This window comes from Peromyscus leucopus, chromosome 17, assembly GCF_004664715.2.
Source record: "Peromyscus leucopus breed LL Stock chromosome 17, UCI_PerLeu_2.1, whole genome shotgun sequence".
Taxonomy (NCBI): domain Eukaryota; kingdom Metazoa; phylum Chordata; class Mammalia; order Rodentia; family Cricetidae; genus Peromyscus; species Peromyscus leucopus.
The window spans coordinates 10,913,943-10,985,149 of NC_051077.1; the positions used below are offsets into that span (position 1 = coordinate 10,913,943).

Consider the following 71,207-nt stretch of genomic DNA (forward strand, 5'->3'; position numbering starts at 1 on the left):
TTCTTCTTATTTGGAGAGGTCACTAATGGTTCAATGACTACGTGCCCAGGAGAAGTATAGGAGATCCAAGAGAGCTGACTGGGGTAGTGAAAGGCAGGAGAGAAGAGCGAGGCATGAGTGGGAAAGCCAGCCAGAGAGTGTGAGAGAACACGCAACTTGTACGGACCTTGCACACAGTAGGAACTCATTAGCTATTTGTTGATGGATTGTTGGCCGGAGAAGATTTCTCCCTTATTGGCTTCTGTGTGGTCTGGAAGGGAGATGGAGAATACGATTCCACACGCACCATGGAGCGGACAATGGGGGCACTTATCCAGAAAATGTGAACCCGAGATCTTTTGCAATAACCGCCCAATGTTTAAAATGAAGTAGGATTTTTAAGAAGCTGGGTAATTGGTCCTGAGCCTCACATTATTCCCTATACCCTGGGCTGATGCTGTTCTATCAACCTCTTTGTCAAAAACTAATATTTATTCTTTTTTTAAATTTTATTTATTTATTTATTTTTACATTATATAAATATAAAAATATATTTATTTACATTTTACATTATTTACAAAAGTAGTCTACTGTCATTGCCGAAAAGTTCCCAGAGGCAGTGAACATTTTAGGGGACCCTCGCCCAGCATCTTAGGGGACAGTTTTTCTTCTCTTCTACTTTTTTTCCTTTCATCTTTATTTCTGAAAAATTCAAATCACATTATATTGACATATATTTATAGCCCGCTTTCTCCCAACAACATTCCTGAAATCATTCACTCATTCCTTCATTCATTACACAGTGTTATTTATTGAGTTTTTTTATGCCCAAGAACACTGTGCTATGGGATATAGAAATGGCTCCTCGTAATAGCCAGCCCTGGGAAGCATTCATTTTGTGTTGCTGGTGTTGGAAGGTAGACTGTGAGAGAGAAGCAAACCTGTGGAACCTAAGGAAATCAGAAGACCAAGCTGGGAGAGAGTCTTTTCAAAGATACCCTGCTTTCAATGTCAAATCTTTAAGCACTTGGGATGACTTTCTCAGGGCCACTAAAGAAACAGGGAGGAAACTCTCAAAAGCAGCCCTACTGATAATGGAGTGTCTAGGGAAAAGTGTGGGTCTGGGAGTGTTGGGATGCTTGCTTAGCATGTGTGGATGTCTGAGACCCTGGATTCCCTGGCTCTGGGAGGCAGGAGAGAACCGAAGAGGAGGAGGGGGAGGAGGAAAGACTATAAAGAAGGGAAGAAAGAGGGAAAGGAGGGAGGGATGGAGGGGGGAGAGGGAGAGGAGGTAGGTGCTAAAAGCCTAGGCCTGTGAGTCCTGGTTTTGTTTATAAGGTGCCAATTGTATCCGCAGCAGAAGAGAAAGACAAGAGACAGAGAGCTGTGTGTGGGAAGGAGACAAGACAGCCATGTCTACCCAGTAACCTTCCTGCCTTCAGTTTTGACCTGTGAGCTATAGGAATTCGCTTTCCAAATTCCACCGGCATAGCTCTGCCTCCCCCAATTCGGGCTTTCAGTTTTCAAGCTGCCCTCAGTTAGGATGGTCAAGGGAACCCCGAATAAACACGCTTTTAACATCAGATGTCAAGGTTTGAAGGGTCTGAGCCTACCCAGTTCCCTCCCAGACTAAGAACCTGAGACTCAAGAGGGTTTGTGAAGACCTTGCCACTGGGCATGTGGCTCCCTACAGCTGAACTCTACCCAGCCCAGTGCCCTTCCATGAGGCAGGTGCCTTTCAGGCTGGCATGTGACAGCATGTTCCCTCCCAGGGGAACATTAGGGTTTTTCTCAGTAAGCCCGGGATAACAAAGTTCACCGGAGCCCACCACTGGGCTTGTGTTAAATACATGTTCCCTTTTGCCCATTTTTTGAGGGGCAGCCCCTCCCCGCCTCTAGACCCCATGTCTCTGCCAATGGGACGCCTAATGGCTGGTGTCCACCTCAAGGGCAGCGTCCAGGAAAGAGCTGGTGCCCTAGTGCCCAGCAGCCAAGACCCAGGGAGGCGCTGCGGATGGACTTTGTCTGGCCAGCTCCCCTCAGCTCAGAGTGGAAGCAAGCCAGTCATTTGGCAAAAATCAGTTCAGCTGTCACCATTGTTCTTAAAGAGGCAGCTCTGAATAGTGGGGCTAATGTATTCTATTATGCATACAGCTCTCACTGGGTGCTGGGGTGAGGACTGCATTCCTCCAGCTCCCTCCCCCCAACTCCTGTTCCAGCGCTGCACATACCCCCTCCGGCACTAGAGGGGAGCTGCTCAGCGCCCAAGAGGAGCCCTGAAAACTGTCTGTCGGGGGGGGTGGGGGTGGGGTGGGGGCGGGGTACCCATAAAACCTTGGCGTAAGGACAGAAAGAGGTGCTGGAGTGACTGAAGGCCTAATAAGAGAGCCAGGGATGCGCATGGTGTGTTCCAGCGTGGGATGGGATGAAGGCAGGTGGATGGATGCTGGAGGTAGCTGGCGGCTTCCATGCAATAGGACATATGGCCCCTGCCTGTGCCCTGGCCTCCTTTACGACTCATTTCTGCAGGGTGAAGTCCCCAGTCGTACAGCTGAGCCCACAAATGCCTTCTCTGCAGTCCCTACTCATCAGACACATTGCTCTTTTTTTTCTAGGGTCAGTCATGCCCAGACCAGGAGAAACATGAAGGGTAGAAGGCAAGAGCGAGGGGCTTCGGGGTGGGGGTCTGGTTTGTCACATAGGCCCTGAAGTATAACAAATGAGGATCTGGGTGTCCCCACCTCCGTTGTTCAGCTTTGCAAACCCAGGCCTCCATCCAGAACCTTCCTCGGTGGAAAACTAAAGCCCAAGAAGGAAAGAAGGAAGGAGGGTGTGGCTGGCCCGTGGGCTCCCCCGTCTTTCCTGAGAGGACTCCAGGTTGGAAGCGTGGCTTCCCTGGCCCCAGGGCTGGATGACCTCATTCCTCAGAGCTTGTTCTTATTTTTTTTTGCACATCAACAACTACCTGGTTCTTGCCTATTCCCACCCATCCCATTCGTTACCAGTAAACTTGCCCTTAGAGGCACCTGATTCTATCTTACGAAGAGCCAGAGTGAAAACCTGCTTTTCAGGACAGTTTGGCAAACACAGTCATGAAAGGGTGTGCATGTGGATGAGACAGAGGGAGACAGAGAGACGGAACTCAATATCCCCATCACAGCCCCCCCCCCCATCCTGTGATCTCATTTCCTTCTAGTAGGCCCATTTCCTAAAGGTTAGATTATTTCCCAGTAGAGGTTGATGACCAAGCATTTAACACATAGCCTTTGGGGCATCTAAGATCCAAACCATAACAGTGACTGAGTGACCCCCTTGGGCTCAGCTTCCCATCTCTACCTGCCCCTTGCTGTGGCTCTGTGAGTTCTGTTTCCTCTGTTGTCTTTGCTGGCATCCCTTCTCCTCACTTGGAGGCATTCTGGGGTTAGGAAGTCTCCAGGTTCTATTTTCCCCACAGGACCCGGCTTAAGACCAGGGGCAAATGTGCACAGATGGTCCACACGTGCTTGCTGACCACTGACTTCTGGAATCAGGGGAGCAGAGCTTAGAAAGCTCCAGCCACAGCTGAGATGCATCCAGGGAGACAGAAATTAGACTCCCATGTGAAATCTTCATTAATCGTGGGGAGACAATTTCCATCGGATGGGGATGGAAATTAAACCCAAAGCTGGGAACTCAGATGAGTTAAATCCATGCAGGATGTAGAACATTTCATTCTTCAGCGAGAACACTTATTCCCCTTCAAGAGGACAAGATAATAGCAATAAAAGCAGCCCTGCAGGATGCCCGTGAGGATTTGCAGGGACTTAAGGAAGAGCCGGTTATCTATTTTCTGGACCCAAATTGTTGTAAACCCCTTCACACCAGAGGAGTTAATGCAGAACTTGGAAAGCACGCGCCAAGGCTGAGTGACTCTGGGAAATTGTTATTTACATAGCTTTAGACTGTGTATTAAGCAATTCGGCGGGCTGGGCACCGTTAAAATTAAAGAACAAAAGAGCTCCATGGACAAATTATAGTTTTCTGGTGGGACACTGTGGCTTTTCCTGTACCACTGTAATTGTTAGAAGGATTGAATGAAAGGCCATTCTTGGACAGAGACAGGCACTGAGTGTGATAGGTGTGAACAGGCTAGATGATCGCAGAAGCCTCCTCCCCTTCCCCCGCTCCTCTTCCTACCCCGGAGTGTGATTTCATGCCATCCTCTGACTTCTCTGGACTCAAGGAGGCTGGTGGACGCCCTCAGTGCTCAGTCTTCCCTCCGGGAAAGTGGGCCTTCACAGGATTCCCTGCCGGGCTGCCACATGGAGGGATGCATGACAGTGTGAGCTCACAGGCTGACACACCCGGTGACAGGAATAGACTATCACAGCATGTGGTAGATGCGGCAGGGGTGGGAGGTGGGGGGTGGGGTGGGGTGGTGGTCGTTGTGGGGGCACTCCGGCAGAAACCCGGGTGCAGGGGAGTGGTTCCTAAGGTGGTGTATCTCTGCCTTAAATACACATGGGATTTATATAGCTCATAGCATTGGACATTCTGATCAAGCAGCCCTGGATGAAGCTGCTGCTGGCGTTGGTCTGGGGACCGTGTTTTACTGAGTGCCAAGAAATAGTAAAAATTCGTCTTTCACCCTTTACGTTTCCTAACTGCCTTGAAAAGTCCCGAATTAATGATCTGTGACTTGCAGCTTGCTTTCAGTTGCCTGAAGTAGAAAAGCCATCGAGTTTGGATTAAGTATGCCTGGGATAATGTAGGTCTCGACTAAAAGAGTTCGGGGTGGGTGGCTCTAGATTCCTTAAGTCTCTCGGTTCAGCATACCTTGTATGCTGGGGTTCCCATTTCCGCTACCTCCTGTTGCTGCCTCTGAATTTCAGACAGGAGAAAGAGGGAGGAGCCAAGGCTCGAGCCCTCGAAGACTGTCTGTTTTACAATACTTTCCCACTTATCAACTTCTGTTTTCTGGTCACTGGTCAGAACTGAGACCCATAATAAGAGCCATTTCAAGAAGGTGGCTTAGGCTGGAGAGATGGCTCAGAGGTTAAAAGCACTGGCTGCTCTCCCAAGGGACCTGGCTTCAATTCACAGCACCCACATGGCAGCTCACAACTGTCTGTAACTCCAATTCCAGGGGATCTGGCACCCTCACACAGACATACATGCAGGCAAAACCTCAGTGTACATAACAAATAAATACATCTTTTTAAAAAAGCAAGTGGCTTATTCAGGAGCCCAGTGAGATAGTCCACTGGGTACAGGCACTGGCCATCAAGTCCAATGGACCTGAGCTTAATCCCCAGGATCCACACAGTAGAAGGTGAGAATCCATTCCCGCAAAGTGTCTTCTAACCTCCAAAGGAGCACTGTGGCACATGCACACACACACACACACACACACACACACACACACACACACGCAACATGTAATAAAAATATGAGGTTTCTGTTCTTAGGAACCTTTCTGTAAGACCTCCAGACAGGTGAGAGAGTTTATCTAATGCTATGACAGTTGTCCCTCTGGGGAGGTGCCGGAGTCTTAGTCCTGGCTGGGAGCCTAGTCCTGCCTGTGGGGCAGCCCCGAGCTCAGCCAGGAACCTGAGATCTGAATGTCTGCCTCTGACTTCCATGGAGCTGCCCGGTGCTACCTGACTTCAGCTGTGTGCAGTCCTCTCGACTAGTGCTGCATTGGGCTTAGATTCCATTCACTATTGCCCTCCGAAGACTCAGACAACTCTCGAAACCCCATAGACGCTTGCCTTACACCCTTTCTCTTTCTGCTGGGCATATCCTGAGCTTCCCTCAGCCTTTTTATCCAGGAGAGGTCTTCTGGGCCACCTCCACGTCAGCAGGATGTCTACATCGGCTTCTTGGCGCCCACCTGCACTCTCAGACAATGCTGGCTTAGTTTAGCTGTGGCTGCCCACGATGTACCCCAGGTCCTGCAGTGTTCACTGGTCATCCTGCTTCCCTCCCATCCCAGACCCAACAGCGAGGCACCTCAATGCTTGCCTGACCTAGGACTTCCCCTCTTTCAGAGCCACCTTTCCCCTCCTAGACTCTTGAAAATTCGGGTTACTGTGTGAATTCACAGTAACATGTCACTAACTACCAAACACGCTCCGGGTCTCTCTCTCTCTCTCCAGGAACTTAGCAAAGCAGTCAGATTTAGTGCAAAGTCCAAAGGCCTTTGTTGCTGATTCTAGACCGTTCTGCTCTCGAGTGATTTGGGGCCTGGGCGACTGGCCAGGATCCCACCACTCCAAATCCGTGTGTCGTCTTCTGTTAGAAATACTGGATTCTCAGCGACTCGGAGGCTTTTGTGGAGGCCCAGATGTGATAACACACATCCAAGAAAACTGGGGAAAAGTTAAAAAAAAAAAAAAAAAAAGGTAGCCTGCTAGGAAATAGGCCTTGCTTTCACCCCGGTGAGTGCTGCTGCTCAAATAGCGGAGGACTGAGGCATTGATCAGTCAGGTGGAGCTGGAACGTACATAGGGTAGAGAAGAGCGCGGTCCTAGTGGACAGTGGAGGATTTTCCAGAGGGGAGAGGATGCTCTCCTCACCTAGCACCTCATCTATATCCCCGTGAGCTTCTGTTCAAACCCTCCATGAGGGTGGCAGACCCCTGCCCACCTACCAGTCAGGGTGAGGTAATTAGCACATGGCCCTGAGGCCTGTGGTCTGGAGCTGATCTGTCCCTTGGTGCAGCTCAGGCAGATTTATGGGGCCCCTGCCTCTTCACCTTCACTCTGCCACGACCAGAAGGATGACCAGTCCAGTCTCCTTAAGACCCGTGGTGTCCTTGTAATGCCTTGAGCCATGAAGCCACGACCTGGAGCCAGGTGTCACACTGGGGAGCCCCCTTCTGTTGCATCCTGTTCCCCACTCCTATATACTGCTGCATGAAGCTCCCAGGACCCCCCCCCCCGCCCCCCGGCCCTGCACACCTTCTGTGTGCCAGCTCCTGTTGTCTATGATGCTGCCTTGGGGTCTGTGCGCCAAGAGCTCAGGCATGATTCCTTTCCAGGAAGTTCTTTTTTTTTTTTTTTGGTTTTTCGAGACAGGATTTCTGTGTGTAGCTTTGCGCCTTTCCTGGGACTCACTTGGTAGCCCAGGCTGGCCTCGAACTCACAGAGATCTGCCTGGCTCTGCCTCCCAAGTGCTGGGATTAAAGGCGTGCGCCACCACCGCCCGGCTTCCAGGAAGTTCTTATCTTTGCCCAGAACCAGCTGCTATACTCATGACCCGCCTCTTCCCTGGGGTAGACATTGGCAATGGGGGTAAAATTGCTGCACACAGGGCAGACTCTGGGGAGGGAAGAGGGCCTGTACAGATGGCTTCTACCCCACGGTCTTCCTATCAGGCACCAACAACCGGTCGCTGTAGGATTCAGACCTGGGAGACATTTCTTTCCTGGAAATGGAGGGAACCACGCCATCTGCTTATACTTACTTACTGCCTTGGTTCTCCGAAATCTTAGGGCAAAATCAGTCCTCAAAGGCAGGGTTCCACCAAGTCCATGCCTTCTACCACCTTTGTGTGGTTACCAGGATGAAGGGCCGGAACATTCATGTATACCCCTGGTGCAGTGCCAGGGGCTGGGTAGTGTGCATGCTGGCAAGACTTACCAAGGTCCATACACTCACAGACACCCAGCAAATCCTCGGAAAGCAGCAGTTATACATTGTAGACAATTTTTTTACTTCTATTTTTACAAATTCATGTCAAATTGTGCTATTTAACTCCAGCTCTTTCTTGAAGATAGTACTTTAGTCCACAATTCATATATTTATAAACAAATTACAATATTCAGCAATGAATAAATGTTTTAGCTCAACTTGACAAAGGCTCCTCTGGAGAGCGGGGAAGTGTGTCTCCAAGCAGAGAGTCAGGGACAGTGCCCACAGCCTCTCCCTCCAGGGAATGGCTGATGTTGTCTTCCCAAGACCACTGTGGGGGCGAGGTAGAAACCAGTGCTACTCAGCCTCCTGAGATGTAATTACGGGGAGTCAAGTTCCCCTACAGGGAAGGGAGAGCATTCTAGTGGACTCCACCCACAGGGTAGCTGTGTCCCAAAGAAAGAAGGAGGCCTCATGGTGGCATCGGAGATGCCCAGCTACCCCAGCTAAGAACCTTGCCAAGGGATGTATACATGGGGGTTGTGTTTGTCCCTGACACCCTCTTCCCCCCTCTCGTCCCCCTCTTAGGCCCACGGAAACCCTTCTTTGCAGTAAATCCCCTTTCGGCTTTATTGTCTTCGTTTGTGTGTGACTCACTCCACTGCATCCCATGAGAGCTGCTCGCATGCACAGCTGTGGGAAGTTATTTACCGGAGCCCTTACCAGTGGCTACAACACTGAAGGACACTATACCTCTACTTTAGCAACCATTAGCTGCCAATAGACCCTCTGGGGGGAGTAGGACCTCAAGGGCCCCTCCACCACCTGTGATGAAAAGTTGACGGGCCCCGTCTTGTGTGGTTCACCACAGCCACGGTGAGTTCGTGAGAGCTGTACATCTTCTCTATCCTTCCTCTCTTCCTCTTCCGAGATGCCCTCTGAGCCTTAGAGGAAGCCGTACATCTGTCCCATTCAGGGCCAGGCTGAATAGTCATGTACTCTCCACATTTTGACCAGTTGTGTGTCTCTGCACTGTCACCTGCTGCCTAGGTAGGGCGTGTCTCTGATGAAAGGTGAGAACAGCATGAAGCTATGGTCATAAACACGAGTATTTGGGAGACAATTTGGCATTGTGACCATTTAGCAAAATAACAGTAGTAGGTTCCCTTTTAGGGCCTTGGACCCCTCTGTTAAGGGACTATTCATTCTATTGCCACTAATTTCATAATTCTTTGGTTTTATTTTGACTCTTTAAAACTTTTCTTAAGGTATAAATATTACCTCAAATTTTATAATATATATATATATATATATATATATATATATATATATTAAACTTTTTGTCATGATTTTAATGGTCATATAGAGTACTAACTAACTGCAGAAAAAGGCTTCATCTAGCTTCTTGTACTTGATTTCAGGTTTGAGTCTCTATCAGGTAACTAGGAATTAAGTTTTTGTGCTCTGGATGTACTTAACAAATTGTGGTCCTTTAACCTCTTTGAGATCTGCTGCATATGATATTTAAAATGTTGATGTTTTCTGCAGTAAATGGTGACTATTTCTAACAGCAACATTTGAAGTCTCCAAAAGGGGGATGAGGCCCCACAATGATGAATCCACCTGGATTGTGGTAATGCCATTAAACTGACAAACACCACCCAAAGATTGGCTTTGGACTACCAACTGCTCAGGACAATTTCGAGATGGCTAGCTGAGATGGTCCAGCCTCACAGACTACTCTAGCCAGGACTTGAGATAAGCCCTGTACTCTCCTATTATACAGAGACTGGACAACAAAAGATATAGCTATCTCTCCCAGGATTTGACAATTATCCCAATTTTTTCAGTGTCCCCTAAAGACGCCATCACCCCCAGACAACAGGAAGTAATCTTAAGAACACAACACTCACATTCCCAAGAGGTGTAGTAGGAGATTTTGGTCATTCAGTGGATTATGGATATTTGTCATTGTTTAGGGGGTTTGGTTACAAGTTGTAATTGGTTAATGGTCAAGGAAAAAAAAGCTGAACAAAGGGGATTAGATTCAGGGATCTTGTTATGAAAAGAAAAAGGGGGATATAGAAATGATAGGATAAAAGGGTAGATTTTTGAATCTACTTTTAAACCAAAAAAGCAACTACTGTTCTTAAATATTTTACATTGGTATGGATTTTTGTATAATGACACAAATTTAAAGTTAATTTTGTTATACTGTATGTATGTTTCTACTCTTGTTTGGGTTATTGTGCTTATGCAACTCATTTTTAAAATGTAATTTATAATGAAAAGTACAGATTAATAGTCATCTACAATAATGAAACTTTTGGTCATGTTAGATATGTTTTCAAGATCATAAACAGATATATTTAGATAGATAGATGGTCTTCAAACACTTCAAAGACCTACAGAGTATGGAATTTAATATGTTTAGTAACCTAAGGCTTTTCATGACAATGAGACACATTTGCTCCTGGTAGCACCAAACTACTTCAGAGAGGATGATGAGCACTGAAGAAACTCCATATGGAGTTTGTTTACTTTATGGCAAAACTAGCCATGTGGGCAAAGAAACTGCCCTTGCCACAATTGCCGACAGTTACTGTCCAAACTGGACTAGCAGGATGCAAGAAAGATGATTGCCAAACTTTGCCAAGACAAGGTAGGACAGTCCTTCACATTTCCCTGCTTCACAGGAAAGTCTGTCAGATATGTTAGGCCTGTAGGACAGAATTGGATGCCCCAACATTGCAGAGGAACTTTGAGTGACCATCCAGGCAGCCTGATGACCCTGTCATTAGGTAACATTTCACCCTTCTGGGGTCTTTGATGGAGTTGAAGACTAGATGGTTATAGTTTTCCTTAGTTATGATAAAAGGTAAATTAGATATGAAACTTTAGACTCACCAAGATAAGATAGACAATAGAGTATTTTCTCTAATTTAACCAAATACGAACAGACTGGACACTGTAACTATAATTCTTACTTAATATCTGTTTTATTGTATATAATTGTACTATGTTAAAATTAAAACCCTTTTTAATTAGACAAAAGGGGGAATGCTATTGAATAATCCTCTTGTACACTGTAAAGATTTGTCACTCGAATTAACTTAATAAAATGCTAATTGGCCAGTAGCCAAACAGGAAATATAGGCAGGACAGCCAAACTAGGAGAATGATGGGAAGAAGAAGAAGGGTGGAGTCAGAGGAGACACCAGCCAGCCAGCTGAGGAAGCAGGTCTTGCAGAAAATGAGGTAACAAGCCATGAGCCACATGGCAAAGCATAGATAAGAAACATGGGTTAATTTAAATGTAAGAGTTAGGTAGTAACAAGCTATCAGCCTGAGCATTTATAATTTATATTAAGTTTCTGAGTCAGTTATTTGGGAAGTGGCTGCCAGTTACTTGGGAACAGGTGGTCAGGATAGAAAAGCGCTGCCTACACATAGGTTTAAAGAACCAGGCCCAACTCTAATGTTTGAAGATTCATTCCAGACTTTCCTAAACCCATCAAGGGACAGGTCAGTTGGTAAAGACTCAGGAGATTCAAAAATAACTCACTCTAAGGTGTACTGGAGAACCAGCCTGTCTAAGTAAGAACATCACCACACTTTATGATGCCATGAATACTATGGCATGAATACCATGTTAAGGCATTCGTACTTGACTGGAAGTCTGTGTCTCTCTTATGGTCCTAGATACTGATAATTCAATTTAAAAAAAAATTTTTTTTTGACAGGGTTTCACTGTGCAGTCCTGGCTGGCCTCAAACTCACAGAGATCTGCCTGTCATTGCCTTCCAAGTGCTGGTGTTAAAAGCACGTGCCAGTAGGACAGGCCAAGAGTTCACATTCTGTGCTTTATAAGTAGCAGAATAGGCCATAAGTACCTGAGTAAGCATGTCTAGCTCTGCCTTACAGGCAAGCAGGCTCTACCCAGAGAGATGGAAGCAGGCTCTACCCAGAGAGATGGAAGCATTCTCTACCCAGAGAGATGGAAGTGTGTTAGGAAGCATAACTGAAGCCATATACGGTGTTTCCCAACTCTGAGCCTCAATGATCTCTTCTGTCTATGTTACAGCCACCACTGCCTGCCATAGGCAGGAAGGAGCCCCTCTGTCCTTGGCAGTTCTGCAGATCTTATTCCTGGAGTGGCCTAAAAATCACTGGTGAAATGATAAGGGAACAGAAGAGGAGCCATGGCCTAGGCAGGTTCTTCCTCTCCTGATTTTAAGTTCTCTGTGTGCAAAGAGGCCACTAGCTAGGTACTGGGAGGCCCCTCAGTGACCCTGATTTCCTGTCAGCTTTGAGACTAGTAAATGGCCCCTTAAGCTAATGGGAAGTGATAGGGAAGGTGTTTTTCCAGTTTTCATGAACAGGGACCTGGCTGTGTGGAAAAGGGCAAGGGTAAAGCTTCCTCTTGTCCGTGCTCACTTAAATATTAGGGCAGGAGGAAGCCAGGGGCTTCTTCTGGTTTATAGTTCTCAAACTCAGAAACCAAGGCCTCTGGGAGCTGTGTTAGGACCATAGCATTTTAAACATCCTTTCTTCTAGAACTTTCTCTTGTATATACACTATCAGAGAAAGGGAGATTAGATTTCAAAGCGTACAGTTTAGTGTTGCGAGATATTTGATTACATTGTGTAAAGATACGTTACTCTGATTGGTTTAATTTAAAATCTGAATGGCCAATAGCTAGGCTGGATTTCCAGGCACAGAGGATTCTGGGAAGAAGAAGAAGAGGGAGACATGAGGATGCAGAGCAAGCAGCATGGGCATTACAAAGTAAAGTGACTGAGCATGTAAAAGAAGTAGATGAAAAGAAACAGGTTAATTTAAGTTATAAGAGCTAGTTAGTGTTGGAGGAGGAGAAAAGGGGTGGGGGGAGGTGGGGAGAGTGGGAGGAGGGATATGAGGGGGATCTGTGGTTGGTATGTAAAATGAATAAAAAATTTAAAGAAAAAGAAAAAATAGAGCTAGTTAGAAACAAGCCTAAGCTACTAGCCAAGCTTTCATAATTCATAATAAGTCTCCATGTCATTATTGGGGAGCCACTGGCCCTGACCAAAAAAAATCTGCCTACAGTCTGGTGATATGAAAGTAGGTACAGTCTGCCTTGGCTGACACTGTCCTGCGGTGTGGCCTCCAGGGACATTTTTCATCTCAAGTGGGATGGACATCTATCAGTGGGGTCAAGACTCAAGAGTCTTCCCCTTCCCAGCTGGCCCTTAGAAGGATCCAGAAATCTACAACTACCGGCCTTCCTTCTCCGACCTGACAGTTGTGTCCTGGGCATCGTGCCAGAAGGCAAAGCAGAGAGATGAACACCGTGGCATCTAAGTCAACAAGGCCGACGGGGTGTAGACCAGTTCCTCCTGTGAACGGGTTTGTGAAGCTGACTCCTGCCTGGAGACTTCCACAGCCATCAGAGGTGACTCCCCTGCACTCAGCACCAGCATTGTCACAGAGGGTAGACCCAAGTCCTCCTGCTGTTCGAGAGAATGGTACACAGTTGAGTGAGGGGTGGGCTGAATCTTGATTCAGAGGGCAAAGGCTCTTTATCTGCTAAAGCTAATCTTTCCACTGAGCAAGCAAACAGACACTTTATCCCAGAAAGAGGGTCTAGACTGGGGAGGGAAAGATGACACTCTAGCAAATAGATTTAGCCCCGACCGTTGTTGAACTGAGACCCACAGTTCCTGGTCTCCTGCCTCTGTTCTCTGTGAAGAATGTAGTTCCCCAGCTCCTCAGGCAGGCGGGCATTGCAGGCTGTTTCTTGATTAATCCCTGGTCATCCACAGCCTTGCTCTGCATGACCTTTCCCTCTACCCAAATCTGCCTATTTGGCTTTGGGCTCCTTTCATTGGCCTGGGAGGGACAGACATGTCGACCACAGTGTCGACATGCAGCACAGTGTCAGCGTGTGTATGACTGCTTTAAGAAAATATCCCTGCATCTTTGCGAGCTCCCGGGCGGGCTTTAACTTGGAACCAAGAAATTAGGTCTGTAGAGTTGAAAGTAAGAGTTCCCAGAGCTTTACAAACCTCCAACTGTGTTCTGCCTTGCAACTAAGAGTAGCAGCACATGTGCCACCCAGTGTGGCACTACACTGCCTCCTTGGCTATCTCCTCCAGACGCCCTGAAGGACACAGCATGTGGAGACCCGGAGAACTTCCAGAACCGCTTGTCCCTTCTCCTGCCCATTCCTGATCACACCCCTAGCTCTCTGATTTTAAGGCAAGTATTCAGAACACTCAAGTAATTCCCAGGAAGTGACTAGTGGGGGCAGGGGAGGCTAGAGGACACCCAGCTATTCCTGCCTGCTTGGCTTCTGCCTTGTTGTGGGGTGGCAGGGGACACACCTTTGGTTTTGACCTAGACTGCCTCTGAATTAGCATGTATATCTGACTGATAGAGTTGGTATCCACCCAGCCATGCTGATAAAGGCTTGTGTGTGTGTGTGTGTGTGTGTGTGTGTGTGTGTGTGTGTGTGTAAAATGCTTTTGCTTTCTAATCCACAAACGTCAGTATGCATAGATAGGCTTGTGCACAGATATGTTGTCAGCTGATCTGGGACTTGTGCAGGGTCTTAAAAATATCATTTAAAAATGTAAACTTTCCTCCAAAACTAACACCAATGTGAGCAGTATTGTCCTCCACAGTGAGCCCCTTTTACCTGGAAAGGTGTTCTGTTTTGAACACAGCCACAAACACCACCTTCTCTTAGTTTTTGCAAAAGCTCGGGTTCATTGGGGGAATTAAAAGACCTCCCTAAGTTCAGCCTGCTTATCTGAGTAGCTGAGAAGCAGCCTGCCTCTGTGCATAAGAGTCAAAGAGTAAACCGTGGAGCGGAGAGCTGCTGGTCTGTCGCGCGGTTGCTTGGAATTAGGAAAACGTGTAAAAAAAAAAAAAGTCTTCACAGTCGCATCAATTTGCAAGTATTATGAAGATTCCTTTTATTTATTTATTTTTTAAACAAACCGCCTCACGTTCCTTACAGCGTCCGACATCGTCTTTATCCATCCCACACTTCTAACTACCCTCTTCTCTCTGCCTTTGCCTTCTTCGAAGTATTTGCTTAGTTTTTGGTTTTGCTTTTCAAGGGGTGTTGACCTGTGTCTAGTTCTAGTAAACCGATCCCTCGGGCGGGCGCGGCGATTGGTTAACTGCGCGGCTGACTGACGCGGTAAGGAGAGCGGCTCCCGGCAGCGCCGAGCTGATTGGCTGCGCGCGGGAGATCCAGGGCTCGGCCACCCGCACACCGCGCACTCGGGCTGCAGCGTCGCAAGTAGGTGCAGCCGCCCGCAGCCCGCCGCGCCTCCGCCAGCCGGGACGGCACTCGGTCCCGCGCGCTCCCTGCCCCGCGCCAGCCCCGCCGCGGCCTGCGGCATCCGAGAGCCCCATCGGCCCGAGACCGGGGAGCAGCGCGCGGCCGCGAGCCGGACGGGGGGCCGGGCACTGCGCCTTTGTCCCCGGAGGCTCCGGGAAGTTTGCAGCGGGACGCGCGAGTGAAGGCAGCGCGGGCAGCCCCGACGTCGCCGAGCAGCATGGGCAGCGGGCGCAGCGCGCGGGGCCGCGGCGGAGCCGCCTCGGGCGTGCTGCTGGCTCTGGTGGCCGCGCTGCTGGCCGCGGGTTCGGCCAGCGAGTACGACTACGTGAGCTTCCAGTCGGACATCGGCTCGTACCAGAGCGGCCGCTTCTACACCAAGCCTCCGCAGTGCGTGGACATCCCGGTGGACCTCAGGCTGTGCCACAACGTGGGCTACAAGAAGATGGTGCTGCCCAACCTGCTGGAGCACGAGACCATGGCAGAGGTGAAGCAGCAGGCCAGCAGCTGGGTGCCGCTGCTCAACAAGAACTGCCACATGGGCACCCAGGTCTTCCTCTGCTCGCTCTTCGCGCCCGTCTGTCTGGACCGGCCCATCTACCCGTGCCGCTGGCTCTGCGAGGCCGTGCGCGACTCGTGCGAGCCGGTCATGCAGTTCTTCGGCTTCTACTGGCCCGAGATGCTCAAGTGTGACAAGTTCCCTGAGGGCGACGTCTGCATCGCCATGACCCCGCCCAATGCCACCGAAGCCTCGAAGCCCCAAGGTAAGGGTGCTCCTTCCCACGCCCGCGAGCTCCGGTGTCCAGCCGCACTGGCCCCGGGGCTGCAAGCGGGGCAAGCCGGGGAGCCGCGCACCGGAGCCTGCAAGGTGTGCAGACCTGGTCCCGAAAGCTTCTAGGAGGCCCAGGCGTCACTTGGTGCTTCTCCTGCCCCAGGTGCCCGGAGATTGCTGGGGGAGCCTCGGCCCGGGCGGTGGGGAGAGGGGGCCCTGGAGCTGTTCTTCCTGGGCTCCAGTCTGGCGTCTTTCATACCTGAAACAAAGCTAAGCCTAGGTTTTCAAGAGGAGGGTGCCCATCCAAAGCTCTTAACATCCGAAACAGACTGCTCCCTAAGAAAACAACTCGCTCAAACTGCAAAAAACTCAGACTGAGGAAAAGCTTTGTTTATTTTCATAAGTTTGAAAGTATTTTTTTTTTCTAAAAGCAAAACAAACAGCAACAAAACATGCCCTCTCCTTAGTTTATCTTTCAGTCGTGGTGCGGAATTGGCCGAGGAAAAGAAATTTAGAAAGAGCCACTTCGGTTTCTATGCCTCTAAATTCCGGCAACAACGTCGAATTTAGCAAATCTAGGGGATGCAAAAATCTCTTGTCCACCATCCTTGCATACCCCCTGCGTCTCCCATTCACACAAATCCTTAGGTAATTAGAAAGATAAAAATGTAATTAGCTCATTGTTTATCTCCTCCTGGGGGTGAGGACCTGCAAATTGGGCGCTGCAGATTCTGAACCCTGGGGGAGCAGAATTTCTTCTGGGAAACCCGTATTTAAAGGGTTTTGTTTTTTTTTTGACTCAAAAACAACACACACACACACACACACACACACACACACACACACACACACACACACACACCCCTAAGCAGCAAACACTCCAGCAGCCTGGTGGCCGAGTTTCTTGGGACTGGGTTCCTTCCTGTGGGATGAGGTTCAGGAATACTAGATATTCTTGCCCAGAAGCCCTTTATCAAAGAAGAGGGCAGGCACCCCAAGGCCATTTCTGAAGAGGAAACTTTTAGTTTATCTCGAAGTGCTGAGTGTCTTGGCTTTCTGAGGCAGGGTCTCAGTCTCTTGGTGTGCGGCCGGGGCTGGTCTTGAACGCAAATTCCTCCTGTTTCAACCTCCTCAGCTCTGGGATCACACAGGCATGCGCTGCCAAGTGCCTCTTGTTAGTGCCTCCTTTGGCCGCCTCAGAGTGAGGAACGGGGTAGATGCATGAGCGAAGTCTGAACGCTCCTATTCATTCTAGGGAGGAAGGTAGGTCCAAAGTGATTGCCCTTGTCTGGCGAGGGCCCCAGCCTGTAAGGTAAATGGTAGCCCTGGTCACCCCTGTCCTCGGGGCTGGTATGTGCAGCCCTTTGAGACAGCTCACTGGGGGTTGAGCATTTCCCTTGACCACAGCACTGTGTCTTCTACCCCCATCGCGTCCCCCACCCCACCCCACCCCACCCCCCTGCAGACCACAGTTTCCTTCCTAGGTCCTGCCTGCCAGGAGAGCCTGTGGCCAGCTTTGCTTGTATTCTGTCCGTGCCCCACGGCCACTGATTGATTGCCGTTTTTCTGGGGCTATTGGTGGGCGTGAAGTGGAAACCTGTGGGAAACAGCTTTGTGCAAAGTGGTTGGTGTTTGGGGGCAAGAAAAGAGGACCAGATGGGGGGTGGGGGTGCTGTTTCTGAGGGTCCCCCAAACCAGTACCTCCAAAAGACTGACAGGGCAAAGGTCACACTCACCCTTACCCATTTCTGGATGCTTTTGTGTGGTTCCATGTTTCTGGTCCTTCCTTGCTCAGTGCTCAGGTAGAGCAATTCTTTGCTAAATAAAGACACCCCCCCCCTCTCTCTCTGTGTGTGTGTGTGTGTGTGTGTTGTCTGGCAGGAGTGTGGCTGTGGCTGGTTTTGTCTGAAGTGACTGTGATTTTTGTGAGAGGCACCAGTGTCTCTCCAGAACAGAGGACCATCGTTATGAGGGTGTCCCATCCTTATGAGGGTGTCCCACACGATGTGCACCCCCTTTGCCCTGCAGGGCTGTCCGACTCTCAGCCGAGAGTTAAGCTGTGTGTATAGGGGAAGGTTAAGAAAGGTTAGATTATTGGTCCTCAGAGCCTCAGACTGGTGACCCTGGAACACGACCCGGGACACTGGGACGACAGTTAAGTTCCATACAGGTGCCTCATTCCATTCCTCATCCACCCTTAAAACGGAAAAAGCAAATTTTCAACACAGCATTACATCTTAATATACAGCTTTAGGAATATTGGGAAATTCTTTGTTATTAAAGGCAAGCCTGATCATGAGAAATGAACCAAAGACTTTTATTTCCTCTCTTTCAAGCAGTAGCTACTCACACTACCTTGGCTTCCGTGACAGGAAAGGTAATTGTGCCGTCCGTCCCCGGAGACTGATGTCTAGAACTTGGACATCCATTAGGCTAATTTGGTAAATTGTCATTCTCCTTCCCTGCCAGGTTTCACCGAGTTGTGGGAACGAGTCCGTCTCCTTGTGTTGTTTAGGCTTGTTGTGCATGAAGTCAACCAGGCGGTGTAGTCACAGGCTGCAGAGGCCAGGGAGTCCCCACTTCTCCCAGATGCTCTCTTAGGGTACTTCCTCCTCTCCCCTCGGTGGGTGAGCTAGCCGCCTAAGGAAAATCAATCTCCCTGCCTCTCCCTCCCCCCATCTCTTCCCCCCTACCTCTCCTCTCCCTGTGCACATTGCTTTTACAAGTCATCTTAACTGATTCCAGTGTTGGCTTTCCCCTCCGCTTTCTCGTATATACATTAACAAAGCACAGAATCTCTTAGTCTTTTATTCATTTGCTTCACACTTTAGAGCTAGGATTTGGTTTACCTGTCCGGTGGAAGTCTCGGTATATTCCTCCTGTGAGGTAGCCTTGCAGGGCCCCAGAGACACACGAGGGGCAGAGATTAATATTACATTACACATTCTTCTCTCTCCGCCGAAAGCTGCTCAGCTCCCGGCTGCAACTATTGAGAAGAGGGAGAGGCATGCTGCAAATGAACGGTGCAACCCCACCCTGCACCTTTCCCAGAGGCCCCCGAGAGTGCTGGAAGGCCAAGATGAATCCCCAGGCCGAAACATCTGTCCTGTGGGGGTGCAGAGGCTCAGAGTGCCGGGAGAATTGGGGGTGTACGGAGGGAGGGGACCAATGAGACTCGGTCTTTATGTTTGACTGTCTTGGTACTCCTTTGCTCGGTGTTTTATACCTTGAACTTTGCAGTGTGATAACTTCTACTTAAAAAAAAAAAGCAATCATCAAAAACAGCTAGGAAACCCCAAACACACAGTTCATTTTCCTACTATAGGTCACATGGTCCTGTCTATAACATCCTTTCCTTTTTCTTTCTGTCTTTACATGGAAGCGAACACCATGATGGAGACTTCTGGGTAAGAGGTTTTTTTATCTTGTTGCTGTCGTTCAGAAACATTGCTTCCAGAACCCAATCTCAAGCTCTGGGAGCGAGACAAGCATATTTCCAACATCTGGCCCAAAGAGTTTTGCTAAGCTTCTGCCCCCCCCAAATTTGAAAGGCAGCTGTCAGGGTGTGGTATAGGTGGGAGAGAAACTGGTGGGCACAGACGGGTGATGTGGTCCCTGCCCTGCAGGGAGAGGGCTGGGGAACAGCTACTCTGTAGGGCACCCATTTCACAGCCCAAGGTGCGGGGGAAGGGGGAGGGAGAAGAAGATGGTGTTGGTGAGTCACAGGTAACAGGAAGTGAAGGCCAGTGAGCAGAGGTGCTCGGCACACCTGAACCCCACCTCGACTGCTGTCTCAGGGCGACTTCCTTTCAGCTCCAGCCAGGCTCCGGCCTCCAGTGTCCAGGGTGCCAGGAATAGACTATGTTTAGTGTACTTGCAGTTTTCTGGGTCGTCAATAAACTGTAAGTTGTTTGATAGATAATGATGATGATGAGGAGGAATTATAGGGAGATGGTAAGTTACTTCAACCCTTGGAGGTTTCTCCTGTAAACACTTTCTCTCTGCCCTTCCAAGGAGGCCTCTGAAGCCACCTCCCACAGGGACCTAGCTACCTCTCAGTGGCTTGCCATACACACACACACACACACACACACACACACACACACACACACACACACTCGCTCCTCTTCAAAGCCCTTCATGAAAGATCACCTAAAGGGTTTCCTCCTCAGTCAGCTCTGTCCTCCATTTGGTGGCTCTTGCTAGCCCCTCCCCTCCCCCACCCCACAGCCCACAGCCTGCTTTCTGGAGTCCCTGTGGCAGGCACATCAGGGCCCTGGGCTTGAGTAATTGAGTATGACTGTTCTCTTGGTCCTCAAGACCTGGTCAAATTGATGAGGTCTCTTGTTCAGAGTTTGCCAACAGGAAGGGAGCCCGACATGGGGCGCGGGGAAGAACTAGACACAAACCATGAGAAGATCTGTTTTAGTTCATAAGCCAAGTTTTCTTTCTTTCAGGTACTCATAGCAGCCTGGACCTGCCCCTACCTACCTCAGATAGCAGTAGATTAAATAATCATCACATCTGACATATCTAGGCCAAAATGTTTGAAGAACACATTCATCTGTTTACGCCTTTGATCCTGAGCTCAAGATCCCTCCATGGCCATTGGCTGGATGCCTTTCAGGAATTCCAGACCTTTAGCCCTTATTAGCCTGGCCCCCCTCTGCTCTCTTGTTCAGGGGTCCCCAACACCATGACTTACAACTTCTGTTTCTGCTTGCTTCCCCTTGCTAGGTACAACAGTGTGTCCTCCATGTGACAACGAGTTGAAATCTGAGGCCATCATTGAACATCTCTGTGCAAGCGAGTTTGGTAAGAGAAGAGAACCAGCCTCATGTGGGGCTTTTTGGAATCCCTGCCTTTCCCTGTCCTGTGTCTCTCCCTGAGCGTGGAGCTCATTGTTTACATCCTCTGCCTCCATTTTCTTGTTTTCACTCTCAGGCAAAAGGAAGTCTAGGTAGCGTGGAGCATGGGCCATCTTTCTTAAAGTTAGACTGTGTATGTCTCTCTGTCTCAGATTTGGGGGAACCTTCTTTGAAGGCAGAGGGAGGCAGACTTGGGGACAGGGGTAAAACTCTCGACTTGCTGCAGGAGAAGGCCCTGGCTTGACTTTCTCTGGTGTTTGATTTTTTTTTTTTACAACCACCCCTAGGTGTCAGCACTACTCTACCCTGGACTGGAATGGCCCAGGGTGGGTGGGGTGCCTTCCCAGGAGGGGGAGATTTCTGTGCTTAGGGCATTCAGAGGTCCTAGTCAAGGCCCTTCAGGCAAAGAACATGGATGTTGACACAGGAGTGTGACTTCTCTCCCTACTTCCTAAGTCACTGTGGGTTGGAAAAGAATTCTGAATCAGCACCTGCAGGTGCCAGAGCAGGCTAGACTGTGCTAGGCGGCAAATTCAGGACCCTTCCAGGATGGCCCCTCTGGCCAACAGGAAAACGCAGTGTCTCCTGAACCTCTGAGAACAGTACTTACGAACTGTGCCCTTTTGGAGTCTGCTCCCTCCCTCTCTTGGGTCTCCACCGCTGGACGCAGAGCAGCAGCCAAGGCCAGACCCATTTTGCTGAAGGACAGATGTAGGCTGATGCTCACAATTCCAGGTTGTGTCCCCGAGGGTGGGATTTCTCACCGCTTAGCTGGAGAAAGCATGAAGGTAGGTAATGCGAGTTTTCACGTCCCTTCAGAGCGACCTCCTCTGTGTTTTCATTAACTTGATGTGATGAAGTACAGGAAGAGTTTGACATGGTGAAGTGCTGTGCTCAGGTGAGCCACGCAGGTGTGGGAGGGAGCACTCACACGCCCAAGGAGTTTGTGTGCCATGGCACACATTGTTCTCAGAGTGCTTGCAGATGCATGTGCGGAAGCTGAATTGCTCAAATCGTTTGCCAAAGAGACCTTAATGAGAATAGATGTTTCTTTCTTTCTTTCTTTCTTTCTTTCTTTCTTTCTTTCTTTCTTTCTTTCTTTCTTTCTTTCTTTCTTTCTTTCTTTCTTTCTTTCTTTAAAACTATGTATGTATGCTCATGCATGTGGAGGCCAGAGGAAACTTTGATCACGTGGGTCCTGGGGATTGCGCTCAGGTTGTGGGGCTTGGGGACGAGCATCGTTACTCACTGAGCTTACGGCACACCCATTTTTTAAAAAAAGTTAGATTTATTTCTGATGGTTTTAATTTTGATATCAAGGGTCTGTATTTGCCTTATTTGGTTTCTGCTACATTTTGCTGCTTGTGTGAGTTCCACCCTTTTTTTCTTGTCTTTTAAAATTTTTGTAAAGACTTTATTTATTTATTTATTTAATCTTAGCTGTGTCCCGGTCTGGCTTCTCCCTGGCTGCGTAGCACAGGCTAGCTTCGTGCTCTCCATCTTTTTGCATCTGCTTCCCGAGCTGTTGAGACGATAGGTGTGGGCCCCCATACCACACGCATCTTCTGCAGTTTTACATTGGGTTCATCCAGAATGCTAACCAGAAGTCGGGTATGGTGGTGCATGCCTATAATCCCAGCACTTGGGGGTGGAGGCAGGAGGCTCTTGAGTTTGAGACCAGTCTGGGCTATGTAGGCAGCCCCTGTATCAACAAACGAACACGTTACAGGTGGCGTATGTCGTGATCCACGCAAAGGCTGATTACTCTTCCGCTCTTGTCTTGGTGTTAGCTCTGTTTTGCTCCCTCAGGAGCTGCCCCAAACTGGGCTCAGCCCGTTGGGTCTCCCGCATACAGCACATGGATACACAACTCCATATTGCTGTAGCGGCAAACTCTTCAGTTACAAAGATACACCAGGTCCTTCCCAAGGATAAACCTGGAAGGAAAGGAAACAGGAATAAATAGAATCGCAGAGGATCCCTGGCAGGAAGCCTTTGGTTAACATGGTAAGGGCCGGAAGAATGGGCTTCCATGTGGGTGAGATCCCAGAGGCTCCTCAGGAGGACTAAAGAAGAGGCTGCTCTTTCCCATGTCATCGATCTTGCATATGGCAGGTCAGAGTGCTCACTTTTACCAGGTGCCCTGACATTGTGTGAGTTTGGGGAACCGTCTCAGATGGAACCCGGAAAGTAACAGCTTGCTGGCCGCTTCCCTCGTGTTTATGGAATTTTATCAGGTTTAGGGTAGAGGGGTGGACATCCTTAGAACTGAATGTGTGGAGGTGATTGGCAAGGGTGACCTCCTGCTAAGGATGCTCCCCATTCAGAGTGTCTGTGCCTCAGTCTTGGTCTGCGTGTATCTTTTCACCCAGTGTTTATTAAGCATAATAAATGAGGCTGGACACTGATCCAAGAATATTCACCTGGAATAAATTAAAACTTCACATCCCTAACCAGACACTCCTCAGTGATTTTTCTGGAGAGTGGTGGATTTCATTTAGAGTGGAGGTGATAGGAATTTAAAGGCCAGGGTCGGCGCAACCTTGGTGAGAAAGTGGATGCCGGTCCAGAATCTTTGTCCGAAACATACCAACCCCGAATCGTCGTTAAATTTCCTCCCTTTCTCTCACTTCCTTCCCAAAATTCTGTTCCCTGGGGATTTCATGGCAGCCAAGGTAGATACATTTGGAAGAGGCATGCCTTGGAAAGAACCTGCTAGGGTAAAGTTGGCTTTCTAACAGAGGCAGAAGACCAGAGGATGTACTACAGCTCACCAGTGTTGGGTGTTCCCCTGTGCCAGTTGGTACCTGCCAAGCCAGCAAGCCCCCAGGTAGCTACTACTTAGAGAGGTGCCTCATAAATAACCAGTAGGGCTTGGTGGACTGGAGTTGGGCTGTTTAAGATTGTCTCCTTGTAACCCTCGGAGTATTTTCTTCTTGAGTTCTTGAGGTCCTCCAAGACCTTAGGGTTCATTTTTTTTCAAATCTTCACATTTGATGAGCTAGGAGCTGGCATTCCCCTTTGGAATACTTTGACTCACTGAGGGCCTCCCCCCCCTCAGTATTAGGACTATGGCATGCAGGTGCCCATCTCTGCATGGTGAGGCTTGGGTGGGCCATACTTTTCTGGCTTTTGGTTTGTAGGGTTTTTAGAAAATGATAAATAGGATTCTTCCTCTCCCCCCACCCCCCTCTCTCTGTGGGGACTGAGCTTAGCCCTGCCCTTCTTAGTACCCTGCAGAATGGAGCCTTGTTGAGAAACTTGTTGCCTAGCTCGGTTCATTTCAAGGAAGAGAGGCAGTCAGCCACACTGATAGGATTGAGTTAGAAGACAAAGACATTTGACAATGCAAGCTAACACACAGCAGAGAATGTTTGACTCCCTCCTCCAGGGATCAAGCTTTATATTAAGTGGCCCGGGTGTCCCCAGTGGGGAGACATCGGTTGCTGGAAAGCATTGTGCGAGGGGTGTGCTCTTCAGGGGTGAGCACGCATGCTCCATCACTTGCTTCTCCTTCTGCTTTTTTCTCTCAGTGCATCCTCACACTCCCATTGCGTGTGGAGCTGGACATGCTGAGCCTGCTACCCCCCCCCCCAAGGATGCATTTTTCAACCCCATGGCACTTCCGCCTCACTATATTCACTCTCTCCTCTTGCACGCTCCCTTCTCAGTGCAGAGCACAATTTTTCTTCCCCCTCAACAGGCAAAAACAACAGTAAGGAAGTCTGTGCTGATGCTCAGGAACGCGGCCAGAGCAGCCTGCATTGAGCAGCAGATGTGGAGAGGCCACGGACAGCTGATGCAAAGTCTTCAGACCCAACATGGTGGTCACCTTGCCTGCTGCACCACCGTCAGGACTCACAGCTCTGCCATGAGTTTCCCCCTGTGTTTCCTACTCCTCTGTGACTGGGTGCTGTGCTCAGATCTTAGAGAGGCCACTGCCGCTCCCCCATGATAACTTCGTTGTTAATGGCTTGTGCCCACAGCCATCTCTCTCTTAGGTTAGTTTATCTCAGGCAGATGTTAATCGGATTCCTAGCTGCTGTGGGGGTTCTTAGCCCTCTTCCAGCCACTTTGTCCAGGTCTTTCCGCTGCATCCCTGTGATGATTCACAGTCTTTTTCTGAGGAAGCGCGCTTCCCCTGCACCAGCGTCTTTACCTTTGGGATCTGCCAGTGCTCTTGGCAGCTTCTCCAGACAGTGTTTTCTACTCGCGAAGAAAGGTTTCTTTGCCCGCCCGCCCCCTCCGCCCCCCTGAGAGACCATCGTCCCCTTGTTTGTGTATAAGTTTCCTCAAAGAGGGAAACTGTACTTGGCAATAAGTAAAATCAGTCAAATAGGAAAGGAAGAGAAAATCAACTCTGAGTCAGCACTGGGAAGGTTTCCTAGAAATATTTCCTGTGGTCCCTGCTCCTCCATGAATCTGTTCTCACTCCGCCTCACGCACGACTCTCTCAAGGTTTCTTGGCCGAGCGGCTGTTGGAGGACCACGCTTCACTCCGCGGGACGGTTTGCTGAGCTGCTGCTGTTGGGGGCTCTGAGGTTCACTGCAAGGCAGTTTGCTCTCAAAGTCAGCTCAGGCTTTCCAAACCAAACTTCAGGTTTCCTCTTGGAAGTGGGGGGAACCGGCTGCCAGCATGGCGGTTCTAGCCACTGTAGCCGCTTGAGAGCAGGCTCTGTGTCTGGGGCCATATTTACTTTCTTTGTGACTAATAGATGCTCTATCGGCCTTGTACCACTGACAAAGAAAACACAGCTTCGTGGCTAGAATGTGAAAAAACAAAAATCGGAGTCTTAGAACAAAATAAGGCCTGTTTGTACTCAGACTGGTCCCTGGACAATGTCTCATACACAGCAGGTACAGAGTAAAGGCGAGCCTCCCTTCCAAGTGGCTATGTGCAATTGGTTATTAAATTGAGGGGAACAACACGCTAGGGTTGGCACGACCTGGTCCAGTTCACTCAAAGTAAAATCAAACAGAAGTGGTCTCAGGGAGCCCCCAAGGAACTGAGAGCCCCGAGAATACACAAATACGCATCTCATCCGTACCCTCTGAGCTTGAAACAGTTGCCAAGTGCCGGGAACTGTGAGTTTGACCCTCTGATCCAAGCACTGGTACTGTAAGATGGCTCATCATAGTCTGCATCTCGTTTTAGCCAGGCTACCTGATGGACAGGGTTGGAAAATCTATTGTGGACCATGCTGACCTCATTTCTAGAAAACTTCTCAGGTGGGGGGGCATCATGTAGCCAATGTAATCACCTACTCATCCATGATCTCAGATTGGAGAGTTCCTGTGAAGATTTGAGACCTGGGGGACTGGTCCGAGGTCTAGCCAGGGCCGAAGCAAGAGACCCACTAGGCTAGGTTGAGGCCACACATTGAGGAAACAGGAGGAAAAGCTGTAAAGAACCAGTGTTCCCTTTCAGTGAGCATGGTGTACCCTTCCTCCGTCACTGATTCCTGATTGGCAGGAAGATGTTAAGTAAGGCAAATGTCGTGGAACATCATATCAGCATCTTCAAATCAGTGAACCTCAGGATGGGGGGACACTGGACCCTCGGGGGCAGACTTGCATTCTTTGTCTCTTTGCCCTGCATGCCAAGCAAGCCTCTCGAACTCTCCATGCCTCAGTTTCCCCTAGAGAGATGGTAGCTGAGACTCAGGTGTAGATTTGGTGAGAGGCAGAGGAGATGAAATGGAATCCCACCAGCTGCACTCAAGAATGCTCATTTCGTTGCTTTTTTTTTTTTCCTTCCCCCAAGATCTGCCTTCATGGCTTTTACCCAACTGAGTTTTAAACCAAACTCAATTCTCTCTTCAGTCTTTCGCTCTCTTTATGCTTGGGATGTATGGCTGCATATCTTAGCCTTATAGATTTAGGTTATGTGCACACATGGTTTAGGACTGGGGATGCTCATTCTCTGGCTAAATGTAGCTCTGGCTGGGTTATTCAGAACTTGCCATGAAGCATCATCTAGAAGTCTTTGGGAAGTGCCTTCCAATCTGAATGCCAAGATGCCCTGGTCTGAGGAGCCCAATCCCTGCCTTGCCTAGCTTCCTAGGTGGGAGCCTCACAGAAACCTTATTGTCTCAGCCATTTCCGAGTGTTCGTCGGTGGTGTTAGGTGCGTTCACTTGGTGGAGGGGACATCCCCAGGTCTGTCTGTGGAGTTTTCATTATCTACACTGAAACTTTGTGCCCGCTAACCAATCATCTCCCCGCTTCCCCCTCAGCCCCTGGCAAACACCACTCTCCATTCTCTTCATGAATGCGATCACTCAAGGGACCTCAGGGGGATGGATCAGACGGTATATGTCTGCGCATGTGGCCTCCCTTACGAAGCCCGATCTCCTCCCCTTTCGGTATGTGACTGTTATGTATGACAGTCGTGGATGAGGTGAACGAGGAGGATTTGCCCTCAGTTGTCACCCTTTTGAAGCCTTCCTGGTGGTAGAGGAAGAGAGATAGGGGACAAGCGAGGCCATGGGGCTGCTTACTTCCCGGGGTGCTGGGTGGCTCACCTGTTCCCAGTGGACACTGTGAAGAAACACTGAGTTGGGCGGAGCTTCCGAGGTCAGCCAGTCCGTGCCCTCCCTTTATAGACTGAAAAGCAAGGGGAAGGAGTTAGCTGGAGGCTGCCTGACCCGGACTGCGGCAGCTTCCACTGCCAGTGCTTGATGGGCAGCAAGCCAGCTCATGCCTGCTCCTCTCACCTTCTTGCCTCGCATGCCCAACACCCTCCCATCCCGTCGAGATGGTGGAGGAGCTCCTTGGCAGGGGGACAGCGCGCTCTTTTGCGCTCAGAATGTGGAATTTAAAGGCCTCGCACCTCACACAGAGAAGGTGCCCTACCACTGTTGAATTTCTTCCTGGTGGAGAGGCCAACTGAGCCGGACCGACTCGGATGAAATCCAAACCCTCTGAGCTGGGCCGCCCCAAGAAAGTGGCTCAACCTCCCTGAGCCTGCTTTCTCCAGTGGCAATTCCAACATTAGGTCGTTCAGAGAGCTGAGTGAATCAAGTAGATGAATTAAGTGCATTTCCTGGACCGTAGAAGCTGCTCAACCCATAGTAATGTTCGCTTCATTCTAAGAACCATTTTAGGATGTGGAACTCAGTCTGGGAAGGAGAATTCTGTCACTCAGGAAATCGTCTTGTTGGACAAAAAGAGAAAACTTTTAAAAAAAAAAAAAAAGGAAAAGATTAAGACGTGGGATGGAATACCTACCTCGGTCATTCTCTGGTTAGCTGATTTTTTTATGAGGCAGTTTGAAAACTTGAAGGATTGTGCTGCTTCCAAGTACTGTAGTTAACAAAACCAAACACAGGCAAGCAGCTGCCCCTCCCCCACGCCTCCCCCCCCCCATGTTCTAGAAGTGAAGGAGATCATCGGGACTTACATTCGATGACACTCGTCAATCATGCAGCTGGAAGTCCCCCCCCCCAGACAATTATAACCCAATCTACACCAGTTCTAGGACACGCCCACTGGAGTTTTCTTTTGTGCTAGTGTGGGTTGTTTTTTTTTTTTTTTTTGAGAAATCTTATCCGTAATATATTCCGCTCATAATTTATTGGGGTCTGCTTCAGAGAGAGATTTGAGAGCCCCCTTTGTGTCGGGGTACCTCCCTCTCCCTCCCCCTTTTCTCAAGCAGTATCCCAGGCCTGAGTTCCTTTTCAAACCGCTTCCTTCTGATACCCAGCCCCACAAATAGGCTACATTCAGAAGAAAGGAGCCCTGAAATATTGGTAGGTTTTATCCAGTTTTGCAGAAATGAGCCAAAAGCTTCAATCTGTATTTTTTTTTTTTTAAAGGAGAACAAATGGCCAAAGAAATGTCAGACCCTTGCCCTGCCCCAACCTGCTTAGAGCAGCCAATTAAACACGCATTAGCTTTGCAAGGCTTCTCAAAGGCCGTAGATTATGCTTGAGATCTTTGTTTAGTCTTTCAGGGACACTGTCACACGGATGATTTATCAAAGAAAGTTGTTTCTCTGGCAGTAAAATAAACTCCGGGCCTGTTCAGACTAAGATTTCCCGTGAATTTCGACCAAGGTAAACAGTGGGAACTGGCAGGTTGCACATTCTGTGTGAAAGCCAGACACATACGATAAATATTTGAACTATGGCTTTGCCGTGTAAGAGGCCCTGCCTGTCCTCGGCCCTGTCACTCCGGCTTGCCTGAGAAGACCTGGCACGGCAGTTGTCTCGAGGTCTGTGGGAGTTGCCCCAGCCACACGGGCTCTCCCGGTTCGAATGCCACTGAGGGCTGGCACTTGGGACTTCCTGATTCGGGGAGGGGCGGGCCTCAGGATGGCCTCCTTTGAGGGAGGTGAAGCAGAAGCAGCTTCGGTTTCTTTGAAAACAGGCATTTGTGGAGCCAAACTAATAGGGGGCCTGGCTGCACTGAGGGCTTGGGAAGCTGGGGCCTCGGGACGGGGACGGGGGTCGAAACCACTTTCTGCCTTCTACTGAGTTTGAACTCCGGTCGGGGAGGAAAACAGACGCAGAGGCTGGGCTTTCCACCTCCGCTCGCTGGTGGGTTGAAGAGGTCCGTTCGGGGATATAGAGGTGCAGAAGCAGGTGCCCAAGACCTGTTGAAGGGACAGAGGGAGCGAACGAGAACGAGGGGTTGTCGTGAAGAAAAAAAAAAAAAGGATGCGAAGCCTAGAAGTCCTTTCCAGGGAAGATGGCGGCCTAACTGTTCACAGCAGTCGGATTAGCTACTTTCTGTTTGCTGGGACTAAACGCCTGACAGAAACAATGTATGCGGAGGAAGGGTTAGTTTGGCCTCGGGGCTTCAGGGGTCTAGTCCATGATTACTTGGCTCCGTGCACTTGGGCCCAGCATCACGGCGGTGGGAATGTGGGCTGGAGAAGAGCTTCATGGCAGACGGGGACCAGAGATCAAGAAAGGAAGGCACTAGACTGAAGTACCTAGGCCGGTCACTCCGTAACCCATTTCTCCTGCTAGGCCCTACCTCCTGAAGTTCCTAGGACCTCCCGAATAACAGCCCCAGCAGGGACCTCCTAGCTTCCATCCAGGAGGAATCTGCTGGGAAGAGGTAGTGCCCAAATGGTAACAGTAGCTTCCCGAGGGGGCCTGAAGTGGAAGCTGCTCCTTCTGTGGCAGGCTAAGCTGCTGGAGCCTTCGGATTCCACCGGCTTCGAAAGGGCTCCTCGGGAGGACCAGTTTGAGAAGTGGGGGTGTCCACCTCCTAGAACTTAGGCTCCCACTGACTCCCTCAAGAGGCTTGAAGAAGAGCTGCCACTCTGTGCCGGTCTGATGAGGACCTGGGGGGCGAGGTGCGCAGCATGCCCGCTCACAGTTGAGACAGTTTCTCAGGGGGCCTGTAGCCCGGCTACAGACCTCAAGGAGGCAAGGCTGTCCCAACAGCCCTGGGTTCTGACGCTCAGGTCGGAGATGCTTACATGTAGGTGCGTAAAGGATTGTTTTCTTCAGGGCAGGAATGAAGGGAAGTTATTTGCAAATTCTGAAAGGATGTTGTGAGCTGGGAAGAGGTACCAAAATAGTCATTTGGTCCTGGTGAAAAAATGAGGAGTCAGTTGGTTTTCCTGGGCCACATTCTTTCAGGATTAGGGGGTTTCTCTTGCTCTCTCCAGTCTTTCCAGCAGCCTTCTGCACAGAGCGTTTCCTCTTGGGACTGTTGCAGGGATGTCATTTTGTGTGCACTTCTGGAATTAGTTCCTATGGTGTTTTCCACTGTATATCCAGTCTGTTTTGGGAAGTGGCTTGTAGATGAAAGAAATATGAGCGTGTGAGTGGGCCTGGATAAAATGTGATAAAATCCACACACACACAGACACACAGACACACACAGACGCACGCGCGCGCGCGCGCGCGCACACACACACACACACACACACACACACACACACACACATCCCTTGCACTGTCACCAGCCTATCCCGTGTGGCGGCCGCTGGTCTCGCCGACCACAAGCGCCCATCCCCTGCTTCCCTTGGTGCCAGTTCTGCACTGAAGATTCATTTCCCAGCCTTGACGGGTGGGAGAAAGTCTGGCCCGCCACCGCGGTCTCTGTGCCCTCCTCCCTTCTGATACACAGTTTCATCTTTCAGGCCTGAGGGTTTTCTCCATGGTTTAGAGAAATTCAGAGGATTTCTATAGCTACCCGTGAGGGTTAAGAACAGGAAAGGAGTCAAGCAGGGTATGCCTGGGTTCAGGGGTCAAGGTCAAGGTCAAGTTTAGGACCTCAACAACGAATAGTGCTGAAATGGCAAAACTGAAATCAGATAAAGTATGTGAAGAATGTCGGCCATTTTTTTTTTTTTTTAAGTCCAGCAATAAGCTTTTAGCTTCTTCATTTGGAGCTAAGTCGAATGGATGCTTGGAGACCCCAGGACTCATTGAGAGAATGAGAGGACTTGGTCCTCATGTGATCTTCCACTGGCCTAAGGGGTCCCCAAAAACACTGGGCTTTTTTTTTTCTTTTTCTGAAATAGCAGCTGAAATGCAAACCACACCACACATAGTCACCAATTTGGTTGTAGCCGTGGCCCAAGTGGAGATACCACCCAGGTGAGGCTTGGCAGTAGGAGGGGAGGAGGTAGGTACATCAAGCAGGTACTTGTCAGCTCTGGGCAAGGTCCTGAGGTGTAGGAGGACAAGACTGAAACTCTGCAGGCAGCCTCTAATCCCCAAGTGACAAACTGAGCTGGAAGCCAGCTCTGGCTGGAGAGGGTCACAACCTTCTCCCTCAGCTGCAGGGGTGCAAGGAGGCTCTTCCAGGTGCCACGTGTTGGCTAGCAGGCTGCCTCTCAGACCGCAATTCTTCACTTAATGGTTGTCCACTTAAATATAGGCACATGCTATGTGGGTTTTCTTCTGCAAATCTAACCATCCAAAGAGGGCGATCACCCCTGTGCAGACTGGATTCCTCTGCCGGTTGCTGGATGTGCACTGAGTACGTGAGTCTCCTTCATGTGGAGATCTTCCCATATCTGCCAAGTTTGGAATTATCTTCGAAAGATATTTGGTTGTGCACATGCGTGTTTGTGTTGTGAGGATGTGAGGATGTGAGAAGAGGGCGTCCTTCAGTCAGCCGGGCAGGGTAGCTAGAGAGCCAGCCCTGCTGATTGAAGAGGTCCAAGCCTTTTCCTTTCTCCAGGGGCTCTGAAAGCTGCCCTAGTCAACTTTTTGGTAAAGGAGGTGAAATCTCTGTTGACTGAAAGCTAACTCCTTATGTTTAGGTAAATGAATATGGGTAGGAGAGATTTTAGTGAGACAGTTCTTTTAGGTTGCATGCTGTCCTTTAATCTTTGCAGGAATTGAGAAGCCCTGGGGAGAAGGGTCTTGACGAGGGGAAGGGCATTGGGCAGATAGGCATTGGTGAGACTAGGAAGTGAGGTAGAGTCTTGCTAGGGGTAGGCTCATGTCAGGAGGACAATGCCTCTGTCTGCTCCTGGGGTCAGCTCGAGGCAGAGCTTTGACTCCTCAGGTTTCCCCAGCATGCCTAAATTCTCCCCGCAGGCCATAGTAACCCACACTGCTGTTACTCCTTATGGGAAGAAAGTGCCTTCATGGAGACTAAATGGGGTCTGTGGGGTTGAATTGGGTGCATTGTAAGACGGGCTTGCCCTGGTTAGTCACATGAAATAGTTGTTCAGTGTGACTGAGATGCAATTCCTGCCCCCCCTCTGCAACCTCATTATCCGGAGATCAGAGGGCACATAGGATAATGCCTTCTTAAATGCTGGCGTTCTAATAGTAGCCAAGAGTTGGGGCCCTGCCGTAGAGGAGGGAGAGAGCGTTCTTCTAAGGGAGGGGAGGAACCACAGGGAGACTGGCCTACAGGGCAGTGGTAGAGCGTGTCGGGCAGAAACGTGGGCTCAGCGAAGAACCACCTGCTAGTCAGGTCAGGGAAACCTCTGTGCCGGGTGTGCTGGGCAGGCCAGAGCCTGTCACCAGCTCGTTCATGAGTCATCCCAGAGCTGGGCCTTCCCACGAGCAGCTGCCGTTAGAAACCGTCCATGCTGCGTCCTTTCTCTCCTGAGCCTGTTAGCTGCTCTGGTAGGCAGCAAACAGAGTTTCTGGAGCTCTACCATGGGATGGCTGGATGGGTACTGGCATTGGTCAGGGCTGAGGGACTGGGCCAGCTCAGGTGTCTTGGTTTCTCTGGGGGAGGGTGAGAGAGGCCATAGCTATGATGAGGGGTGAGGTGTGTGTGTGTGTGTGTGTGTGTGTGTGTGTACGCACATTCTGGGCACTAAAGTGTGTCTGCTTGGGTCGTTGTCAATGCATCTGCATAGTGTCTGGTGGGCTAGGCTCTGTACCTGTGGTTCTTGTGTGTTTGTAAGTGTGGGTACAGCACAGCTGCCTTGTAGTGTAGCTGGGCTGCTCAGCTGTGTGAAAGCTAACAGCCGCCTGCCTCTTGTGGCCTGCCTGGCTCTGCCCTGTGCCTGGTGTCCACTGGTGTGGCCCAGGGCTGTCCTGTTCCCTCACTGCTTCCTTCACAGAGAGGTTGTGGAGAGCATGCTGCTGGTTTTTTCTACTGAGGAGGGCTCAGTGGAGCTTCCAAGGGTCTTCTTTGCAGAGGTGCCTTTTAGTAAGCCAGAGGCCACCTCCCTAAGTTTGGGGCACACTCCTGTTGACTTACGATTTGTTTTTGACTCCAAGTGCCAGTACTTCGTGAGCAGGATTTTGTGTTTGCTGACTCTGTGGGCAAGATCCCTCCCAGCAGATTCTAGCAGTTGACAGGGCTTGTCATAAAGGGCATGTTGTCCTCCACGATGTAAAGAGCCTGTTGGAAAAAAGTTGTGTAGGGTTAGAAGTCGATAAGCCTGAATTCAGTGTGTAGCTATTCCCATTACCAGGTTGGTACAGGCTTTGCTTGCTCTGTCTATGGCTCGGTTGACTCATCAGGTCCAAAACAAAAAAATCAACATTTCAGTGTTAGGAGATGAAATAAGATGTAACATTAAAGGACATAGATTTGGGGGTCATTCTAGATTGGAGCTGATTCTAGATTGGTATTGAGTAACTGAGTAACCGTGACTTGAGCTAGTCAGTTAAAACCTCTGCATTTATTTCCTTAAGCAAAGTGAAGCATCTTATAGGTGAGCTTTCCATCTTGGAATTTATGTTGGATTTTGTTCTGCCAAAACTCTGGCTTAAAATAAAATTATATCTATCCAAATACTTGTTTGGAGACCAGTATTCTCTACCGTCCCCTGGGTGACTGCGGGTGTCCTGACCTTGGACTGTTCTTTGGGCCATCCCCAGGTATGGGTCCCCTCCTGTTCTTTACGGTTTGTCATTAGACACGACGTGATCTCTGGCACCTGTGTGGAGTTGGCACAACATTGTATGAAAGCACAAACTATTTCCTCCTCCTCCTCTCTGTCTGAGACCAGATCTCATATATCCCAGACTGGCCTCCAACTTGCCGTGTAGCAGGGGATGTCCGTAAGCTTCCGCTCTTCTTGTGTTCCCCTCTCATGTGCTAGGGTTACAGGCATGCACCGCCGCGTCCAGTTTCTACAGCGCTGGGGACTGATCTTCCTGCATCCTAGCCAAGTACTCTACCGATGTAACTGAGCTACGCCCCCCCAGCCGTTCCTGTGCTTTCTGAGACAGGATCGTGCCGCGTAGTCCTGGCTTGTCTGTCGGGGGTAATTTCTGTAAACCAAGCTGGCTGCGAATCTGTAGGAATCCTTCTGTGTCTGCCTCCCAAAGCTGGGACAACAGGTCTGCGCCACCATGCGTGGCTCGGAACAAGTACTCTGTAAGCAGCTTCTGTCTAGAACTCAGAACCGAGTATTTCTGCTTCACAGTTTACCGTCCATGGAGCTCTACTCACGGGCAAACTTCCCCCGAGCCACAGTTTTCTCGATTGCCATGCAGGACTAGTCACACATCCCTTGTTGAGAGAGTGTTTGTAGCCCGTGGCATGGCCTCAGTGTCCTGGAAATTACACAACACGTGCCATATTTTAGCTCTGGGTAGTCGCCCCCCACAGACGGCTTCCTCCTCAGCTCGGGGGGTTGGTGGCATGCCCTGCAGGGCCATCTTCCCCTAAAACATTCATACTATAAGCTGCATCTTCTTTAGAAAAGAAAACAAACAAACAAAAGGACTGTATTGTACATATGGGTGAAATCTAACCCAGGGGACTCGTGCTAATGTTTTTCCCAGAGAAAACCTGAAAAGAATGTTCAAGGTTATTAGAACACAGGCTAGGCTGATACTCAACATCTCTGGGCTCACAAAGGGAGTTAATGTTAATCTGTGGTCCTGAGAGCCGAAGTAGTGGGTAGGAAACTATGCTCAGAAACTCAGGTTTGAGACTTGGTGCTAACCATTGGCTCCAAAGAAGGCACAGTATCTTCAGGCACTTGGACAGACAGGGCATGTCTGGGGACCATCAGCTTTTAGTAACAAGTGGCTTTGCTTATTTTTTACACTCTGATCTAATGCAGACCCAGTGTTCAGACTACTTGTGGTCCACAGTGGCCAATGCAGATATTTCATCACGGAGCTTCTAAGAGGCGTGAGCTGCTGTGTTGGGGTAACTAGGCCCTTTCCTAAGGGCCTAGAAGTTACCTTCCCTGAATCATTCCTTAAAATGGACGGGTCTTTTTGTTCAAGAAGGTTATAAGCTTGATGAGGGCCTGTGGTTGCCTTACCCTGCATGGGAAGACCTGTTCTGTGTATCTCTGGCAAAATATGGCTCATGGCTGAAAACAGACTTGGGATGGACTGCTGTGTCTGGGAGCGTGCACCCCACTACTGGAAGCATGCAGAGGCAGAGAACTTCTAGTATGTGACCTGTAGGATCTGACTTGGCAGAAATCCAGAAGGTATTAACATGGTCCTTTCCAGCCTTTCAAACCTCAGGATAGTAAGTAAGTCTTGGAGCGCCTGCTGTATGTCTTCTTCCAGCAGGTGGAGGATGCTGGGTGGCAGATGAACCTGCTTCATCTTTCATGGGGACCAAAGATGGTTTCTGTAGCACGAATCTTAAAAGTTCTTATTAATAAAAATCAAACCTGGGAGCCAGGAATTGGGGTGAATGCTGGAAGATCAGAGAAGCAGGACAAGCCACAGCCACCTCATCTTGCCAATTCTTCAGCTGATCCTGTTTCCTCAGACTGGATGGCTCTCCACTGAACTGTGCTGCTCAAAAGCCTAAAAGCTTAACCAGCTCTAGTTCCTGGTCCTCATGCTTTATATACCTTTCTGCTTTCTGCCATCACTTCCTGGGATTAAAGGTGTGAGTCACCATGCCTGGTCGTTTCCAGTGTGGCTTTGAACTCACAGAGATCCAGATGGATCTCTTCCTTTCAAGTGATAGGATTAAAGGCGTGTGTGTATGTGTGTGTGTGTGTGCCACCATTTTTTGGCCTCTATATCTAGTGGCTGTTCTGTTCTCTGACCCCAGATAAGTTTATTAGGGTGCACAATATTTTGGGGAACACAATATCACCACAGGTTTCCTTTTTTATCACTGTGATAAAGCACCATGACCAAGGCAACTTACAGAAGGAGGAGTTTATTTGGGGCTTACTGTTCCAGAGGGTGAGAGTCCATGATGGCAAAGCAGAGGGAATAGGCAGCAGGTGCCGGAGCAGTATGAGAATGTGTATTTCAAACTAGAAACAGTCAACAGAGAAAGCACATTCAAAATGGCGTTTCAAGTTTCCAAGCCCTGCTCCTAGTGACATGCTTCCCCCTCACCTCACCTCTCCAAACAGGCGCCAACTGGGGACCCAGTACTTCTTAGGAGGAGCATCTCTTTCAAACCGCCACAACGGTTTTACGAAGGAGCTGATTAGAGCCTACTAATGTCTGAGAATCCCACCCCTGAGCCCCATTTCTTTCTCGTCCCTGACCTCACAAATAGACCGAACGTGATGCTAGCTGAGCAAAAGGAACATCTGGAAGCATCCCGAGTCCTGAGTCTGCAGATGAGGGCCAGACAGCTCAGGCCGTCCATAGCCAGATCGTGAAAGAGCTGTCTGGTTGCCAGCAGAGAGGTCCAGCAGACATGCAGGGAAGCTTAGGCCCTGGGGAGCCTCTTCCTCCTCCAGCCTACCTCCTTGAAAGCCTGAGTATCTGGTCCTGCCTCCCTCTCCCAAGGCCCCTCTTGGTATCAGTTTTCCTGGTAATTTTTTAAAAGCCTTTCTTTTTTTTTTTTTTGTCTTTACAGTTGCACCACTGTGTATTGGTAGGGAAGAGGAAAGTGGGGAGGAGGCTGTGCAGGAGGCTGCCCTTCACTGAGCGCGGAGTAGAATCAATATATTGTTTTGCTTTTTGCCTTGACTGACAGCTCTTTGCTGGGAGCCTTCTTTTCTTACAGACTTAATGTATCTCCTGGCACATTTTCTTGTTTGCTGTGCTCGCTCCACCTCGAGAATAGGCGAGCCGAGGGAAGCTCTTCCCTCCTTGGACCCATCAAGGTCCCCCTTTTCCCATGCTCTTTAGGGGTCGGATAATGTGGAGACTCCCGCTCTGGACTCTCCCGGGCCACCTAGATTCCTGTGAAAGCCAGGCCAGGGCCCACAAACTCTTCAGCCTGGAAAATCAAGGGGACCCACATCCGAAATCTCCAGCAAGGACGCTGATCATTGGTCTGGGGTTAGTCTGGTCTGTCCTAAGTCCCTATCTTGCCTGGAATGCTGCTCAAAAAAACAAAACAAAACAAAATTAAAAAACGGGGCTGGGACGTAGCTCCATAAGCCACAAGGAAAGCCAGGGACTTTGCTGTGTCGGATAGGAGGGGCTGACAAGGCTGTGGCCTTGCTGTATCTGCTCAGTGGCCCTGGAATGGGAGGAGACAGCTCTGCCCGCGTCTTTCCACACTTGGGAAGTCGAAGGCTGGCAGAGGGGCCACTGGCCCGGCTCTCCCTCTGTGCTTCAGGAAGAGACTTGACGGTGGACTTCGGTTTTACTTCTTCAGTGCAGAGAGGGTCTCAGTCTCTGGCTTGGTGTGTTGTCTTGGCACTAGAACACACACAGCTGGAGAGCTGTTCCTATGCGGGGAAGTAGCTTGGGCTCAGCGGACTGGAACCTGTGGAGCTTCCAAGTCTGGATGTATAGAGGGGAAGATAAGAGGGGAGCACGTCGAGGCTGAGGGGAGCGGAACAGTGGCAGCCATGGCAATTGTCAGCTTCTAAGCAGTGCTGGTCCCGTGGTATCTCTGGGTGGTGTTTTGAGGTCTGGTTATGTGGCCTCTTATATCTCATTTTGCTCTAAAGGTTTGTGCCTGTGTCCCGTGTTCCTTAAACATGTGCAGAGGTTGGAGGTACAGTGCAGTGGTAGAGGACATGCCTAACGCATGTAAAATCCTAGGTTCCATCTCCAGCACAAGCAGAAAGACCATTTTTTTTTTTTTTTTTTTTTCCAAAACACGCTCACATGCCATGAAGCAGCCTCTTTTCTTCAAGGGAAACTGCGACCAGACTCTGTGATAGAAGGCCAGGAAGCGTGTACCACTAGGTCAGTAGAAGCGGGATATCTGTGAGATGCGTGGAAGAAGAGAGAATAGTCGGTGAGAAACGGCTTTCTTCTTAGGCTTGTGCCAGAGGTTCCTGCCTTACAGACTGAGGTGACCGTGACACCGGAGTCAGGTCATGGATGCACGTCCCCTGTATTCACCTGAGCTCTCCAGCGGCTTGCCAAGGGCCCTGTAGCCTCCAGCGTGGTGGAGACTGCTTCCTGTGCCATTCCTAGGCTCGCTCTCTTATCTGAACGACCCCTCTACTCTGCAGTTGGCCACAGCTCCTGGAGTTGCCTGTGCGGCTGCCGCCCTGCCTATCCGTTTCCCTCACTAGTTTGGCTGCTGTCGATCTGCAGCCACGAGGCCAGGATGAGGGTCCTTGTTGGTACTTGGCCATCGCAGAGCACAGGCGCCATGCCTGGATCCTGGGAGGGATGGCTAGGGAAGGGTATCCGAAGGTTGTGCCGTCCTACTGTGTTCCCACTGCCTCTGGGAAGATGGCGCTTTCTCCCACGGTGTGGCCGGTCTTGTGTTCGAGCTCATCTGAGCTGGACCTGGAACCACAGTTCCCTCCTCCCCTCAGGCCCTGCTTCCAAGTCTGGCCAAATAAACTAGCGTCATCCTTCGTCCCAGATTTTTTTTTCCAGGGGCTTCTGTGTCTTTGTCTAGATGTGCTTGTGTAAGTATGTGCTGGTCCCACTTCCTGGTAACCTGAGGAGTTGGGTTACTTCAGCACTCGCACACTTATTCAATTGCAAACAGGTAGTGAGGATGTGGTGGGGGATGGGGACCGATGCCCAATTGCTCATGCTAGCTGCGTTCTCGGCTCAGCTGAGACCGCTGTGCATTGTTGGGTTAATGGGAACTGTTAGTCTGAGCAAAGGAACAAGCTCTATTTAGCACCGTGAGTTGCTTGAACTAATACAAAGGACAAGAAAATTGGAGGAATTAATTTGTGTTTTCACGTCTACAAGAATGGGTTTTGAGGCTGGGGAGATGGCCCTGTGGATAATGAAGTGGCTGCTATGTATGCGTGAGGACTGGGTTCGGACCCCTAGAACTCACAAACATGGCAGCCCGCCTGTAATCTTACTCTGTGGGATGCAGAGATGAGAAACCCTGGGAGAAAACTGGCTGGCTAGATTAGCGGAACCAGCAAGCTCCAGATTCAGTGAGCGCCTTTGACTTAATGTCTAAGGTCAAGTGATTGCCAAAGATCCCAGTACACATCAACCTCAGGCCTTTACACACGCACACTCACTTGCACATGCACCTACACACACACACACACACACACACACACACACACACACACACACACACGGCCACGCATGTGAACACTCCCATTACAGGTACACCAACTGAACACTTGTGTTGACCTGGGAGGGCTTTTGCCATCTCATCTGTGTGTGTGTGTGTGTGTGTGTGTGTGTGTGTGTGTGTGTGTGTGTGTGTGTGTCTTGCTCAGGTCATCGGACATCTTTCAGTACATCTTGGGAATAGCTACAAAAACAGTGTAATGTTTTTACAGACATCTTTCCAAGTGTGGTTTCACTGTCTCTCCCACACAACCTCCAGGTCTATTTACTGTAGGGTACTTGGGAGTCCCAGGAAAAGACCTGATACTATTCATTCTGTTGCCTAGTGGTCTCCCTAGACACAGAAGGGAGAATGCAATATCCACTCAGCAGTCTTGCCAGGCAGTTCCTAGGGGAGCTTACTATTTGTCATAGCCAAGGGAAGACGTCTCGTCTCATTAACTACGATGTTGGAATCTCTGAGGCCAAAAGGGAGAGAGATTATGTCATGAATAGCAAGAACAGCCCTTTTCCCTACCTGCTTCCCCTGGGTTCCTAGAAGTTCTCTTCTGCTGTTTGTAGTGACAGGAAGAGACTGAGAGCACTGGAGAGCAGAGACCAGGAGAATAGGCTCTAGGCTGATATCTGTTGCTCCCCAGAGTGAAGGCCACCCCACAAACAGCTGGAAAGTCACGATAAGCTCTGGGAATAGCGGTGAGGGCAGCCTTGAGATAGGCCTGGCGTGAACTCTATCAAGACCAGTTTTTACCTTGAAGAGACTAGCCTTCCTATTGGGAATGCCCCACCATCTCTCCGCATCTGTGTGCATTCCCAGAGGACCTCTGGATGGGTGATAGAGACCCATGTGTGCTCTGTTCACGTCTCACTGAACTCCTCCCCAGACTTTCTCATGGATGGGGAAGGTGTATTTTGAGGCCAGGGCTCAGATTGGCCCTAAGCGCTGGCTGAGGGCCAGAGTCAGGGCAGACTGCCAGGGTCTCCCTGCTGTGAGCACAAATCCTTAGAGAGGCTGGAAAAAAAAACCCAGAAAGTTCAAATGTAGGCAGGTAAGGTACAGAATGAAAATGAGCATGACACTTAACTGAGTGTGTTACTACAGAAGTTACTGAGGAGGTGGGCGTGGGTTTGGGGACAGAATTAATGGAGGTTTGAATGAAGGATTTGGGACATTGTCTTTATTCTGGGTCTGAGCACAAGTTTGTGTTGAATAAGAGGAATGTTATCCTCTAAATCCATTGACACATAGAATGCCCTTGGAAGGAAAAGGGGCCAATGAGATTTGAATGAGATCTGTCTTGACCCCAGGCCCGGACAGCAGCATTCTCCCATAGACAAGAAAGACAACCAGGATGCAGGGATCCTGGATGATATGTCTATTTTGGGAACTTCCTGGGTTCAAATTCCAGCTCCACCCTTGTCTAGTTGGAACCTGGACAAGTGGGTTCTAGATGACCATGTGTGTCATCTAGAAACGTATCTGGAGACTGAGTATCTTCTTCAGGAATGTAGGGACCTGGGCATACACAGAGAAGAGCTAAAGAATGTGTTTGTGTAAAGAATTAGTCTCATGAATGAGGCTGTGAGCTTCAGGGCAATGACTGTGTGACTTTCATTCATTTTTGTGCTAAAAAAAAAAAAAAAAAATTCTTAACTGACCGTTTTAGTGGCCCAGGCAATGCACTAGTTGCCAGGCAGAGTTCGTGTGAACTGATGAAGAGGAGGTGGAGAGATAAGGCGTACTCATGGGTTATTATCATGCAAAACCGTGTCTATTCAAGGTTCAGACGTTGAGGGCTGTGGAGGGCAGGCTTGGACCTGGCTGCTTGAGAGTTTTCTGGAGCTGAATGATATGTTGACTTCAGTAGGGAAAGCATGCATGCTGCCTCTCAATGACTCAGTGTGGAACTAATGGAAGAAAGCCGAAGTGTGTCTGTGGCCATCATTGCTAAGAGGTACTGGCTTCTTCAGGGAATAGCACCCAGGTGACAGTACCTGACCTGGTGCATCTTTTAATGGAATGACATGAAGTCCTACTCACCATGCTTGGAGTGTGTCCAGTGTATCCTGCTCTGGAGTTGTCCTTGAGTTTAGACTAAAGTTGTATTCTTGGGGTGTTTGTTTTTAATGTAAAGCTGGGTTGGGGTAAATGCAGGTGAAGTCCCTGGAAGATCTGAGGTATTTACATCTTGGGTGGCCTGGGATTCAGTACTAGATTTCCAGCAGGGGGAACCTGGAAGGTTAGATTTAGATCGTGGGCCATCAGGAACTGCCTCGCTCCTTGTTCCGAAAGTGCTCACGGAGAACCAGAGAAGTGAAGCGCCTTACCGTGTTCATAGGGAATGCTGCTGCTGGGGTTACCTGCTAACTCTGGGTGTGGGCCCCATTTCTTCCAGAATGTGCTGCCTCTTGCTAGAAAAGCCTTTGTGCTGCTGCTAGGTCCAAACAGTCCTTGCAAACCCTTTGGGTATCCCTCAAGCTGGTCCCCAGAATCCTGAATCAGAAACTGTGGGAAGAGGGGCAGTGGAGGGTGTCTCAGTAGTCTCCGCTCCCACATGCCTTCTGAGTGATTCTGATGCTCAGGGTTGAGCCCTGGGTTCACAGTCACTGTTGAGAGCTCATGGCTTGTCCAGTTCATGGGCTCTGAATCCCATTCCTACTCTTATTGTTTTCCTTCCAAGGGACTACGTGGTGTTGCCACTTTGCCATTCGGTGAACACCAAGGAGGTGGGATGGAGAGGGCTGGGAGTTCAGTGACCCAATGGTGGGAATAGCTGTTTGCTCTGGCAGGTTTGCCTGGATTGGAGCCAAGATTCAGTCAGTCCTAACGATGGACTTTTCAGGTGAGTCTTCTCATCCTCCCGGCTGGTAGGTAGATAGGGTTGGTCATGTTGAGTCCAGGAGGAGAAAGCCCCGGACCTCTTGCTTCTACTTAGGGCTTCACATTCGTGGTGCCGGAGCCAAGCTTCTGAGATGAAAAGCACACCTTTCAGGCCTTGGTTCTCCAGGTGAGAGTTCCACTTTGCTGCAGCCTATGTTAGTGGGGTAGCAGTGCCGTCCATGAAGTGAGATTCAGTTAGCAGTGGGATTCCAGATGGGTAACTCAGAAACTGCTAGGGTATGTGTGCTCTGGGGGGGGGGGGCGGGGGCAGTGACAGAGTGTGTGTGTGTGTGGGGGGGGCAGTGGCAGGGTGTATGTGTCTGGGGGGAGCCGTGAACTTCCTTCCTACAGTCAGCTCCCTAATTCTAAATTATCTGGGATCCAGAAAGCAGGACAACTTCAATTAAATAATTGGCTCCAAATGAGTCACTTGAAAATTTTCAACTCATTGTTCTTTGTAGCTGGGTGGGGCTTTCAGTCTTTGTATGTATGTATGTATGTATGTATGTATGTATGTATGTATATATGTATGCATTTATGTATGTATCTATGTATGTCCTGTAGTCAGGAAATGTCTGAAAGTATGTCGTGTGTGGTTTGTGGCCAGGGAATAGAGTCTGAATTCTTGTGACTGGGGGCCAGTTCTTTTCTTTGCTAAAGAAATTAATCGTGCTAAACCCTGGCTCCTGGTGGGAAGAGTGGACTCTGTCAGGCCTCTGGGGGGGGGGGGGCTTTGTTAGTAGGACATATTTGGGCTCCGGGGTCTCAAAGCCAGCCCTCCATGTTAACCAGGCTCTCTGGTGCACTCTGGAAGGTGACTGCAGCTCTTCCCACCAGAGACCCTTGCCCAGGCTGTTAACAAATCCCATCTGCACAGTTGAGTTCAGGGAAGGTGCCTTTTGCCTCAGGCCTTGGGAGGTTTCTGAACTGGGATGGGGAAGCATCAAGCTGGCTTCACCCGTGTTCATAGCTGAGTGAAGCTCTGTTGTCGGAATGCACTCTTTCACCTGGGGGATCCACACGGTAGGCGCCGTGTGAGCGGGCAACATGGCTGGTGCATGGAAGTGCCCATCTGTGCCCATCTTCCTAAGCCATTGGCTAGCTGACTGTGGCAGGTGAAGGGCCACCATGGGGCAACACGGTTGTCAGCTTCTGGAACCGCTTTACCCCTCTCCACAGTCCATCCGTCTGGAAGAGTCAAACCTCTCTGAAAGAGAACGTGGTGTAGGATAAAGCCAATCTCTTAGGATTCAGCTATGAACCCTGGGGTCCGCCCCCATAGATTCTCATCTGTGCCGCTGGAAAGAACATGTGCAGGTGTTGCGGGCTCAGTGGTTGGTCCCCATCCCTCCATTCCTGCTCCAGGAGGCACTGCAACTCCGGGCAGAGGCCAGGAGCAGGTGGTGGTCATGGCTGTGAGGGTTTCCTGCCTCAGGACTTACCCAGCAGCAGCCAGTGAGTTAGGTCTACCATCCTTTCCAGGTCAAAGCAAACAAGGCGCGTTCTGACCTAATGGATTCCTCATCTGGAAAACGGTGAGGGTTGTTAAGATGTGTGGGTTGCCTCTCCTTCACCCCTTAAAAGACAGGATAAAACACATCAATGACAAAAGGAAGAAAGAAAAAAAGGAAGGAAGGGAGGGAGGGAAGAAGGAAGGAAGGAATGATTGAAAAGCGTTTTTATTCAAGTAATAAAAAATCTGTAAGGAGCCCCAACTAAAACTAAGTTGCTTCATTTAAAATGGAAATGTATAATCTCTGTTTCCTTTATGGTCTTTCATTTTATAACTCATTCATGTACTGCATGAGACCATAAGCTTTCTAAAATTTACCTATTTTGTGTCTCAAAATATAGTCTAAAAAAATCAAGTCAAGATGAAGGTTTTCATTTTTTTTTTAAAATTAAAAACAAAACAAAATGGGCTGAAGAGATGGCCCAGCAGTTAAGAGCACCAACTGCTCTTCCAGAGGACCCGGGTTCAATTCCCAGCACCCACAACTGTCCGTAACTCCAAGATCTGACACCCTCACACAGACATACGGGCAGGCAAAACACCAAGGCCCGTAAAATAAAATAAAATTTAAAAAAACGCTAACAAAACAAAACTGCAGCTCTCTCCCTCATCCCCTCCCAGCCCAATCTCACGAACTGGAAGTGATCATCTTCCCTTGGTAGAGTTTCTGGAGGTGGTGTTAGCACACGGCTTCAAGTCCAGGGGCCTGCAGGGGTTGATTTCCTTGTCTCCTTGCTCGGACTGTTTACGGATGCTTCTACACTTAAAGCTGAAGACGTCTCTTTGACGTCAGCTTCCTAAGGCAGCCCCACAGCACTCGTGGCCTAGTGTGGACGCGGTTTACTCTCTCGGGGTGGCGTAGGCGTTGTTTGCAACCGAGCAGTAAAAGGCGCACGGCCGCTGTGTCTCCCCTCCTATATTCCCTTTCGTTTTCCTTTGAGATAGTAATTGTCTTGTTTTATTTCCTTAGTCCTCACTTCCTGTTATGAACCCAGCCCCCCCTCCCCCCCCTTTTTTTTTTTTAGCTACACAGCAATCTGTCCCCTGAGCTCTCTCCTGCCTCCTGCTTCAGCCTGGGTGGACTGAAACCAAGCCACTGTGCCAGATGTCGTGGAGAAGATGCTTAAAGCCTTCTTTTGGGTTTCTTGATGGTAGCTCCTCATTTTCTGGACTCTCACACTTCTTTTCACTAACTTCTACATTTAAAAAAAAAAAAATTCCTCATGAAAGGCACATAGGAATTAGCATTTAACCCTTTAATGTCTGAAGACGTCCATATCCTGTTGTTAAGTGCTGGTTGGTGGTTTGGCTCTGTGTGATTTTGGGGGATTTTAAGGACTTTCCTTTATTGTCTCACAGGCTCCTAGTGTTGCTATTGTGAAATCCAGTACCATCCTGATGCCGGATCCTTGGGCTTAAGTGGATCTTCTTTTCTGTGTACTTCAAAATGTCTTTTCCTTCCTTATGTTTCTAAGTGTCCCGATTCTTTGAGCTGGATACTGTGTAAACCGAGAGGTTTAAACTCTTCATCTCTGAAAAACTGACTTACATTATTTCCTTGATCTCTGCACCCCCCCCCCCCCATTTTGTTACGTTTTCCATAATTCCCTTTATTCAGACATAGGGACTCGGCTCCAGAGTCTACTTTTATTTTTTTTCCTGTCTCCTCTCTCTCTGTCACTTAGTTCACGATCTCAGGAAATGTCTTTATACCTGTCTTAAAACACATGTATTGAGCACAGTCCTGTTCTGTGAATGTTTCCTTTAATAGTTTTCTGTTCCTGTTATATGATACAGTAACTTACCCAACACAATCACGTTTTCAAGATTTCTTATGCTGTTCTACATTGTCTCTGTTATCTCTGGAATCCGACCCCCCATTTATTTTTTTTATCATTCACATTTAGACTTACCTTAAAATCCTGTCCATCCTTGCCTGGACATTTGAATTTGAGATACGTGGAGTTGAAAGCCTTTTGCATATTAAACCTGTGACTTGTTGGCTCTCATTAGAGATTTTTTTTTTTTTTCGAGACAGGGTTTCTCTGTATAGTTTTGGTGCCTGTCCTGATCTCTGTAGACCAGGCTGGCCTCGCACTCACAGAGATCCGCCTGGCTGTGCCTCCCAAGTGCTGGGATTTCAAGGCGTGCTCTACCACCGCCCAACCTCACTTGAGATTTTTAAGGAGGGAAAAAAAAAAAACCCAAGGTCTTTTCTTGAGCTACTAGATTTTTCAAAGAGAGACTATTCAGCCCTCTGACTTGGAGGTAGAAATCATCAGTGTTCTTTTAAGCATTTTTATTAATTTTATTTATTTATGCATTTATTTGTGTGAGTTATGTGCTTTTCACCATGTGGGCTCCAGGGATGGAACTCAGGTTATTGGGCTTGGCAGTAAGCCCCTCCCCTTGCTGAGACATCTCACCAGCCCAGCAAATCGGTGTTCCAAGATCTGAGGGTCCCACTTTTTAACACGACATCTCTCACCCAACACTGACATTCCCAGCATGTCACCCTCTTCCTGCTATCTGATGCAAACCTGCCATCAAGAATAAACCCCGTGACTGCTGCTGAGGTTGGTGGTGAGGCTAGTCACTTGAGTTCATAGTTGCATCCTTTGGCCCAGTCCATTAGCATCCGTGGGTCCTGTTGTGGTCACCAGCTTGCTCTTCCCGTCATCAGGCGTCTCTCTCCATTAGCAGCTGGTTTCAGCTTGTCTTCTCTGTCGAGGTGGGTCTGGTCTTCTCCTTGCCTTCTGCTATTCAGAACGCTCTGGGTGTGTTTTTGTTGTCTGCCGTTTCCTTGCATGCATGTGGCTTGTTAATTTCTTTAGAGTTATTAATTTTATTTTATGCATATGCGGAGGGATGCATGGGCACGGTGTGCATGCCTAGTGCCCACAGAGGCCAGAAGGGGATGTTGGATCCCCTGGAATTGTAGTTACAGAGAGTTGTGAGCCACCATGTGGGTGCTGGGAATCAAACGTAGGTTCTATGTAAGGGCAACAAGTGCTCTTAACCATTGAGCCGTGTCTTCTGCCCCAGTGTGTGTGTGTGTGTGTGTGTGTGTGTGTGTGTGTGTGTGTGTTTAACTAATTTCTAGTTGACTTCAGGACGAGTAAAGGGCTTGCATGTGCCCCATCTATTGTGTTTGGAGTGTGGTCATCAGTGGGTGTCATTCTCTTTAGACATTCCAGGAATTCAGGGCCTGGCTGTGGGGGGCGGGGGGGGGGAGTGCTTTTGTCTCTCCTTCCCATTGGCTGTCAGCCCTCTGGAATAACCTCTGCTGGCTCAGAGCCTGGCCTCGTACAGATGTCAATGACCTGCATCACCAGGCCGTCCAGTTTTAGACGCATTCTTCAGCGCTTGGGATGGGGCGGCGTCTCCTCCCTTTGAAACAGCTGCCTTGGTTATTTTGTTTATTTTTAATGGTTGCCTCTGGTGCTTTTCTAATAACTCGCCTCTTTCTCCTCATTCCCCGCTTCTTTGGGGTTCTCCTTTTTCTTCCTCCTTCTGTACTTTATCCTCATTGTACCTGTTGCCTGTAATCAGTTGAGCATCAAGCATGTTTTCTAACTCAGTCACACGCCTCCTTTTCCTGGCTAATTCTTCTCCCTCTTAGATACTTACAGCAATACCAGATTATTGGCTGTTTGACCAGATGGCCCTTGGCTGGTGGCTGCCTTGCATCCCGTGGCTGTACTTGGCCACGAAGGGAGGATGGACACATCCCATTAGCACACTCGGGATGTCAAGAGGAGGAGGCGGTTTGGAAGGAAGTACAGGCTTGGGTTGATTGTTAGGACTTTTCTGATTCTCATTTTAGCCTCAGAAATATGGCTGAGCCTTGTGGGGAGGCTGTCAAGGAAGTGTAATTTGTGCGCAGAAAATATGGCTTGAGTGACTGAAAGTGGAACGAAGCTTTCATGGTCTACTGAAATGGACTCAGATGCACTCAAACCGAAGAGATGTTTTGCTTTAAGATTTCCGAGAAAGGCCCAACAAGTATAAATTGCAGCCTCAAGTTTGGAGCTTTTCAAAGTTTCTGGGTGTCTGAATTATTGGGCTGGCGGTAATGCATAGATAAGAGTAATGCTTTACCCTTAGGGGATGTTAAATTGTTGCTAAGGGAAAGAAAAAAAAAAGAATGGTTTTGCTTTCCTTTATTTATTTAGTTAGTTTTTCCTTCTTTTGTTTTAAGGTGGCTGCAGTCTGGAGCCGAAGGGTTAGTTTCAACGTAGTGTTTATCTAACAGGGCAGGTGATGACGCTGGAGATGACGTAAGCCGTACCAGCGGCTAGGCTGTGCCTTGTATCTTACCTACAGAGAGAAAACTGAAACAGTCCGTATAGGATTGTGTCCTGCTGCTGCTGTCCCAGCAGCTGGCCCCTGGGTCTTTCATGTCACCACTATTTGCATTGCCAATTCACCCATGGGTGAGTTTCCTACCTTCCTAGCAGCAAGCATGGTAGGATTAGAGAGAGCAATGGTGATCGATTCCTGGCTCCTCTGGGCCTGCGCCCACGGTGGTGGTGGTGGTGGTGGAGTTTACCGAGGCACCTGCAGATGTGAAGAAATTAACTTTGGGCAGGTAATAGCCTATCAGATACTCCAGGTAATCTGCATGCCTGAAGCCAACCCCAGGAAGGCGGAAAGATGTTAGCAATTCTGGCCATATGTGCCTTCCCTACGTTCTCCACCTTGAAAAAGAAAGTGAGCCAAGCAGCCAAGAAACGGAGAGCCTAATGCACACCACATGTCCGTCATCAATTTCCCTCCCCCCTCCACCCCTTCCCACCTATGTAAACTAAATTCCTTTACATGGTCACGACAAAGGAACATTATTATTATTATTATTATTATTATTATTATTATTATTATTATTTTGAGTTGTGATTAAAAGCAGCACAATCAAGACAGTTTCCACTGAAGCAACAGCATTTTAAACTCTATAATGGGTGGTGAGAGAGAGCAAGGTCTGTGGGCTTGGTTATGGGTTCTAATCCTGATTGCATCTCCTACAAATCGTGGCCTTGTGCTATCATTGTGTAGCCCCGGTTCTTCTTGATTGCAGCAAAGCACTCAAATTGCCTGCTTCACCGTCATTGGGAGTAGCAAGCAAGAGCTAGTAGGTCAGTGGTGTTCATCCTTCCTGATGCTGCCACCCTTTAATACATACAGTTCCTCGTGGTGTGGTGACGCCCAACCACGGAATTATTTCCTTGCCACTTCATAACTGCAATTTTGCTACTGTTATGAACTGTAATATAAACGTGTGATATGCAACCCCTGGGGGGGGCGTCACGACCCACAGGGTGAGAACCACTGTAGTAGATGGCACACCTGGCCTGTGTTTTATCTTGCAAGCACAGTCCATGGCGGGTACTCAGCAAATGATGGCATGCTTCACTGCAGTAAGGAAGGTCCCCTGTGGTCTGCTGGTACATGCATTACTCTCTCCTGGTAATGCAAGTGGTACCTGACCCACTTCTAAGGCATGGTTCTGTTCTGCACACTGGACTTGGGCATCAGCTACCTTGTGAAAGGACCGGCGTTGTCTTACTGCCTTGCAGCTTTTCTCTAAAGTAGTGGGTCAGCTTGTGTTATTACAGCAAATACCTCATACAGCCAGCTTACACAGGAAAGGGTTCCTTTGCCTAACAGTTTCGGAGGCTAGTGCATGATCAGTTGGCCTGTTGCATTATGTGAGGTAGCACACCATGGCTAGAACACATCTTGGACTAAAGCCACTCACTTCATGGCCAGAAAGCCCCAGAGACTGGAGGAAGGTATAGGGAGGGAGGGGTCCTGCCATCGCTCTCAAAAGACACACACCAGGGACCTAAAGACCCCTCACCGCCTTGTGAACGTTCCACTGCTTTCTAATAGTGCCACTAAGGACTGAGCTTTGAACTCACAGGTCTTGAAAGGACACCAAGAGGAAAACAATAGGAAATGTTTGTTTCCCCTTGCCCTTGGCTCTGTTTGGCAGAGGGGAGCAGGGATGAGGTTGACTTGGCTTTGGACCAGGTGGTGAGTCGGTTCTGGCTGGTCCCCTCACTCGACCCTATTGAGAACTTCTCTCATCCATCAAGTTTGACATTGGAACCAGTGAAATCTCTCTCATTTTTTTCTAAGTGAACTCCCAGGTTCAAGGTCCCTGAGCCAACAGCGGGAGTTGAGGTAAGCGTGGGCCCGTTTGGGCCTGTCTGGGGTGAGGCCTTGGAGAGGTCGTCTCCACTGTCTATTCATTGCACACCCACCTGCTGCTTTCCAATTGCTGTGCTCACCACGAGGGTGAGGTTCGAGCACATCAGAAGCAGTGGGCAGTGACCCACCGGGGTGGGAGTGTTGATACTTCGAATTCCCCTGGGGAGCCATGGCTCACCTTGCTATTCTGAGTGCTGGGAACTCCAGAAAAGATAGGTGCTCCACAGCGAGGGATGTCTGCTCACAAGGGTCCACTTGTGACCTTTCTGCCAACCTTGGCGTGAAGCATTTCTCAGGCCTGGGCTAATAGGCAGGACTTGAGTTAAGTAGGCCTCAAGATCTAGATGTCTTTTCTTCAGAAAAAGAGAGCAGTGGAGCAGTATTTTGAGTTCACAGACTTAGACACACGGTGAAGATTTACCCTCAAGACTCTTCTCTTTGCCCTTCCTCTTCACCAAGGGAGCCAAGGTTTGGCCTTGTAAGCAGCAGACCCTTCTGTGGTGAATTTTCCTACTAGCACGGCCTCTCTTCAGCCAGAGGGAGAGTCTCTTGGGCCGTTTCATGAGAAAAGCCATTTTAAAATGGAAGTGGAATCCGGAGCCCATCTGAGCCCTTTATTTTCTTGATCCAGCTAATGAGCACTCTCTACGTTCTGGGTTCATTATAAAGAATTTTGAAACCACAGAGCCAGCAGACGCAGCCCGGCGATTGGAAGTCACGTCGCTGTGGTTTGGATATAGCCCCTTTGCCCTCCAGGCCCGTGCGCTGCAGGCTCAGTCCCCAGCCCCCCGTGGCACGCCGGGAGCTGGTGCAACATTCTCAGAAGGTGGGACCTGGTGGAAATGAGTTATTTTGGGCATGTCTTGAGGGGACCCAGACCACCGTTCTTTTCTTTCTTTTTCCTTGCTCCCGCCATGTGGCTAGCAGCTTTTTCCGGCTGTGAGCTCTGGCTATGATGTGCTGCTTTTGCCACACGCCCGTGGGGACAGTAGTGATGGATTGAAAACTGGAGCTCAACCAAAATGGACCTTTCCTCCTTATCTGTTGATTTAGCTCAGGTATTTGTTGAAATAATGGACGGTTAATTAACACAGAGGGGCTGGAATTTAAAACTGACAAATGAGCAAGCCAGTTGACTGGCCAAATGTCAGTTTTCTTATCTCTTAGATGGGGGAAAATAATTGTCCTTTCTTCGTGGAGTTACTAGGATCCATCCATTACAGGAATGAAAGCAAAAAACGCTTAGTGCATTTCCAGGCTGACCTCACACTTGGAGAATCAGTAGCTGCCGAGCGTGCTTCGGAAACAAGGCTTTCTTCCTGGAACACAGTGCAAGTCTTGAGCTATGTAAAAGTGGTGGGGGATTGGTAACCTTTAACTCGGAAGAATTCAGAGGATGCACAGATTATCTGGGGACTGATATCTGGGGGAGGAGTTCCAGTCTCTAATATCTGGTGTTGGCTAGTTCTAAAGGCGCACAGCCATGTGTGTTTAAGGAATGTCTCTAATGGCCACCGTTGAAGGAGCTGTGCATAGGTTCAAAGTAACACGCGGGGCTGGCATGTAGTCCAGTAGGAGAGTGCTGGCCTATCTACTACGGTGGGGCCTGTGTTCTGTACCCCAGACCAAGAGAGAAAAACAAAAGTAACACGGAATCCAAGGACACAAAGCAGAGAGGAGGGAGGAGAGCGGACGGGTGGGTTGTTTTTCTTTCTCCTGGTTCTGAGAACACCAGAGACTCTTCCACCAGAGATGTGAGTCCTCACTTGGATGTGCCCGCTAACCTGTCTCTGAGCTGTTAGGGAGTCAAGGTGGAGTTTAACTCTGTATGAGTCTTTTCTGTTGACAAGACCTAAGAGTACCCAACCGTCCGTGGCCTCTTGATCAGCGGGCAGTACGTGACATCAGACTTTCCTGAACACACAGCTCGCGGAGTTCTGACTTCACCTGTGCTCAAGTTGGACGGCGATGTTGAGCCACCCTGGCGTACAGTTTGAAGGGCTCTCTGAATTTCCCTTGCTAAATATGCACACAGATTCTGTCTGCCTCGTTGTGGGTGTCATAAAAACAAAACCACTAACTTTCTTTAAAAAAAAAAAATTAGGAGGGCTGGGCATTGGTGGCGCACGCCTTTAATCCCAGCACTCGGGAGGCAGAGCCAGGCGGATCCCTGTGAGTTCAAGGCCAGCCTGAGCTCCAGGAAAGGCGCAAAGCTACACAGAGAAACCCTGTCTCGAAAAAAACAAACAAACAAAAAAAATAGGATAATTTTTATCCTAATTTTTTTTAAATGTTTGGTACAATAACATTAGATTATGTAGATTATGTTGAATTATGTGACCGCTTCTCTTTTTATATTGTTTTTGACATACAAAAGAATTGACTTCATTATGACATTTTCATGTGTGTCTATCATTGTCCTTTACTCATATCCCTTCCCATTATTCTCTCTTATTATCCCCTTTCCCGGCTAATTTTCACTTTCCCCTGACTTCAAGCTACTTTCATCACGTGTGTGCGCGTGCGCATACACACACACACACACACACACACACACACACACACACACACCGCTTTATTCTGCACACGGGAGAAAAACATGACAATATTTATCTTTCCAGTTCTGAATTGTTTCTCTCAATTTGATGAAACCTAAAATGGGGGGTGCGTTTGCGTTTGCAGCTCAGTAGCACAATGAGACTCTGTCACTGGTTTCCCTTTGTGTAGGACTGGGCGGGGTGTTGTTTCAAACGAAAAGCTTTGCTCTAAACGCTTTTTTTTTTTTTTCCTCGCCCTCCCCTTCTCTCTCTGCCTCTCCCCCCCCCCCCCATCCTAGCACTGAGGATGAAAATCAAAGAAGTGAAGAAGGAGAACGGGGACAAGAAGATTGTCCCCAAGAAGAAGAAGCCCCTGAAACTGGGGCCCATCAAGAAGAAGGAGCTGAAGCGGCTGGTGTTGTTCCTGAAGAACGGTGCCGACTGCCCCTGTCACCAGCTGGACAACCTCAGCCACAGCTTCCTCATCATGGGCCGCAAGGTGAAGAGCCAGTACCTGCTGACGGCCATTCACAAGTGGGACAAGAAAAACAAGGAGTTCAAAAACTTCATGAAGAAGATGAAGAACCACGAGTGCCCCACCTTCCAGTCTGTCTTTAAGTGACGCCGCCGCCGGGGTGGACGCGGGGGAAGGAGGGAGGGAGTGTCGCCTGGGGTGAGGGTGGGGGCGAGTGGGTGGCCCTGGCTCTTGGGGCGCACATATTGCTCTTGCCCGGTCCAGCTGTGGCTTTTTTGCATCGCGCAGCTGCCTCTGTCCCCACAGCGACCCCACTCCCTCTCTTTACATAGCCACGTCCAGCTACGTCCAGGGCTCTTTAGATTAGGAAGGCTTGTCAAGGGCTGCAGCAGGGCCAGCAGTGACTGTGCAAAAGAAGGGGCGGAATCCTTTCGCTGCGTCTCAGGCACACACACACACACACACACACACACACACACACACACACCCCAAAATGTTTGCCAGAATGGAAAAGGAAAGAAGTGTGTGAGAGCGGCCGGCTCAGGCCATACGTTATTCTGGACATCATTAGGAATTGCTTGTGGAGTGTTCTGGGTAACGTAAGCCTTTGCAGGTAGAAATTTTGACCATTGGCAAGCCAGGTTGCTTTCATTTTGGTAGTAATCTCCTCTTTTCTGCGTTACCTAGAAACAAGAGCAGCACACACACACACACACACACACACACACACACACACACACACACACATTCTGAAAGTAGCCAGGGTATCCCAGTACAGAACGGGATAGATAAGGGGCTGGATGTTTTACCCTCAGCTTTTGCACCAGCCACATTTGATAGGAGATTGATTGTTGGTCTCCGATGGCCATTTCTCTCAGTCCCTTGGGACACAAGGGTGGCAGAGGACTGCTTTTGTAATGAGGAGGAAGGTGGTGGGCCGTGTAGAGACGTGAGGCATTTCAGGCTGAGAAGCCAGTGGTTACCGGTTTTCAGAAATACAGTGAAAGGAAAAAACAAAAACAAATGCAGAGCATCAGCAGGTCACACACTGGTCGGGGCGAATGGGGAACCTCACATTGCGGTCTCATCTGTCACATTTCAAAAGAACACCAGCAATATAAATAGTGACAAAACCCCAGGTACCCTTCAAGGCTTGGCTAGAAATCCATGCTGAGCATTTGAAAGATAACCAAGACTAAGATCTCTGACCACCCGAGGCTGCCCTCTTCTCGAGAACGCTGTCTGCGCATGTGCGATGGAGGGTGGCTCTGTCTGCGCATGTGCTGTGGAGGAGGCGGGCTTGGCATCATGGTAGCGCAACCACAGTGGCTACAGCGCTCCCCACACTGCTTTCCTCCGAGGGATATCCGTTTCTTTAAACATGATTGCGCATAGTTAAAAGGAATTCGAAATCGCTGCCTGCCTGACCCCTCCACTTTCACTTTTGTGTGCCCCCCACTCGTGTTTTTTTTTTTTTGAGGGTAAGTGGCCTCTCCAAGGAGATGGTTTCAAAAGCTAGCCATTGGCAGTTCCCCCAAGTGCCCAAAGGTATTCATTCCTTAAAGTTTGTGTGCTTAAGAAGTGATGTAAATAAGCCCGTTCTCTTAGGCAGCCTTGCTCCTCGTGTCCGAGTAGTTCTAAAGGAAAACAAAACAAAACAGGAACGTTAGTTTCTTCCACCAAAGTCTGCTTACTCAGCCCCCACCACCTCTCGAGGACCGCAGTGACCGTCCCTCTGGTCCATCAGCCCAGATGCAGCAATCATTGTGAGGAGTCAAGTCATCCAGTGGCCTTGGACCGACACAGAAACAGAGGCAAATTCTGGTAATTTCTGAAAGACTTTAGCCCCCCACCCAACCAGCAAGTCAACGCAGTTACCAACCTGAGTGGGATACTAACCCAGTTGACCTCCTTTTTCGTAATCCCGTTACCTTAACACTTTAAAAGAATTCTTTTGACCTTAATCATAAAGATATTTAGGGACCGTAAATGATTTGCCTATAATTTTGATGATTTAAAAATGCCTATGCATATTAGTAATTAGAAATAGTCTACTTTCTCATTGTCCAACTGAAATGCAAACGTATTTCATGAGCCGGACCTCGAGTCGGTAGGTCAGGGCTCACTGAAGGTCTCATTTTGACCAAGTGTGTCGTGCAGCAGGGTCCTCTCCAAGTGCAGAGGACTTAGACATGAATTTATCTGGGGGATGTGTTAGCATTTTCACAGAAAGCGAGCCAGGGGCCATGCTGGGCTGTTCTGGATTAGAAATCCTCAGGTAGGAGGCACCGCTCTCAGAAAGCATTCACAATCAACTGATCATGTGAACTGCAGTGGCTGTCCGCTCCCCCCCCCCCCCCGCCCAATTTCAGAATCCCTGGCTTTAGAGTTCCATTGTGGACCTGTGAGGATTTTAGACACATACAGACCAGTTTTGTCTGCACGACATCAGCAGTTCAGGACAACAAGGGAGGCTATCTATGGACCCAAAACTGCCTGATCACCGACCTTTGTTCTTTTCGACAAAAGGTCCAACGAACCAGTGTGCAGACTCACTGGCCTCGTCACTGGCTTCCAATAGAGGAGGTCCACGTGTGTCCCAACCATTGTTGCCAGTGAAAGGGTCAGCTTTGGAAAGCTTTAAAAGTAACCATTCTAGAGAATAGGAGGAGGCCCTACCCACTGAACCATTGGAAACTATCAGTAGTTATGGTAGAAGATAGACTTGGAGGCAAGAATTGTAAGAATGTTTGACTTTGAAAACATTCTGCGTTAACACTCAGCTCTCATGGTTGGTGGTGGGTGAGCTCTACGTTCTCCCTTGGGGGCAGAGTCCAAAGTGCAGCCTCAGGCTTCGCATGAATGTGTAAATCACAGAAGTCTCCTTCCTCAAAGCTAGAACCTGTTTTCCTTGTTAGACTCCGCGTCACTGTGGTCTGTTGGACCTTCATGACTGGCATGTCTCAAGATGAGTTTCAGAAGCAGATCTGAGGTCACATCTCCATGATGGCATGCTGATGGCTCCGACCTGGCCTGGCAGGTCCTGAGCACATAGACGGACTTCCTGTTGGCCCTAGTCCCTGCATGAGGACTCCACCTTTAGAGTCTAAAACTTTCCTAAAAAGCTTTGAATATACTGTGAAGATGTTTTACATTCCATTTCATTTGTGTTGTTTTTGAACTGCCTTTGACCAGATGTTTTGATGTTATCACGTATGTTAATAGTAATTCCCATATGTGTTTTGTTTTCATGCTTTTCCCACCATGTATTCACTTGACTAAAATCACTCAATCAATAACAACGTGAATTGTGATTTACCCGACTCCCCATCATCCGGAATCCACACTCCAGTTCTGCAGATTGAGTTATTTCGGTGGCGTTTTCTGGTCCTAGAACATCATCACCTTTAAGTGGGAGCTGGGTATGGTAGGGTGGATGAGACCTGGGGAGGACCGTGACTAGTCCCTGCCTCCTTCCACACTCACCGTCTCTGTATAACAGCCTGTTGTTGTCTGGCTGGCTGTGTGGCTTTCAGCTCTGCCAGAATTTCTGCTCCGGGTTCCAGATGCCCTTTCCCCATGGCCTGTTTTAGTGTTCACGTTCAAATTCCCAGCTAGAACTTAAGAGATGGTTTGTATCTGGTGCCGTGGTCCCATTTGGGATTTTTGCAGATGAAGGATCTAAGATGCGACATGGTTGGGACTTCCCAGAAGACTCTGGGTCACTGGCATGGCTGGAATGAGAACCCACAGTCCCTGAGTCCCAGCTATGTAGGCTGAATTATCTGCTGGGCCTGCTTTTGTACCCAGAGTGACACACTTTGCTGATCCCTGGTTGTTTATTTTGGGGTTGGGCTTCTTGCCTACGGAATTCTTCCGCTGTAGCGATAGCTCCATTGGATGGTACGCCCTGATTAAAAAGCGCCTCCACACTAGAATCACTAGCAGTTTATCTCCAAATGTGCATCAAAACTTCACCCATCACCATCTCTTAGGCGAGAAGTGAGGATTTTCACATACTCATCTGCTCTCGTGAAGTATTGAAGTGTGATCACGGCTGAGTAGGATATATGTCCTCCTGGTTCTCCTGTGGTTTAAGGAGAGAATTTCCTTTAGGCTTGGCACCACCCCTACGGAAGCCATACTGCCATGATCCATAACGTCTCAGGCTGTTTCAAATCGCCCTCTTTCTAATCAATTAGCAGCAAGATGATGACAGGTGTGCAGAAGTACACTTCAGTTTCTGGGGGTGCTGGGGATCCCGGACCCCCGGGGCTGTGAGTGTATGGGCTTGCTTAGACATGTTAGGTGATCTAAGAACTACAGGCTTGCTTGACTTCAGTCTGCATAGCACACACCTCTCTTCAAGGAACTTCAAGGAACTGGACTGGACCTCTCCACCAAAGGGCAGCAAGAGATGGGTTCGAGTTGGGTTGGCTTCGCCATCTTCCCACATGGGATCCAGACATGCCAGCAAATCCACATGGGCTTCTGAGGAAGAAAAAGTGGGGCCAGTCACCTGATGAATCGCAGGAGAGAAGGGGAGCATGTCTCACTGTTAGCATGTGTGGTGGTCATGGGGCGTGGTATGGCCACACCCAGTTCCTGGCTTCCACCCCCAGAAATCTTGATTATGAAGGGTAGTAATGGGGTCTCATATGTTAGTTTGCCTCCTGCTCACTGAGACAGGTGCTCACAACATACAGGAAACACAGAAGGGTTTTAACAAAAAGGAGCCAGGGCAAGAGGTGGTCCCAAGGATACTTCCTCAGTGACCTACTTCCTCCTGCTAGAGCCCACCTGCAGTTCCCCTCCCACCAGTTCATTCAGAATTTTCATTCATCAGTGGATTGAACTAGTCATTGGGTCAGAGTCTTCATGACCTAGCTATTTCTCCTGGGCGTATGACAGTTGAATCAAGTTGACGATCGAGACGACACCAGATTTAGAACTTGTAAGCGGCATACCGGCTGTTTCAAGACTCTGGTCTGTTGCGTCTTGGCAAAACATTCTAACAGTACAAACGTGGCTCGGGAATGAGGAGCAAGTGTTTATTTGGGACTTTTTCTTTTCCACACACATTGCTGCAAGACCTCCTGAAGTATTGTGGGTCACTTTCATATTAGCTACTAAAAGTGGTTCGGAGGGAGGGGATGAGTTCACTTTTTCCTTTATAGTGGGGGACCATCTGATCTTCAAAGAGTACTTCCAAGATTTAATAAGCACAGCCACACAGGAAAAGTGCAGATTCTAATTCTGTGGATCCAAGATGAAGCATTGCTATCTGTTTCAAGACAGGGTTACTCTGTGTAACAGCTCTGGCTGTTCTGGAACTCACTCTGCAGACCAGGTTGGCCTCGAACTCACGGAGAGCCGCCTGCACTTGCCTCCTGAGTACTGGGATTTAAGGCATGAACCACCACCTAAGTACCTTACACCCTCTGGGGACAGTGGGAGCTGGGTCTGCCAAGCGCTCTTTGGGCAGGGACACTCTCAGGGTCTCCACAGTGTCCTTGTACCTATTAGGACAATCCTTCTTGGAAATCCTCATAAGGCGCCATCTCCTCAGGACTCAAGATAGGAGTCATACTTGGAATTGAGAGCAAAACCAACTGGAGTGATTGCTGATTATAAACCCAGGTTAGCTGAGGTTAATCTCCAATCATTCACTACTTTTTTTTAAATTGTTTTCAGTGCTAGGAGCCAGACCTAAGGCCTTGCATACAGGAGGCAAGCCGGCCACTTTGGAGCTACACTCCTAGCCCTAAACAGACTCTTTGCTCTACTTCCTGGGACACTCAAAGGCTCCTTCTTTTGTTGCCTCTTTGGGGTGGCCGTCTATCAGCATTCCCTTGACAGTGCTAGTTCCCACTACCGTGGTTGTTGGAGCTAACAGACAGAAGGTGTTATCTGGACAGCTGAAGTAATACAGGAAGTTGCCAGCAGAGGTGGGACTTTTCGTGTTCCATTTGTTCACATCTGGGCAGTTTCAAACTCTTGTGGGGGAAGCCAAGACGGGAAGAGCGACTGAAGTCTTCGGAGGGAAAATCCTATCTCTGACAAATGGCGGCCAGCCTGCCAAGCAGGGCTGATTTACTAGGATGCAGGCATTAGAATTTCTGTCAGCAAAGGCCAAGGAAGGCTGCTTTGTGCAGCCTTGGAGAAGATAGGTATCAAGGCCAGCCCTCTGGAGGAGCAGAAGGCTCCCATGTCTTCATACATCTGTGCAGTATTTAGATAAGAAGGGGCTGTACTTAATCATGGAGAGAGTTGTTTGCTTAAATAGAGGGAGGGAGCCTTGCCTGTGTGTGTGTAAGGAGAGAAAGGAGGTGGGAAGAGGGAGAAAGGAGCCAGCAGGTTTAAACAGTCACCCCCACCACCACCACCACCACGTGGTTTTAATTAGGGTGGCCTTCCCATCACCTGAGCACCCAAACGAGCCAGTCCGGGTGTTAGGAAAGGATCAGAATTCACATGGCCTGGTGCTTGAGATTTCAGGGGAGCTCTGGGGAAAGTGTCTGCCCTCATCCCTGCAAACGCCTGAGTCAGGAGCCTTGGTGTCTGAGTTCCTTCAGGAAGCCTGCCTTTTTGAATGCCAGGTGGGACCCAAGGGCAGAGCTTCTCTGAGAATCCCTGGGTATCGGGATTTACAGACACAAATCCAAAGGTAAAGCCGCACACTCCGTTTTCTTCTCCCCAAAGACAGAAAGAGCAGGAGGTACCATGGAGGCATTGTGCATGATCCCCAGCTCTCCTGCACTTCCTGAGGATGCCCACAAATGCCCATGGTCACGATCCAGACTCGGGGGCGGATGGTAAGAAAGGGAGAAGATGGCTTAAGGGTCCCAGTGTCCATTCTGCTACCTTAATGTCTGAAGACACTATGCAGATACAGGTAATTTTGCCTCTTTACCTGTATAAGTTCATCAACCGAATGAACGAAGGGAGAATTACATGTCTAAATTCAAAGGGCTGTTCCACAATGTGACCCAGGGACAAGTAAGGTGAGTACCACATAATATAAGAGATTCCTCAGGGGTAAGGACATCCCCTCAAGATTGGCAAGACTACTGGAAACCTACTTTGGCAACTACCAAATTCCCAGATATGCAACAGCTCCAGCTGCAGCACCTTCCCAGGCCATGGCAAATGAACTTTTGACTTGGGTCAGACTTACGGGAGGCTCCAAGGCTCCTGAGGAGGACGGGGAACAGGGAAAGGTGGCTAGAGAGAAAAATCAGCACCCGTTAAGAAACGGCTGTGCAGGCCAGCCTGAAGCCTTCTTAGCCCTGTCTCCGACTGGGCTATCCCTGTCACTCAAGTGTGCTGCAGCCTCCCAGGATCCTCTTCGGCTACCTTCTCTCCCCCTTTCCAGAGCTAGCAGTTATTCATGAGAAGGAGGCTGCTGATGGGTGAGGATGACATTCGGAGACTAAATACGGTCAGGTCGGATGTTCAGCAGGACGAGACATTTGTGTGTGTTTCCATCGGCTAGTTGGAGAGAAAAGAATGCATCTTCCCAGGCAAGGGACTAGCATGAGCTTGGCTGTGCCTGACTCCACGAATGGAAAGCGTGGCTGGCATGTGGCAGACAGTCTGGCTCCTAGCAGGAGCCTTCCGTCCTTGACCTTCATCTCTGTGACTGCATGGTTCTGAGATAGAGGGCAGAGGTCTGGCCCCGGGGCACTTCTCTCCTGACCCGAACATGTCTGTGGTCCTCAGACTGGCCCTCCAGTGGGTCCAGAAGAGGCATGATTCCTTGTCTGGTGTCTGTTCCTCCCTGCCTGGTGGACAGAAAGGAGTTCGTGCAAGAGTAGATTCAGCTGCAGGGGATGGATTCAGCTTCTAAAATCAAGTCCAGAAAAACACACACAGTCTCGCTTGAGCTTAGAGACAGGGTCACAGCGCTGACCCCAGAACCTCCCAGCCTCCTTTTCTCCAGAGAAAAAGCTGCTTCAGCTTTTAACTCTCTACTGCCCTGGACTGACCACGGTCACCTGCCTGCGTGATTGTGAGCAGCTCAGTGTTGGAATGTTTGCTCTCCTGTAATTGCCTGTTTCCTACTGACATTTCTGCACCAAACGCTTCCACACACTCGTTTTTTTTGCTTGCCCCTGGTTCTGTCTGGCCACTGGTATCCTTGCTGTGGACTGATTTGGGCTACTGGGGTTCATCATGTGCACCTTCTCGCTGCAGAAATGCAGGGCTAAGGGCTGTGGGGGAACCGTTCCTGGTTGTTGAGCCAAACATCAGGACGAGGGAGGCTTGACAAGGGTCTGGCCTGCTTCCTGATTTTGGATTAGGCCAAATTGGGAGTGTATTGTACACCCCCACCCTCAAGTATTTGAGAGGAAATGTGACCCTTGTGTTTCTGATTCATGTGCACTTAACTCATTAAAATGCTGATTTACAGATGGTGGCGATGTCCAAACTAATCTCTGGGGTCTCTTTTTCAAGCCAGCTTTTTTTTCTTGGTGACTTTTTGTGGGAAGGGTAGGTGGGAAGAAGAAATCAAGATTTTCCCTTCCCAACCAGGGCAGTTGCATTCCATCGGTATTGGAACTTGGGCCTGGCAGGCAGGGACAGGAACTCCGACCTTGGAATTGATTGGGTTCTCCGCTGGAGGAGACCCACCTAATCAGAACCACCTGGTACTCTTCAAGGCCCCGTCATTGTCCACGCTGTAGGGAGCATCGGAACTTGACCTGTGCTGAAAAGGAGCCAGGGTCCATGAAAAAGGAAGGCCCGTACCCACTTTGGGGAATGAATGTGGGTCTAGAAAGCACGCAGGTTCCGCAGCAAACACACCAATCCTGGCCTGGCGGCTCTGCAGCTGAGATTCCGTCAGCCTCTCCTGTGAGCACCGGTTTCCTCCTGGGAACTCAGGGTGCATTTGCTTGCACGGTGCATATGAAACTTGTTTGTAATGGGCAAAGAAGGGTGGTAGATCATAAATTCAGCAGCTGACCGCTAAATTCTTTAGGGAGCCTTGGGATTTTGCCCCATTTCTCATTTTTTATTTTTTAAGGCGGAGGATGTTTAAAACAAAGAAAAACCAAACTGGAGCAAGAAGAATGAGTCTTTTGTTGTTATGAGTGGGTGGTATCAGTGTGTGTGTGTGTGTGTGTGTGTGTGTGTGTGTATGTCTTAGGTTTCTATTGCTGTGATAAAATACCAAGATCAAAGGTAACTTGAGAAGGAACGGATTGATTTCACCTTACAGCTACTATCACTGACAGATGCCTGGCAGGAATCTGCAGGCAGGAATAGGAGCAGAGACCATGGAGGGTCATTGTTTACCTACTTGTTCTCTCCTGGCTCTCTCAGCTCAGCCTACTTTTCTCAGTATCCAGGATCACCAGCTCCTGGGGGTGGCATCACACACAATGGGCTGGGCCTGCCCACATTTGTCACTTTTTTTTTTTAAAAAAGCACTACAGATTTTCCAATAGGCCAATCATATGGAGGCATTTTCTCAATTGAAAGTGCCTCTTCCCAAGACTCTAATTTATGTTAGTTGGTGTGCGCGCGCACACACACATGTTGGAGCTGTTGATGAATATCTGTGTCAGTGTGTGTAGGCATTAGATACAAATTCCTTGCTTTATGTTAGTATCTCTCTACAATTTGGCTGTCCTGAGTCTTTCCTCCTGGTAGACACCTCCTTGGGAAAACTAGCCTTACTTGGGGTACAAAATTGTGTGGTACCGAGTCTACCATGCATTGATCACCCTTGTTTCTACATGTCTTGCAATTGCTTTGGCTTGTTTGTGGACACCACAATCACAACATACTAATTATAACACCATCACTGCCTTTGCTCTCAGCCCGGCACCTGACATAGGACATGTAAAGGAATGGGTTGAAACTAGTGGATCTTAGAGTGTTTTGGACCATGGCATTGGTAAAGCCTCAGGGGAAGGGAAAATTTCACTGAAGGGTGGAGAACTTGGACCGCATCCAGCAGCTTTTCTGTACCTGCCTGGGAGCTCTTCCTTACATCTTCGTGTCTGAAGTCAGCGGTTGATGTCATCTTCCATTAAACTAGATCTGTTTTTCCATTACAAAAGGAAAACAGCCAATTCACTCAGTAGGTTTGTACTTCTAAAGATTAGTCTGTTTCACAGACAATGTCCGTCAGCAACTGATTTGCCACTGATGGTAGAAGATGGTTTCTCAGCATCTCTTTGGCAGAAGACTCGGTGGACGCTACTGGAGCAGAATTTGGGCTTACATAAAACAGAGTCAGGACTCTGGATGCTGACACTTCTTACAGGATGCTTGCACCTGTATCTGTAAAAAGAGACAAATGGTTGCCTTGGCTCGTTCCTCAGTCCAGTTACTCACTTTTTTAGGAAGATCTTTTCTCATCTGAGGAGTCAGAATCTGGGCTGTCTGGCAAAGCTGGGATGCTTCCTTCTGGCTAAGCGGCTCATTGGTTAGCTTCAGATAGTTTATGTGAAGTTCAGTTTTCAAGGTTTCTCACTATATGACTTGAAAAACCATACTCAAACAAACTAAAATAACCACCACCAAAAAGAAACCAACCATACAACAGTAAAACAATAAATAGAAGCATAGAAAGAACCCTTTCTTTAGCACAGTTATATAAAGGAAGGATTTCTGCTAACCTCATGTGCTGAGTCTGCCAAGGCAAGCGACCGGCTGGAGGGCTAGCTCCTAGCCTACTGGGGTCTGCTCAGTGGGAACAAGGTGGGGAAACTGAGGCACATCAATCATGATCATCATGACAGGACTTTATCTCCCTTTTCTCTCAGAAGCATCTTAGAAAGAGTCACAGAATTGGCTTGGAGTATTGTTTCTTTCTTTCTTTTTTTAAAAACTATTTTTATTTCATGTGCATTGGTGTTTACCCTACATGCATATCTGTGTGAAGATGTCTGATTCCTTGGAACTGGAGTTACAAGCAGTTATGAGCTGCCATGTTGATGCTGGGAATTGAACTCAGGACCTCTGGAAGAGCAGCCAGAACTTTTAACCACTGAGCCATTTCTCAAGCCTCATATTGTTTCTTATAAGCAACTGGGGGGTGGGAGGGAGGAAATAGAATTTGATTACATCAAAAACATTTCAAACTTTTGTAAATCTAAGGGGAAAAAAATACTGGAAAAGACGAGGCAACCCCCAGAATGGGAGAGAGAATTTGCTAATCATGTGCCTGGTAAAAAGTTACTGTTCAAAATGTGTAAAGATCTTCAACACCTTCACAGGAAAAATAACTGAACAGCTTGATGAGGAAACGGGTAAAGTGTCTATAAAGTCCTATGGAATTTGATGCCCTCTTCTGGTCTCTGCAAGCACCAGGCATGCATGTGGTATATAGATACTCATGTAGACAAAACACCAGACACATTAAAACAAACAGACTTTCAGGGAAAAAATGAGTTTTTCATGGAGGATGATTTGAGGATCCAGTCACCCCAAGAAAGATTTCACTTTCCCCCAGTGACATCTTTTGCTGAGTCTGTGTTCCACCCAATCTGTTGTTTCTCTTCATGGAGACCACAAAGGACAGATGCTATGTTTGCACACTTGTGCGGGATCTCCTTGATGGTGCAAGGACACAGATCTTGCGGTGCCTGTGGGAACAGATCTGGTATTTTTGATCCTCATTAAGCATCCTTGGGCAGTAGGGAGTTCCAGAGCTATATCCTGGCACCAGCCTGGAGGTAGAGCCATAGGTGGACTTGGGAGGGGTCAAGCAGCAGTCTGCTCTTGTGACCATGTTGGGTTCCGTCTCTTTCTCTATTCGCCGCGTGTACTGTGCAACTCTTACTGAATGAACTGGACTTGGACTGAAATAGTGGAAGAATGTTGTGGTGTTTGTAGTTGTATGGTCCCTTCTGATCACCAAGACTCACTCTCCTCTTTGTGGATCAAACACTTTGGACTAATGTTCAGAAAAGACAGAGGAGTTCTCGCTCAAGGTAAACGTCCCCTCTCCAGCATCACAGGCTTGGAAAGCTGTAACGAAAAAGAGCAGGTGGATGTCTCTGCTTTTGACTTGTCTCTTCCTTCGCTGGTTCTCCTGCTTGCTGCTGGTGGGGGAGGGGGGGAGGGGATATGGGAAGGTGCATGTGTCGGCGGTGTATCTAAAACCCTCCACCCCACCTGCCCTGAATTCATCCTGATGGCCACCCTCAGGTGTGTTGGAACTCAATTGCCTTTGGCACTTCTGTGAATTCTGGATGTCTCTCCCTGCCTGTGCAGGTCTCCTGTACTCCAGGGGACATGAGGGGCTCCTTCAGTTTCTGCTCACATCTGTCTTTTTGAGTCGCTAGTCCCAGAAGGCATGTCCATGAGTGTGGCTCTCTAGATTGGTTTAGCCTAGCCGCTGTTTTCTGGACCCAGGCCACTCCAGGACCATCCCAGAGCATCCTTCCTCAGTGGGCCTTCTTAATAACCACCTACATTCTGCCCTCTGGTTGTCCCACTGCAGGCTGTTCATCTTCCAGTTCTGGGAACATCTCTTAGGATCCATTAGGAAGTCTCTTCTTTGCTTTTGCCCGGTCCCAGGGTCCATTTTCCTTGGGGTGTCAAGAAAGAGAGGCATGCATACAGACTTTTACTAACTTTCAACCTCCTTATAAGAAGGACGGCCTCATAGCCCTCTCTGTTCAGTTCTCTTTCTCACCCCTTTAAACTGCACGAAAATGATAATTGTGAACAATACACGTGGAAAACTGAGACGATGCAACAGGCTACCTAAGTCTGAGTGACTAGGAATTCTAGCAAGTGGGTGCCCTTCTCAAAGAGCAGAGGAAAGCTGGGATTAGGAAGATTTGGACCCCTGCCTAACAAGTGCTAACAGTGTCTGCAATTGCTCTTCTGCTACAAATAACAACAACAACAACAACAAAAAGGAGAAAACATGTGCAGTAGGTATTGTCAGTCACTCAGTGCAGGCAGCCCAGGAGAGAGGGAAAATGAGAGGCTGCCTGTTCTGGCTGTTGGCAATGTTGTCAAAACCATGTGCAAGCAGAGTCAATGGAGACAGACTCCAGTATGTCCAAGGAGTTCAGGAGACAGACACTGGGGTTCTGGAGGCTGACATAGCTGGGATTTTTGAGGCAGGAGTTGGACATGAATGACACTGGGAAGGAGCCCCAGGGTTGTGTATAGAAGTCCCCTTAAATGGTAGACTACAGAGGATGACCGATGAGATTGAACAAAGAATAACTCACAGGGAAAAGAGCAGCACTGAGGAGCTGTTGGCTCATGCAGACCAAGGATCCATCCCATGTGTTGTGGTTTGAATGGGAATGTCTCTTATAGGCTCATTCATACGTGAGCCCCAGCGGGTGGCACTGTTTGGGAAGGCTTAGGGGGTGTGGCCTTGTTGGAGGAAGTATATCACTGGAGGTGGGCTTTGAGAGACTGTGTTTGCAGTCGCTCTGCTAACTGCTTGCAGTTCCAGTTGTGAGCTCTCAGCTAGCTGCTCCAGCTCCATACCTCTGCACTGCCACGATAGATTCATATCCCATTGGAGTTGTAAGCCAAAATGAACCCTTTCTTCCTTAGGTCGGCTTAGCCATGGTGTTTTATCCCAGCTGCAGGAAAATAACTAATACATCATTACTGCAGACACCATAGAGAAGCTCCACTCCACACTGCAAAGGCCCCAGCACATGCTTACGTGAACAGTGGCCGTTAATGTCTCTAAACCATCTCAGAGAAAAGATTTTAAAAAATGTCACAAAAATTAAACTTTGTTGGTAAGCAAAAAAAAAAAAATAAAAATTCAATATTTTTCAAAGAAATGCAACACATCTTTGAACACACAGGAAGGTAAAATTCACAATATCACTGGATTTACAAAGCAAGGAAATGTGACCCACAACTTAGAAAACTGTACCCAGAAATGACAGACGCGACAAGATTAGAAAACCTTAACATTTCCTTCTTTCTCTCCTCGTTGGTGCTATCTGGATTCAGTAGCTCACTTCCAGAGCACAGGACACGCAAAGACACAGTGAGATCTGTAAAGCGAGACACCCACAGACGGTCTTGACAAGACCTTGAGGTTAATGTCGGCATGACATCAACCTCAATCATCCACTCAAACTGTGTCATGAGAACACATTTCAGTGTTGTGGCCAACATCTCACGTAAGTCCAGGGATACGTGAGAGAAAATGGTAAAGAAAAACCTAACTGAAGAACATTTACAGAAGTCTCAGCAGGACTTTCAAGGTCATGAAAAACAAGGACAACTTGGACTATGTAACTTCAGAGAAGAGAGGGGGGAAATGCCCTGGACTGGATTCTGGAACAATAAAAAGGAACTCATGGAAAAAGTGGCAAAGTTCGACTCTAGCCTGGGGTATACTGATTGTCTAAGGCTGTGGCATGAAGTGCCAGAGTCCGGTGGCCACACCACTCACACCACTAGAAGTCTGTTGACTCATGACTTTGAAAGCTAACAGTCTTCAAAGCAGGATGCTGTCAGAGACGTGCTTTTTAGGGAATGTGTCAGGGAGAAACTCTCCTCACCCCTATGCCTCCTGGTGGCTACCCGAAAGCCTTGTAGTTGCAGAGACCCACTTGCGACTTCCTTTTCTGGTGCTTCTGGGAGAAGGACTCCAGCTATACTGGAGTTAGCGTCCACCACATTCCAATGTGACTTCATTATTACCGAATTACGTCCGCAGAGATTCCATTGCCAAACAGGCTCATGTTTACAAGCACCAACAGTTAGGACTTGAGTGTGTCTCTTTGGGGTAAAGTCCATTTAACCCACTAACACTTAACATAGTAGTTCCACACAATGGAGAGTGGGAGAATGGTAATCAGAAGGTCTGTGTCAGCCTGGCAACTTTTCTATGAACCTGAAATAGGAATGTATTAGACAACCCATCTCTGGTGGAGCAGCAGAGCAGTTGGACAGAGGAACTCACAGAGGCCGTGACGACATGCGCAAGACATACGCAAGATTAAGCCGGACACATGTGCTAAACATTCTCAGTGACAAATGTGAAGATAACGAAGAGGTAAACAGACACTAAGAAGACTGCTGTGGATACCACTCTATATAAATAAAACACTGATGGCCAGTGACCAGGCAGGAAGTATAGGCGGGACAAAGAGAGAGGAGAATTGGGGAAACAGGAAGAAGGAGGAGAGACACTACAGCCACCGCCAAGATAAGCAGCATGTGAAGACGCTGGTAAGCCACCAGCCACGTGGCAAGGTATAGATTTATAGAAATGGGTTAATTTAAGATAAAAGAACAGTTAGCAAGAAGCCTGCCACGACCATACAGTTTATAAGTGATATAAGCGTCTGAGTGATTATTTTATAAGTGGATTGTGGGACTGCGGGGCTTGGGGAACCTGGAGAGAAGCTCTCCAGCAACAGAAGACATCGAAATCAAACTTCTAAAACTGAAAAAGGCATCTGAAATGAAAAGTGGGACTCTTAGTTTCGGATGCTACTCTAGCTGCTATAGGCTGGAGCAGGTCTATCCCTGGGTAAAAGAAATCTCCCTGCTTCTTTCTGCCAGGTATTTTGTTAATAGCAATAAAAAAAGGGTGACAGAAATATGGAGAGAGGAAAACCTTTTGAAATAAGGAGCAGCTCCCTTTAACAAGGTCTCTTTCTCAGGAGAAACTCGGGAAAAATAGACTTGCCTTCTGGAATTTTATTGGAGCTGGCATGGCCTGGAGAAGAGAAACACTTGACCCCAGTCAGTCCTGCACTTCCTTCCAATGGATGGAGGGAAACTTTAGGTCCAACTCCTCGGTCCCTCCTCTACTATCTAAAAGCTGAGGTGTAGAAAATACACATCCTGCTGTTCTATATAACCTGGCCTTTCAAGACACATAGGGGGCGGGGCCACTATGGGTGGAATCTACAAATGATGAGCACAGGAAAAACCAAATCTCCATCAAAATCATAGGAGAAAGCTCCTCTAGTTCAGGAGGAAATGCTAGCCCAGATACAAGAGCCGTAAACAAGAAGACCAAACCCCAAACCAGAAAGACTCTTCCTTTGGTTAAACTCTAACGAAGCCACTAAACACAGAGAACAAAGGAAGCATATTGAAAGCAGCAGGAAGGGGCACGGAGTCATGCACAAAAGCAGATCTGTGACACAGTAGCCGGTGAAACTCTGAAAGTCAAGGGGTCCTTGGAATGATGAACTTCAAGTTCTGAAAACAACAACTGCCAAACCAGATCTCTATACCCAGACAAAGCTAACTACCATAATAGAAGGAAAAACAAAAGTGTTGCAAGCCATGACCACTAATCTAGTTCTACAGAAGACAATGGAAGGAATAATTTGGACTGAAAAGAAAAGAAAAATCTATCCACGAGGCTACGGAAAAGCATAAACTCTCCATGACAGTGCTCAAGCAAGAAAAAAAAAAAGAAAACATCAAACATATAGATCAGCAGCATTTATAGGAATTAACATGTACCTTTCAATATTAACTCTAAAGAAACATCTGGATTAAATGGCACTACAGATCAAACAGAGTTAACAGATATCTGCAGAACATGCCATCCAAATGGTGCATAATGTCTCCTCACCAATCCGTGGAATGCTCTCTTGAGTTGATGGTGTATTGGGGCACAAAGCAGGTCGTAACAATTATAGGAAAATGGAGATAGTTCCTTGTATCCTTCTTGTCTGGTCACAACAGGACAAAACTACAAATTAACACCAAGAGAAACTATAATGTGTGTAAAATCACATGGAGGATAACATTGTAGACTGAAAGAAATCACTGAAGGTCATTGAGAAAATCAGTAAAACAGAAAAATAAATTCTTGGAATCCAGTGAAAATAAAAATACAGTGAATCAAAACACATGAAATAGAATGAAATCAGTCCCAAGATGGATGTCTATAACTCTAAGTGCTTACACTAAGAAATCAAAGAGATGTTAAATAAATAATGATACACCTTAGGGCCATGGAAAAACAAGATGAGGCCAAAATCAAAATCAGTAGTTGGAAAAATAATTAAGAGGGTCAGAAATTAATGAAATGGAAACATAAAATATAAGAAACAATGAAACAAAGAACTGGTTCTTTGAAGAAATAAATTCAACAAACTTTAGACAAACTAACTATAAAAGAGACAGCTAACCTAAATTAATATAACTAGAGGAGAAAAGGGAAACATTACTAAGGACACCAATACAATTGAGAAAATTGGTAGGGCATACATTAACAATATAAAGTCCAGCAAATTTGTAAATAGAGAAGAAATGGATGGATTTCTACATACATGTGACCTAACAAAATTAAAACAAAATGAGATAAATATTTTAACAGATGTACAACAAGCAGGGGGACTGAATAAAAACTAAACTCCTGACTAGAAAATCCCCAGGCCCAGATGGACATACTGGCGATTTTCTCAGACCTTCAAAGGACCAACACCAGGTCTTCTCAAGACAGCCCATAAAGTAGAAAAGGAAAGAACATGGTCAAACACTTTTTATGAAGTTAGTATTACACTGGTACCAAAGCCAGATAAACACACAACAAAATCACCCCAAATTGTAGACCAATACCCTTGATAAACACAGAAGCAAAAAAACCTCAACAAAATACTTTCAAACTAACTTTTTTGTTGTTGTTGTTTTGTTTTTTTGTTTTTCAAGACAGGGTTTCTCTGTGTAGCTTTGCGCCTTTCCTGGAGCTCACTTTGTAGCCCAGGCTGGCCTTGAACTCACAGAGATCTGCCTGGCTCTGCCTCCTGAGTGCTGGGATTAAAGGCGTGCGCCACCAACGCCTGGCTCAAACTAACATTTTAAAATGCATCAATATGATTATTCACTGTGATCAATTTAATTTTATTTCAGAGATGCAGAACGGGTTCAACAAATGTAAATAAATTATTGTAATTCATCACATAAATGGATTCAAAGACAGAAATCTCATGATCATCTCAATAGACACAGAAAAGGCTTTTGACAAAACCCAATATCACTTGATAATAAAAGACCCAAAGAAATTTATAATAGACAGAACATACAGCAACATAATAAAAGCTACACAGGATAAACCTATAGCCAACAGAATACTAAATGGGAAAATACCGAAAGCACTCTCACTGAAATAAGGCTGTCCACTATCTCCACTCTTATTTCAACATAGTACTAGGAGACTTAGCTAGAGCAGAGGACAAGAGAAGCAGCTAGAAGGGATATGAACAGGAAGAAGCTAAAGTGTCCTTATTTGCAGACTCTGTGGCTAAGTT

At 48.4% G+C, this 71,207-nt stretch overlaps 1 protein-coding gene across 1 annotated transcript; it reads left to right on the plus strand.

The window, feature by feature from the left end:
- The first annotated feature begins 15,060 nt into the window (after positions 1–15,060).
- On the plus strand, positions 15,061–56,273 carry Sfrp1 (secreted frizzled related protein 1). The gene is made up of 3 exons (XM_028887796.2): positions 15,061–15,686; positions 20,432–20,509; positions 52,799–56,273. The coding sequence occupies exons 1-3, from the start codon at positions 15,143–15,145 to the stop codon at positions 53,119–53,121; spliced, it is 945 nt and encodes a 314-aa protein (XP_028743629.1). The 5' UTR covers positions 15,061–15,142; the 3' UTR covers positions 53,122–56,273.
- The last annotated feature ends 14,934 nt before the right edge of the window (positions 56,274–71,207 follow it).

Excerpts from the sequence above, each read along its gene's own strand:
- Sfrp1 (XM_028887796.2), top strand. The coding sequence starts at position 15,143 with ATGGGCAGCGGGCGCAGCGCGCGGGGCCGCGGCGGAGCCGCCTCGGGC. Across the intron at positions 15,687-20,431 it reads CGAAGCCTCGAAGCCCCAAG|GTACAACAGTGTGTCCTCCA; the intron begins GTAAGGGTGCTC and ends TCCCCTTGCTAG. Across the intron at positions 20,510-52,798 it reads TCTCTGTGCAAGCGAGTTTG|CACTGAGGATGAAAATCAAA; the intron begins GTAAGAGAAGAG and ends CCCCCATCCTAG.